General features: G+C 45.4%; 1 protein-coding gene across 3 annotated transcripts; it reads left to right on the forward strand.

Annotated features, from left to right (window-relative positions):
* Positions 1-8,667: 8,667 nt before the first annotated feature.
* Positions 8,668-36,732, forward strand: LOC135550305 (uncharacterized). Of its 3 annotated transcripts, none has more exons than XM_064980977.1 (8): positions 8,674-8,940; positions 9,699-10,162; positions 20,044-20,194; positions 20,360-20,477; positions 21,589-21,627; positions 21,727-21,768; positions 23,910-24,588; positions 35,403-36,732. In XM_064980977.1, exons 2-8 carry the CDS (start codon positions 10,000-10,002, stop codon positions 35,627-35,629), a joined length of 1,419 nt encoding a protein of 472 aa, XP_064837049.1. In that variant the 5' UTR covers positions 8,674-8,940; positions 9,699-9,999; the 3' UTR covers positions 35,630-36,732. The 3 variants fall into 3 exon arrangements, with proteins under 3 accessions (XP_064837051.1, XP_064837049.1, XP_064837050.1); XM_064980978.1 differs by lacking the exon at positions 8,674-8,940 and adding an exon at positions 8,957-9,561; XM_064980979.1 differs by lacking the exon at positions 9,699-10,162 and having other exon boundaries at positions 8,668-8,940.
* Positions 36,733-72,089: the final 35,357 nt, after the last annotated feature.

Here is a 72,089-nt window from a genome sequence, read left to right on the forward strand (position 1 = left end):
ACGGCAGTGGAAACGCATTTATGCGCAAATATTGACATAATAACCATCATATGGAAGTAAATTGGAGTCAAACATGATATGGTGTGGTCCTCACACTGTTACTCGGGAAACCATGCAGTTTATTAGGCTACAGATGACAAGTTATGATGGACTTCACAGGGTGGTGAAAGTGCAAAGAGGTCAGCTCGATGTTCCTTTTCAAATAAATATCGAATGTCTTATTCTGGTGACATGATGATTGATGCTTGACTGCTGTTTGACAAATGCAAATATTATCATGTAGACTATCCTACCCTCACAGCCTACCCGCACTGTATATGGTGTTGCCAAAACCAGAATGGGCACATTTGCTATTTCATTTGCTATTTTTTTGTGACAAAAAAAAAAAATCAGTAGAGTTGAAAATGGGATGGGAACACATTGAACTTTAGATTTGCATTAGGTACATGACAACTTAAACAGAAAAGTACATTTTGTGTGCATCACGTCATCACGCACTGCCTTTGATCTGTAACAAGTCCATTTGGTGGAAACACCACTGGTGGGAAAATGCATATATTTTCTTTATGCTGATTTTAGAATATTCACATGAAAACGTCAATGACCGTTTCGCCCAGTGATGTAGTCGAATCTCTGTACCTCGAGTCCGAATCGAGTCCCAAGTCCCCTGTGCTCGAGTCAGAGTCCAAGTCCAATGTTCGAGTAACGAGTCCCTTTGGCTGAAGTCCGAGCCCCAGTGCTCGAGTCCTGTGTGAGTCACATTAACTCAAAATAATGTTATCTACCCAGTCAGATATGGTGTTGTAGCACCAGGGATTTAATCAATAAATAGTTGGTTTTCATTTTTATGCCACCAAATGTTTGCATATAGGCTACTGTTAATGTTGGCGTAGCCACGTTCAGTTGCAAAACGTTCTCGAACGTTGCAGATAGAAAGCCATGAATAGAGCCAACATTATTCCTTATTTAAAATGGCAGAGGTATGTTTGTTCTACACAGCACATTTCTATCTGGACGTTCCACAACGTTGCTTCCTGCTGAACGCGCCCCAGATTATTAACTATAGCTAGCTAATGAGGTAACATGACTGAGCAAGGTGTAGCCTTAACAAACTGACCGCAAGTTAGCCTAGTCTTAGAATGGCCAGCGATATACTTTATGTATGTAAAATGTGACCCACTAATGCACGATAGAAAGAAAAAAATGTATAGCGCCGGTATTGTGGGTCATATCTTTTGAACAGTAATGGCTAACCACTGGGCACAGACATCAACATCGAGTTTTGATTTACATTTGGTTGAGTTGTCAACTAACGTGAATTCAACGAGAAATCAACAAAAATATCACCATGTCATTGAATATAGGTGAAAAAAATGACAATTCCCTTAAATTGACGACTTTTGCTAATCCAATCAGTACTCCACGTTGATTCAACGTAAACACATGTATTTTGGGGGTTGAAATGATGTGGAAACAAAGCTGATTCAACCAGTTTTTGCCCAGTAGTTGTCTCGGAGGAAAAGAGTGAGAATACTACTTTGGCTACAGAACCTGGCTATGAAAAGTGTATCTAACCAACCTGGTCTCAACCTGCACATAAATCCGATACACTCCATTTACTATGATATGTAACGTTTCGTATGGTATGTATTAATTTGTGGATATTCATCACCCATTTCGTCTGACATGTTACAAATTACAATTTGTATAATATATTGAACATGCAACAATTTCATTGATTTTACTGAGTAACAATTCATGAGGAAATCAGTCAATTGAAATAAATAAATTAGGCCCTAATCTATGGATTTCACATGACTGGGAATACAGATATGCAAAATGCAAAATAGGCCTCACAATGGGCCTCAGGATCTCATCACGGTGTATTTGTGCATTCAAATTGCCATAGATAAAATGCAATTGTGTTCGTTGTCCGTAGCTTATGCCTGCCCATACCATAACCCGACCGCCACCAAGGGGCATTCTGTTCACAAAAAATAATATATATATATACTTCTGTTATGAGTGTGGAGACGCACTGCCTCTACCTAAGCTGGAGGACACAGCCTTCTGTTTCGAACGTGTGGAATGGGAAAATAAAAAGGTGTCGAAGAGAGTAAGGAAAGAAGAGTTCAAAATTGAGGACAATTGAGATATAAAGGGAGATGGGGTGTTGAAGAAAACTGTAGAAAAGAGTAAGAAGTACGCCAGACCGACTTCTGGAAGGGAAATGGAAGTGAACGAGGACGATTTTAATGGAAGTGGAAGGTGTGGCGAAGAGCACGGAGTCCGAGCCTTGTATTGATTGACATGATAAAGAGGAGTAGGAGGAGTGACGTTTTGGGAGAAAATGGATCCTTGTCTTTTGGCGGATCCATTTATGGTTTCAGGGTGGGTGAGTAACGAGTTGGGTGCAGTTGAATCAGTGAGGGTAACTCGTGGTGGCCATGTGATATTTGTTTGTGTTTCCTCTGACCAGAGGGATCGGGTGCTCTGTGTCACGCGACTTGGCTCAAGATCTGTTTCTTGCTTTGCTCTTCGGAACAGGGTGCCATTGAAAGGAGTGATCTCTTTGGTAGCATGAAGTGTGCAGATAGGTGTTACAGGTGCCATGTTTATGGCCATGTTGCAGCAGTGTGTAACAGGGAGATTCCAAGATTTGGGAAGTGTGCATGGGACAGAGGAGTGTGTGTGTGTCAACTGTAGGGGTGCCCATGTTGATAGGAATCGGAAGTGTCCAGTGTAAGAGAGGCAGGTTGAATTGGCCAGAGTCAGAGTAGTACAGAAGGTTTTGTATGCTGAGGCGGCGAGGAGAGTAGAGGAGGGTGGGTCAAGGATGAGGGATCCTGAGCGTAATGCTCCTTTAATCCATTATGGGTCTTGGGAATCAGCGGAGGATGGAGAATTTGTCACTTAATTCATTTTTTTATTCAGATTTCAATCTTCTAAAAAAAAAAAAATCACACAAAAAAGGTGTTGACTGTTCGCCATCCTCCTCTCATCCAGAATCTACAATTTTCATTGTCATGGAATGCTTGGTTAAATAGCTATTGACAAGAGAACCTTTACATACACTTAGGTTGGAGTCGTTAAAACTCGTTTTTCAACCACTCCACAAATTTCATGTTAACACACTATAGTTTTGGCAAGTCAGTTAGGACATCTACTTTGTGCATGACACAAGTAATTTTTCCAACAATTGTTTGCGAACAGATTATTTTTTACTTATAATTCACTGTATCACAATTCTAGTGTTTACATGCACCAAGTTGACTGTACCTCTAAACAGCTTGGAATATTCCTGAAAATGATGTCATGGCTTTAGAAGCTTCTGATAGGCTAATTGACATCATTCGAGTCAATTGGAGGTGTACATGTGGATGTATTTCAAGGCCTACCTTCAAACTCAGTGCCTCTTTGCTTGACATCATGGGAAAATCAAAAGAAGTCAGCCAAGACCTCAGAAACAAAATTGTAGACCTCCACAAGTCTGGTTATTCCTTTGGAGCAATTTCCAAATGTCTGAAGGTGCCAAGTTCATCTGTACAAACATTTGTACGCAAGTATAAACACCATGGGAGCACGTAGCTGTCATACCGCTCAGGAAGGAGACGCGTTCTGTCTCCTAGATATGAACGTTCTTTGGTGTGAACAACAGCAAATGACCTTGTGAAGATGCTGTAGGATACAGGTACAAAAGTATCTATATCCACAGTAAAACGAGTCCTATATCGACATAAGATCGTACTTTTTGGAGCTATGCCCTCTGGTCTGATGAAACAAAATAGAACTGTTTGGCCATAATGACCATCGTTATGTTTGTAGGAAAAAGGGGGAGGCTTGCAAGCTGAAGAACACCATCCCAACCGTGAAACACGGGGGTGGCAGCATCATGTTGTGGGGGTGATTTGCTGCAGGAGGGACTGGTGCACTTCACAAAATAGATGGCATAATAAGGGAGGAAAATTATGTGGATATATTGAAGCAACATCTCAAGACATCAGTCAAGGAGTTAAAGATTGGTCACAAATAGGTCTTCCAAATGGACAATGACCCCAAGCATACTTCCAAAGTTGTGGCAAAATGGCTTAAGGACAACAAAGTCAAGGTATTGGAGTGGCCATCACAAAGCCCTGTCCTAAATCCTATAGAAAATTTGTGGGCAGAACTGAATAAGCGTGTGCGAGCAAGGAGGCCTACAAACCTGACTCAGTTACACCAGCTCTGTCAGGAGGAATGGGCCACAATTCACCCAACTTATTGTGGGAAGCTTGTGGAAAGCTACCCAAAACATTTGACCCAAGTTAAACAATTGAAAGGCAATGCTACTAAATACTAATTGAGTGTATGTAAACTTCTGACCCACTGGATTGTGATGAAAGAAATAAAAGCTGAAAGAAATTGTTATCTCTACTATTATTCTGACATTTCACATTCTTAAAATAAAGTGGTGATCCTAACTCACCTAAAACAGGGGATTTTTTACGAGGATTAAATGTCTCAAATTTCGAGGAGCTGAAGAACAAACCTCACAGACAACAAGTACAGTAAGTTTAAATGTAATTTTACTCGACATTCTGGCATATAAGGAACATTTACAAGATTTTGCATGTATTCATTTCAGGCTGTATATCCAATTAATTGTGCATTAAAGCCTGATTAATCACTCACTCCAAACGTGGTCGGCTGAGTTTTGAAATTTGGCGCGCCATAGTCAATTGTATAACCACAAACGTTTTAGTTGCCCTTTCCTTTCAGAATATAAGGTCTATAGAAGTTATACTATCTTTGTGAAGGTCCTAAGAAATGTGATTGATTGCTTGCTAATAATCTCATAGACCAGACACTGCTGCCAATGCGCAAACAGGGGACAAATTGTGCTTTCAAGACAACTGGGAACCAGAAAAACAACGAGGTCAAATCGTGACGTCAGTGATATTCAAGGTCGGAGAAGTCAGAGCTCTACTGCCGCATTCACGTCATGTCGGGAAATCCTAAATACGACCGTCCTATTGGTAAAAATGCACTTGAAGGCCCCTCCAAATTTGAATTCCAACTATGAAATTTGGTTATAATCTCTGGTCCCATTGATGTGGCGCGGTTTATCTGTACTCCCGCAAAATCCCTCTAAAATCTAATCCGTTAGCCACTCACAGGGTATTGGCTACCGATCCCTGTCCATTGTTCTGAAATTGCAATTTTACACGGCTGCCTATCGATGGGCTATCAGATTATGTGGTGCATGTAGTAGCCTACATCTTTGCTTCAATGGATACATGTTCATTTTTTGTTTGCTCGTCATTTTCTCATAAGCCTAACATTTATGTTTCAAGAAGCTATAGGCCTACGGTTTCGCAAAGCTGCTATTTAGAATGCTGTCTGGCGGTAATAATGTATTAACTTGTTCAGTAATTAAAGTGGGACATTTAAAATTGCACATTGTAAAATGAATTTTCCATGCAACAGCATACTAATCAGTAACTAATATATATATATTTTTTGAGCCTGTAGCCTACCTTGGCGGTCCTCGCGCTCTATTGCAGCTTGGATAGAAAGTATGTGTGGTCTAAAACCAGCCTTGATGCCAAATAATATAATCAGTCCACAATCAACACAACTGATTGTTTCATTTTACAGACAATGCAGTCTAGCCTATCTATAGCTATATCCAGTATTTAGCTGGGAGACTATTTATATGACACATTTGAATTTGGACTCCACGCTGTCGGCTATCCGTCTCATCACTCGTAGACTTACCAGTGTTCAAAGAAGGAGAGTCGATCTCTGTCACTATTCTCGAGGGGAGGAAGAGGAGCAAAACCACTGTCATTGCGGGGCCCGGGCAGTGAGGTCTCTGTCGGGACTGGGAGGCTAGTTTCTACACAAGTAGGCCTACTCGTTTCCAAATGCCATGGTGTTTCGTTAGTCGAGGGAGGTGGTAGGTTTGCTGATGTGATTTGGAACAAGATTGATCCGATTCTTTCGGCGTTTTTTTGCGCACCACTTGGTCTTGCCTTTTGTTTATCCATCTTGAACAACACACTCACTCTCCATCCCAGTCCGACCTCATTCACCTAACTTTTTTGAACGTGATAGCCAATTAGGTGAGGATGCTGAAGAGGGCTGCCGCCGGCCCCTCTGAGAAATATTGTCTGTCTGACTCATCTACTGTAGATTGGACAACAAACACTTCGCTTGCTACACGTGGAAATGAAAAAGGAAGGTTACTGTCAACATTAAAAATGTTTTTGACGTAGGCTAGGTGTGAGATGACAGGCGCCTGCATTATGGCCGTGGTGAAAAAAGTACCCAAATGTCATACTTGAGTCAAACTAAAACTAACGACACCTTAATAGAAAATGACTTAAGTAAAAGCAAAAGTCACCCAGTAAAATCCAACTTGAGTAAAAGTCCAGTACTTGGTTTTAAATATACATACGTATCAAAAGTAAATGTAATTGCTAAAATATACTTAAATATCAAAAGGAAAAGTATAAATAATTTCAAATTCCAAACTCATAGCCAGGGGCACGCTCCAACTCTCAGACATAATAGATAAACGAAGCATGTGTTTAGCGAGTCCCCCAGATCAGAGGCAGTAGGGATGACCTGGGATGTTCTCTCGATAAGTGTGTGAATTTTTTCTTGCTCAACATTCAAAATGTAACAAGTACTTTTGGGTGTCAGGGAAAATGTATGGCGTAAAAAGTACCTAGTTTTCTTTAGGAATGTAGTAAAGTAAAAGTTGTAAAAATATAAATGGTAAATTAAAGTGTAGATACACATTCAGTAGTACTTTCAAGTTTTTTTTACTTAAGTACTTTACACCACTGCATTTAGGGGACTGCAGGGTTTTTTGCTACACCAAGTGTCAAGACTCCAATCTTTCCCACACGCTGAAATCTGACGTCACACACACCAATGAAAATGGCCGCGGATTCGTCTGTCAATAGTGAGAATGGTTCTTGCGTTCCTTCCAAGCACATGACCACTCCAAGTCGTTCCTCTTAAGTAAACAAGTATTTCCTCCGATCACAATGACTAGATGTGAACGTGACACAGGTTGATCCCCTAGTTTCCGATTTGGAATTCCGAGTTGGATGACCATTCAAAACTTTTTTTCCCCACTCAGTGCTTCTTTTTACCAGAGTTCCCAGTTGTCGTGAACACATTGAAATCAAATGTCGGAGATTTCCAAGTTCTTAGTTGTCTTGAACAATGCAGAAATTACTTTGATGAGGGGGATGCTACACCTGAAAACCTTTGGGGGTGAGAGAAGATGGCAGCATTTAACCGGCCCCTGAAAACATGTACTTTTAAACAATTCCTAATCTGATTTTTGAAGTGATATTTTGGGGCGGCAGGTAGCGCAGTGGTTTGAGCGTCGGGCCAGTAAACCAGAAGGTTGACGGATCGAATCCCCGAGTTTACAAGATACCTTGTTCTGCCCCTGAACAAGGCAGCTAACCAACCCACTGTTCCCCGTTAGGTCGTCATTATAAGTAACAATTTATTCTTAATTAACTGACTAGTTAAAAAAAAAATGAAGACCATCATCCTTGTAGTCATTTCAAATAGGCTACAACCAGCAGATGGTGCAATTGGTTAAAGCAATATGTTGTGCTGTGATGGACCTTGAGGAGTGATGCATCCTGAAAGACACGTTCCTTGCTGATGTCTGACAGATTTCATTACGCCTGATAGGTATTTTACGTTATCAGCAAACCACACATTATAGAAATCTGTCGGTCGATAGCCTCTGCCAAGTCTCCAACAACCAGATGGTCCGGTTTTCGGGACAAATATTAAGAGTGCATGTGACATACTTTTGCTTTTGGACTTTTACAAGGCGACATTCCATCTTAACTACACATGTACTCATTCTTTCCCCTTCTCGTCAAGACCAGTATGTAGTGAATCTAGTTTCAGTCGATGACGCGGCACGCAACCATTGGTTGATGCATGCAACGTCTGAGCAGGGTAACGCGAACAATGACTTCAGTATATGGGAAACAGCAGCTCTTTACATCAACGCAGGTACAGGAGTGGTTTATAGTAGACTGGCTGTAAGCCTACTGGATAATTGCCCGTTTGTATTTAAATGGTATCATCATTGTTTTCGAAATCGATTTTTTTTTTGGCTTAAACCTATCCATATAATTTTACTGATCTGATGAGACTAAACGAGACAAATTGCAGTTATGGATAAAGACATTTTTGTGAGGAAAAAAAATACCTTCATTTACAGGCCAAAGTGTTTGCCCACCAGAGAGTGCTATTCACTTGAATTTGAAACTCGGAAGTGGGGCAATTGTGTAAACTAGATATTGGCATCTCTGAAGACAACTGTCGATTTATCCTTTTCTATATGTTAGTGTTTCGTTGGTTAGTTTGGTTTTTGAGAAAGCGATAGAGGGATTATATGGGATTAAGGGGACAAATATGGTTTGAAGAGGACTAGATTTATGGGGGGAGGAGCTATGTATTCAGGGGATGTGGAGTGCTAGAGCTTTTGAAAAATAAGAAAAGAGGAGATAGTTTGCGGAGGAGAAATGTGACAAGTAAAAGCAAAATGTGCAATTGGATTGTTATAAAAAATAAATAAAAAATATTTTTGAATAAGCAATCAAATTGCACAATCCAGGCAATAGAAACATGGTTTTCTAACAGCAGCTGGTTTTGACCTCTATTTCTGTTCAACAGGATGCTGTTACTTCTTTTCCAGCTAGCTTGGCTGAGCTTTGTTTCCTGACTCCCCCCTACCACCACCACCAAGATAATTATTGTGTGTGTCTTACAGAGTGGGAGATAGAGTGAGAGACAGTTCATGGAATGCTGTGATGTCATCAGCTCAGTCCTACACAAAGGCAAGGAGGAGGACACACAAGCACACTCACTCTCCCGAGTAGTTACTCTGCCGTGGAGCGTCTGCACACCACTGTGAGTACATCCTCCTTAAACAACACATCCTTTCTCGCACACGTTCTGCTGAATTCTCTATCACTGACTCACTCGCTTCTCTTCTTTTTGTATTTTTCCCCCCACCACCAAGTGTTGAGTTTAAACCAATCTGTTTCCCAGCAGTGACAGTTCTCAATCTACCTTTGTCTCCCTCCAAATGTTGATTGTGCTGTTTCCATTGTTAATATGACCACCATGCCTAGTGAAGTCCTTTCAGCCCCTCTGCTAGAGTAGCGTTCTACTCACACTGTCCTGGGATGTGACCCTGCATTTTGGTTACAGCCCAACAACGACCGTGTTAAAATGGAGCAGCCATCTCATGGGAGTTTGGAAGAAGAAGACAAAAAAGAAGGGCGGTTGGAAAGGGGGGTGGGGGTTACTGACGGCAGAAAAAAATGCCCCATTCCTTTGGAATCTCCTCCCATCCAGGGCCAGACAGTCGCTCTCAGAGCCCTGCCCATGGCTTGGGTGAGGAAGCCAGGGTTTGAACTCTATCATTCGTCTGAAGAAGGGAAAGGAGATCGCTGTGATTTACTATGCATTGAAAAAGAAAGCAATGAGCAGTTGCATCTTAAGAGGAGAAGAGGCAAAGGGGGAAAAGTAAGAAAATAAATCAAAAGACAAGGAAGGACAAGTGGCTAGGAGCACTTAACAGCAGCATGATTAGCATACAGCAGGGAGTGCCAGTCATCTACAGTGCTGACAGAGGTTGTGATGTGTAATTTTCCCTGATGCAGATTCACCCAGCCATGGCTGCTTGATGAGGACTGAGGACGACTGACGTGTGTGTGTGTGTGGAGGGAGGAGGGAGTGTCCGTGCAGAGGACGTCAGAGGAAGCTGCCTACAGCTTGTGTATGTGACAGAGGAGGCTCGATCTTCTCCTTCTCCTCATGAAGCTTGTTTAGAAGCCAACACGTCTTCAGGAAACTGTCGACCCAAGGAGTCCGGACAGTACCCATCCACACCCTGCTAGACTGGGCAACCTGCCGGAACAGCCCTTTACCGCCTTACCCCTCCACCTCCAGCCCGCCGCCACCATGCTGCAGCAGATACTAAAGGACATGTACATCGATCCTGATGTGCTGGAGGCCCTGAGCGAGGACCAGAAGAAGACCTTGTTCCTGAAGATGAGACAGGAGCAGGTGCGGCGTTGGAAGGAACGCGAGGAGAAAGAAGACCATAGACCAAAGCCGAGTACAGGTACTCATTTCATCCCTCGTTATCTGATTATGAAATAAGTCTACAAGCACGTTTCTTTGAAACTTACCCATTTGGTCTTTCTAAAGGCAGACACTTCGGGCAAGTCTCAGATATGTTGGTGTGTTGTTGCCGTGAATGAACTAATAGGGAGCTGCCTTGTGAAGTTGAGCTGCAAGCATGTGGCTTACCTCTGAGAAACATCCTGTGGTGTGCTTTAGGCTACTGCCAATGTATTCAGTATCAGTCATTTTTGTTTCTGTTGTTGGCAGGCCCTCTGTATGTGGGTCTGTGTCTGCCTGCGAGTAGGTTACGCACTTTGTTTCAATGAGATGGCATTACCTGTTTACGTTATGAGTGTCAGCAGGGCTAAGAGAGTAGCTAATGGCCGGAAAGACTACTTGTCTTTTGTTAAATCACTACCTGCAGTTTCTCACCAGTGGTACCATTTAGCATCACAATAGGAACACTGGAGGGTATGTGGAAGGGGCTCGGCCTCATGTAGCATCACCGGGGTGAGAGAAATAGGTCTTCAACTCAGGTTTCTAGTATTTGTATTTATTATGGATTGCCAATAGCTGCTGCCAACAGCAGCTATTCTTCCTGGGGTCTAGCAAAATTAAGGCAGTTAAACATTTGAAAAACATTGCAATACATCCATAACATATTTCACAACATATTAAGTGTGTGCCCCCAGGCCTCAACTCTAATACCACTTATCTATAAAACAAAATCCATGTGTACATGTTTGTGTATAGTGCGTATGTTATTGTGTGTTTGTATGCATGTGTCCATGTTTGTGACGCTTCACAGTCCCCACTGTTCCATACAGTGTATTTTAATCTGTTTTTTAAATCAAATTTTATTGCTGGCATGAGTTACTTGATGTGTGATAGAGTTCCATGTAGTCATGGCTCAATGTAGTACTGTGTGCCTCCCATAGTCTGTTCTGGACTTGGGGACTGTGAAGAGACCTCTGGTGTATGTCTTGTGGGGTATGCATGGGTGTCTGAGCTGTGTGCCAGTAGTTTAGACAGACAGCTCAGTGCATTTAACATGTCAATACCTCTCATAAATACAAGTGGTGATGAAGTCAATCTCTCCTCCACTTTGAGCCAGGAGAGATTGACATGCATATCATTAATGTTAGCTCTCTGTGTATATCCAAGGGCTAGCCGTGCTGCCCTGTTCTGAGACAATTGCAATTTTCCTAAGTCCCTCGTTGTGGCACTTGACTACTGTTCAGTCGTGTGGTCCAGGTGCGACAAAACTAGGGCCTGTAGGACCTGCCCTGTTGATAGTGCTGTTACTAATGCAGTGCTTGGGGGCCTCCCGGGTGCCACCAGAGACTCTGGGTTCGCGCCCAGGCTCTGTCGTAACCGGCCGCGACCGGGAGGTCTGTGGGGCAACACACAATTGGCATAGAGTTGTCCGGGTTAGGGAGGGATTGGCCGGTGGAGATATCCTTATCTCATCGCGCACCAGCGACTCCTGTGGTGTGCCGGGCGCAGTGCACGCTAACCAATGTTGCCAGGTGCACTGTGTTTCCTCCGACACATTAGTGCGGCTGGCTTCCGGGCTGGATGTGCGCTGTGTTAAGAAGCAGTGCGGCTTGGTTGGGCTGTGTATCGGAGGACACATGACTTTCAACCTTCGTCTCTCCCGAGCCCATACGGGAGTTGTAGCGACGAGACAAGATAGTAGCTACTAACAATTGGATACCATGAAATTGGGGAGAAAAAAGGGGGTAAAATGAAAAAAATTATAAAAAATAATGCAGCACTTAATTACAGACAGACTTCTCCCCATCCTAGCTACTATTGTATCAATATGTTTTGACCATTTACAATCCAGGGTTACTCCAAGCAGTTTAGTTCCCTCAACTTGCTTAATTTCCACATTCTTCATTACAAGATTTAGTTAAGGTTCAGGGTTTAGTGAATGATTTGTCCCAAATACAATGCTTTTAGTTGATCAAATATTTAGGACTAACTTATTCATTGCCACCCATTCTGAAGCTAACTGCAGCTCTTTGTTAAGTGTTGCTGTGGTAGCTGACGTGTATAGTGTTGAGTCATCCGCATACATGAAAACACTGGCTTTACTCAAAGCCAGAGGCATGTCGTTAGTAAAGATTGAAAAAAGTAAGGGGCCTAGACAGCTGCCTTGGGGAATTCCTGATTCTACCTGGATTTTGTTGGAGAGGCTTCCATTAAAGAATCCCGTTTGTGTTCTGTTAGACAGGTAACTCTATCCACAATATAGCAGGGAGTGTAAAGCCAAAACACATACATTTTTCCAGTAACAGACTATGATCTATAATGTCAAAAGCTGCACTGAAGTCTAGCAAAACAGCCCCCACAATCTTTTTATCATTAATTTCTCTCAGGTAATTAATTATAAGTCATTTGTGTAAGTGCTGTGCTAGTTGAATGTCCTTCCGTATAAGCATGCTGAAAGTCTGTTGTCAATTTGTTTACTGAAAAATAGCATTGTATCTGGTCAAACACAATTTTTTCCAAAGGTTTACTAAGGGTTGATAACAGGCTGATTGGTCGGCTATTTGAGCCAGTTAAGGTCGTTTTACTGTTCTTAGGTAGGGGAATAACTTTTGTTTCCCTCCAGGCCTGATGGCACACACTTTTTAGTAGGCTTTAATTGAAGATATGGCAAATAGGAGTGGCAATATCATACGCTATTAGCCTCAGTAATATTCCACCCAGGGTGTCAGTCCCTGGTGTCTTGTCATTGTTGATAGACAATAGTTTTTTCATCTCTTCCATACTTACTTTACAGAAATAAAAAATGACAAATCTTGTCTTTCATAATTTGGTCAGATATACTTGGATGTGTAGTGTCAGCGTTTTGTTGCTGGCATGTCATGCCTAAATTTACTAATCTTGCCAATTTAAAAAATCATTCAAGTAGTTGGCAATATCAGTGGGATTTGTGATGAATGAGCCATCGGATTCAATAAATGATGGATCGGAATTCGTCTTTTCCCAAAATGTCATTTAAGTTGCTCCACAGATCTTTACTATTATTCTTTATGTCGTTTATCTTTGTTTCATAGTGTAGTAGTTTCTTCTTTTTAACCTCTTACATCTATGGGGGCGCTATTTCATTTTTGGATGAAAAACGTTCCCGTTTTAAACAAGATATTTTGTCACAAAAAGATGCTCGACTATGCATATAATTGATACCATTCGAAAGAAAACACTCTGACGTGTCCAGAAATACCAAGATATTCTCTGTGCGTGCCCTAGAACGTGAGCTTCAGGCAAAACCAAGATGAGATGGCATCCAGGAAATGACAAGGATTTTTGAGGCTCTGTTTTCCATTGTCTCCTTATATGGCTGTGAATGCAAGAGGAGTGAGTCAACCCTTTCTGTCGTTTCCCCAAGGTGTCTGCAGCATTGTGACGTATTTGTGGGAAGATCATTGGAAGATTGACCATAAGAGACCACATTTACCAGGTGTCCGCCCGGTGTCCTGCGCCGAAATTGGTGCTCAAAAGTCACCTGCCAGTATTTTTCCATGCGATACAGAGAGGAAAGCAAGCTTCCACGAACTGCATATCAATGAAGAGATATGTGAAAAAACACCTTGAGGATTGATTCCAAACAACGTTTGCCATGTTTCGGTCGATATTATGTAGTTAATCCGGAAAAAGTTTTACGTTGTAGGTGACTGAATTTTCGGTTCGTTTCGGTAGCCAGACGCAATGTAGAAAACGGAACTATTTCTCCTACACACAGACGCTTTCAGGAAAAACTGCGCATTTGGTATGTAACTGAGAGTCTCCTCATTGAAAACATCAGAAGCTCTTCAAAGGTAAATGATTTTATTTATTTGGTTATCTGGTTTTTGTGAAAATGTTGCGTGCTAAATGCTACTCAAAATGCTATGCTAGCTTTGCATACTCTTACACAAATTAGTCAATTTCTATGGTTCAAAAGCATATTTTGAAAATCTGAGATGACAGTGTTGTTAAGAAAAGGCTAAGCTTGAGAGCAGACGCATTATTTTCATTTTATTTGCGATTTTCAGAAATCGTTAACGTTGCGTTATGCTAATGAGCCTGAGGCTTTAGTCACAAACCCGGATCCGGGATGGGGAGTTTCAAGAAGTTAAATTCAATTTAGTCACATGACATCTCTTTTGCCTCATCCATCCAACCATAACATTTTACAATTCCTCATAAATCCACGGGGATTTAACATTTTTTACAGTCATTTTCTTAATGGCTGCATTCTTATTAGTAACTGCGATAAGCAATTTCATACATTTATGAAGTGCAGCGGCTGGTTGCTTGTCATTACACACCACGGACCAACAAATATTCTTCACATCACGACAACACTTTTAATCAATACAATCACTGCAACACTTTTATCCACAATATTAGGCTCAGCCTTTGGAACTTTGCTTTTCCTAGCTGTGGCTACTATATTGTGATCACTACATTGGATGGATCTGGATACTGCTTTCAAACAAATTTCTGCAGCATTAATAAATATATGATCAATACATGTTGATGATTTCATTCCTGTACTGTTTGTAACTACCCTGGTAGATTGATAACCTGAACCAGGTTGCAGGCACTTGTTACAGTTTGAAGCTTTCTCTTGAGTGGGCAGCCTGATGAAAGCCAGTCAATATTTAAATCTCCCAGAAAGTGTACCTCTCTTGATATCACATACATTATCAAGAATTTCACACACGTTATCCAGATACTGACTGTTAGCACTTGATGGTCTATAGCAGGTTCCCACAAGGCTTTAGGTGAGGCAGATGAACCTGTAGTCATATTACTTCAACAGTATTTAACATGAGATCCTATCTAAGCTTTACAGGAATGTGGTTCTGAATATAAACAGCCACACCTCCACCTTTGGCATTTCTGTCTTAATTGTAGATCTTGTAACCATGTATTGCTACCACTGTATTATCTAAGTGAGTTTCAGAGATTGCCAGAATATGAAAGTCATCTGTTACTAGCAAATTATTTATTTTGTGAACCTTGTTTCTTAAGCTACTTATGTTATCGCGGGCTATTTTTTAAAATTTTCTGGGATGCTTGATTGTTTTCATTGCTTTACTGGGAAGCTTAGCAGAGGTAGCAATGCTCAGGTTATTTATTAGTGCAGGGTGAGCTGCACACAGGGGACTTCCTACTAGAGCACACCACCGCAGGTCTAACAGTATAACTCTGGTTCATAGGCATATGATTACTGCATACAATAGCTGTAGGATCAGCAGAGGCTTCCAGGGCAGTAAGATGGACATACATTAGGTTACTTACATTGTCATCCTGCTTCAGAAAAATGTACATTATCCTAGGGGAGTTGGAAGATATCTCAGTGGCACAATGGCAGGGATTATATTAGCTAAACTTGGGTAATTTGAGTCATTGTCTCAACACAGCCTTGAAAGTGGATCCCATCCTCCTTATAAAACAAGCTTTGTTTCCAGAAGGTATCAAAATGGTCAATAAATGTTACATCCACAGAGCTGCAATAGTCTCGTAGCCAGTTAATGAGGGCTAACAGTCTGCTGAAATGTTGAATGCCACGATTTAGAGAGGGTAGGGTGTTTGTTGGTGTCAAGTAGAGACCCAATCAGTTCTGTTCTGAGCTGCCCTTAATAATGTCATTTGACCCCACATGAACCATGACAGCATCAGCCCCTGTTGACTGACACACAGCCTCGGGAAGCAACCTGGTGAAATGCTGAACTTTGACCTCGCATGAACCATGACAGTATCAGCCCCAGTGACTTTCTCACAGCCTTGGGGATCAACCTGGTGATATCCTGAACTTTGACCCCACATAAACCATGACAGTATCAGTCCCCGGTGACTTACTCACAGCCTTGGGAAGCAACATGGTGATATCCTGAACTTTGACCCCAGGAAAACACAAAGTCTTTGCCCCAGGTACAGATATATGCCTCACCATTGAACTCCCTATCACATTAGCCGGAATGATGCGGCCTCTGCCACATCACGAGGCAGATTGCGAGGCCAGAGCCACAGAACTCACCTGAGAAGAGGGCTGCTGAGATGGCGGCTGCGTGCAGGCCACAACAGCCCAGGCGGTTGATTGACTAGGACAGGGAGAAGTAGCCGGAGGGACATCCACAGCCTCCCCCCACCCCCTCAAGCCCCCAGCAGAAGACAGCCGGTATAGGGGCTCAAAGCGATTTGAGTCTTAAGTTCGGAGGTGGGGGGCAAAAGGCAGGCGCCCCGAGAACGATTCCTCTCCTTCTTTCTGGTTCTGACACACATCCATTTACGCTCACCTGGAGTCGAACGATGAGCAGCCATTTCCTGGTTCTAGCTAGTAGAGGGGTGCAGTGGCGGAAATGTATCATAGTTCGGGAAGGTCCCATTAGGATCCTGTTGGATGTCTTGATAGGAAGCATTTAAAGATGCCAGTAGTCTCATAGAATCCTTATTCAGGTCAAGGCGCCTGGTCAACTGTTTAACTTCTTCAGGAAGAGTAGTCATCCTTTTTTAGCTGCATCAAGTTCAATACATTTTTCACAAATGAAGGTACCCATCCAACCTTTCCAGTCACTTCCAATAATAACTACGTCTGAAAGAGTAGGCCTACTGCCAGATCAGGATGTGACGGTGCTATCTCATTTGAGGAAATGACATACTTATAGCTGACTCACCCTTAATTGATTGAATTGTTAGTTCACTAATCAATCGTTTTTTAAAGGGGCATTTATCAGTGAACACAGCCTATCTGAACGTAAGCTGTCCACCCACTAGACACACACGCAACAAACAGTTGAAACAGGCGTAATGCTGAATCTGATGCACTCAAGAAGAATAGGTCTGGCTGCTTTTCCTCGTGTGTGTGTGTGTGTGTGTGTGTACAATGCCCTGATTATAGATCATCTTGTTCCCAGTGAAGCACTAGTGTGTGCGAGGGAGAGGCAGGCTGATGTCTGAAATGTGTGTGCGTGTGTCAGAAAAACAGATAACAGATTAAAATAGGAACACGCTATAGACAGAAATACTCTGTGAAACTGCCACTATATTTTGTACCCCCCTATGTTAGAGAGGGAATCACGTTTTCTTGTATTGTGCAGATGGCTCATTACATGCATAGCTACAAATAGAAAGAGGCAGGCCCTCTAATTCAATCCTGAAACTGGTTTGGTGTACTGCCTGAATCTTGCCGGTCTGCATTTTATTTCTGTAGGTAGCCAGTCCCTGTATGAGAAATCTGTGTCGTAATGACTCGGTTCACAATGTACTTTCCCTTGGCATTCCACCGAGAGAATCTGAGATCACAAGACAACAACCCCAGAGCTTCTACTTGGGAGGTTTGGTCGAGAGCGATTTGTAACAGTGGATGAAAACGAGTCTCTGTGATGGCTGGCTGTAGGTCACTGTAGCACATGTCAGGTTGTGCATTGATTCTGGAACTCTTTTCTTGGCTGCAGTTGACCACAATGTACTGATTATCAACTGACTGAATGTCAGACAGGGAGGGCGGGAGAACATAGGCCTCTCTCTGCTAACGACCAGGGCAGCTGTTCCTACAAGTCAATGCCCCCCTCCCCCGATGCACACTGCGGTGTTACACACACACTCCCCGATACACACTGCGGTGTTACACACACACTCCCGATACACACTGCGGTGTTACACACACACTCCCGATACACACTGCGGTGTTACACACACACACACAAACACACTTCCCGATACACACTGCGGTGTTACACACTCCCGATACACACTGCAGTGTTTTACACACACACATACACACACACACACACCCCAATACACGCTAAAGTGTTACACACACACTCCCCGATACACGCTAAAGTTTTACACACACACACTCCCCGATGCACACTGCGGTGTTACACACACACACACACACACACACACACACACACACACTCCCCGATGCACACTGCGGTGTTACACACACACTCCCCGACGCACACTGCGGTGTTACATACACACACACACACTCCCCGATGCACACTGCGGTGTTACACACACACACACACACACACACACACACACACACACACACACTCCCCGACGCACACTGCGGTGTTACACTCCCCGATGCACACTGCGGTGTTACACACACACACACTCCGCAATACACGCTGCGGTGTTACACTCCCCGATGCACACTGCGGTGTTACACACACACACACACTCCCCGATACACGCTGCGGTGTTACACTCCCGATACCCCGATACACGCTGCGGTGTTACACACACACACACACTCCCCGATACACGCTGCGGTGTTACACTCCCACACGCTGCGGTGTTACACTCCCACACGCTGCGGTGTTACACACACGCGCACACATGCAATACACGCTGCGGTGTTACACTCCCCGATACACGCTGCGGTGTTACACACACGCACACACTCCCCGATACATGCTCCGGTGTTACGCACACACACACACACTGGACTATAGAGTTAGAGATCCTTTCATCATCTCGTAGTCACAGTTCACGTTGCAACACAAAGTGTTTGGAGACTGTAGCAGACCTCATTTTGTGTTTCTTAGTGTGAAGCAGAGGAAATGGTGGTCTGTTACAAGCACAGGACCCAGGTGTCTGTGCAAAGCAGGAAGTGACTCCAGGCCCACTGGCCCCTTCCTTCCAAATATTAGCTGCGAACACAGCAGGAAGCATGCAGGACAAGCATTGTGGAGAACAAAAAGACAACATATGGCTGGGGGAAAAAATGGAAAAAAATGATTTTGTGTTTTTCATCTGTTCAGTTATATTTACCATTTTAGTTTGATGTGTAATATACTCTAGTTAATGTGTTGTTGAATGTTTGTGTAACTATATGTATGTGTGTAGCGTGTATGTGTACATCTGTATAATGTGTAGCATGTAGGCTACATGACTCGTGCTGTTATGACCGTTTTTCCATACATCGTATGTGGTCCTGTGTGTGTTTAGGTCTGTTTTTGGTTTGTGTCTGAGCTTTGAGTACAGAACGTGGCAGACTGGTGACGTTTGCTAGTGGCAGATGATAGACTGCAGTGCAGGGCGGGCCGTCTTATTGCTACAGTAACTTGGCCCGCGGTGATCCCTGAACGCGCCACAGATATGCAGATCTCAGGGATATAGTACGTGCTAAATCAGAAATGCCACTGTACAAGGAACATGACTTAGGCCCCGGGTTTTTGAGGGTCTCAGAACCGAGAGGGTGTGATGTGAGTCAAGGCGTGAAGGAGTATTGGGTTCCACGAGTTTGACAAGTGTTTTGTTGTCTGTAGTTTTAGTGTCTTGCGTTTTTGAGAGAATTGTCTGTTTGCCTAGCTAGTATGTTTTGACTTGCCTGGGCTGAGTTCAGGGCATGTCATCGTGGTTTGCCCCAGTGAAATTCCCTGCATTTGCTTCAGGACAGGCTGGCAGAACCAGTTCACTGGTAATCTGCTCTGGAGGGGTGCCTCCCCTTCTTTTCAACCAAAACCCTCACGATTACGAAAGCCTCATTGAGGACATTAAAGTTTTTTTTTTTTTCTAGTTTTGTAGCAATCACAATACATACAGAAAACAACATCAGAATAGCAAAGGATATTTACAAGGCAAGCAGGCTGGATAGCTGCCTCTACTGATCATGTGTGTTTTGTGTGTGTGTGTGTGTGTGTGTGTGTGCTGCTTTCTTTCCACGAAGGAACATTTCTCAGCCTTAACCCAATGTAACCACGTCGTAGTATTCAATGATTTGGTGGCTTTTCTCTGCCCCCCCCCCCAATCTGCTCTACTGCTGTCCATATATGGAACCCATCAATGTCTATTTACCACAGAAACATAAAAATGACACATCTTGGTTTTCCTCATCCTCAGTGTGTTTCGTGTCTCCTGTAGCCAACCGTAAGAATGTGAGCTGGTTGCTGGGCAGGGACGGTGATGTGGCGGTCATGGTGATTGGAGAGGTGAACGAGCTGAAGACCTCTAAACTCATCTGTTCTGGGCCCGTGGAGAGGAAAGCACCACCAAGCCTGCACAATAGCACACGGTACGGATACGTCAGCAATACCAGCAGTGTTAAAAACATTTTTTTTTTTACCTGCAGTTCTGTAGAGTTGTAATAGTCCATATCAAATTGAGTAGGAAGTTGGTTTTTGGGGTTTGCCATTTTCTATCATCCCTGTTTTGATTATCCTGTCTGGTCCGTCTGTAGCCACCAGACAACCCCCCCGAAGAGCAACCTGGTAAACAGACCCGTCTCAGAATCTGTAAGACCTGGGAGAGAGAGCCTGCTTCCCAAAACACAGCCAGGGATACAGCTCAATTTAAAGGTGAGTGTGTGAGTGTGTGAGAGACCTTCCTGTTGCTGTCATTAATCTCGGACACAGCTGAGGGCCAGTGAGACGAGGGAGAGTCATTGCTCAGCAGCCAAATAAATCACCCCTTCTATCTCTCCCTCTCCTGACTGTTCCCTTACTCCATCCCTCCCTCTTCTACTCCCCGTTGTTACCTCCAACACTCAGCAAAACACCTCTCTCCCTTGCTCTTCTCTTTCCAGCTCAACCACATCCTATCCATCCCTCTCTTCCCTCCCGACATCTTGTCTTCCACTTTGTTTTGTACAGTTCCTGTCATCCCTCTCCTCCCTATTGCATTTGTGTTTCCCGCTTGCTGGGAGTTAGTGGAGACTGGTGAGGGGAGGACGGCTCATAACAACGGCCGGAACAGGGCAAATGGAATGGCATCACACACCTGGAAACCATGGAAACCATGTGTTTCATGTGTTTAATACTATTGCGCTCCAGCCATTACCACGAGCCCGTCCTCCCCAATTAAGGTGCCACCAACCTCCTGTGCTGTCCCTAGTGTGTGCATGTGCCACCCCTGTGTGTTTGTGTAAATCTATATGTAAATTAAGTATTTTAATTGTGTAGGAGGGGGAGTGATTGGGGGGGGTTATTATGTGTTATAGTAAAACCCTGCATATTTGGTTTGACCCTAGATATTTGAACCGAACCATGAAATTGAGAAGCGTGTCTGTGTCACAAGTATATTGTGTGTGTGTGTGAGTGGTAGGGCAGGTTACCTCCGTTTTCACGCCATCTTAAAAAGAGGGAGAAGATTTTCAGCGTTGTCATGGCAACCCATTTGCACATAGCGAGCGCAGGCCCGGGTGGACACTCCATCTTGCCTGTAGAGCATACCAGTGCCCATCCCAGGCACCCACGGGCTGGTACCGCAAACAGAACGTCTGAAATGTTTCGAGAATGGTCCCGGATAAGCACAAGGAAATGAATCTAAATGTATAGGCCTTGTGCAGACCTACAGTGTGCTTACACTATATACATCTGTTGCACGCCCATAGCAGGTTCCCGTCCGAGAAAGTCAAGTGCGTTTTTAAATCGGTCATACCAACTGACCCGTTTCCTGCTTTTCCAACAGGAGAACACTGAGGAAGTGAGGACATTGCCCCCTCTACAGGTATGGTTATGTACTGCACATATCACTGCTTTGTCCGTCAGCTCAGAAGCTATGAGTTGCCCAGTAGTAAAGGCCTGTGTTTGTGTGTTCAACCCACAGGTGTCAGTGGGTGAGCAGCAGCCACCTGCAGCACTGGACAAAGTAAGCATCACATAAACACGTTTGTTGTGAGTTTGGCTTCCGTAAAATCAGAGTTTGTCAATTATGCACATTGAGGACATTTTGTTTATGTTTTGATAAAGGTGGTTATGCAGCGACGTGAAAGATAAACCAGTGTGTTTAATAGTAGTTTGATTCAGTAGTTTGATGCCGTATTAATACCAATGCACCTGTTCTGTTGGTAGTCATTATTTAAATGCTCCGTTCATTTAACACAGAGTTCGGGTATGTATAACACTGTGCACGGTTGTAGAGTGAGAGGTTGGGTTATTCCCTGGGTTGTGGAGGGCGAGCCATTTGATCTTCACTTTCCCCTGAACGGCGACGATGAGGATATCATCAGTGGCATATAATCAAGTGTCATGTAAACAAAGACGGGAAAGCACGGCCTTAATCTCCTAGTATTCCTGGCTGGGTGTATGGGGTTGAGAAGGCAACAAATGTGTCATTGTCTCAGCGGTGGCAGGCTTTCAGCACGAATAGCCATTGACACAGAAATGGATGGTTCGAATTTCAAAACACTTGCTCAAATATCCTGGCTAAGTGTGGTTTTCGTTTCACGAATACACCCTTCGGCTCTCCTTAAATATGGCTTGAACACGTCTGACTCTTCTGGACACCCACGCCCCTTCTTTCTCTCTCTATCTCACTCACTCACTCACTCACTCACTCACTCACTCACTCACTCACTCTTTCCCTCATTCCAGGGTGTGGAGGTTAGGCCAGCTGTCCCTTCACTCTCAGCCTCTCTCCAGATCCTCTTTCTCCCAGCTCTCTCTGTCTCTCTCTCTGTTCCAGCTGCTCCTGGCCTGGCCTGGCCGCCTCACCCCTCATACGTCTCTCTGGGGGAGCAGTTGAACTGTAACAGCCCTCCAGGATGTATGTCATTGCTGTCTACCACATGCTGCAATGGGACTGGGTTGGGGTGGAATGAAGGGTGTTTCTGAGTGATTGTTTCGTTTTGTGTTCTTTTTGTTTGTGTGTGTGTGTGTGTGTGTGTGTGTGTGTGTGTGTGCGCGCATGCAGGCTGTATCACAACCGGCCGTGATTGGTAGTCCCATAGGGCGGCGCACAATTGGCCCAGCGCCGTCCGGGTTTGGCCGGTGTCGGCCGTCGTTGTAAATCCGAATTTGTTCTTAAATGACTTGCCTAGTTAAATAAAGGTCAAATAAATGTGTGCGTGTACGAGGAGCGGAATCGCTGGCGCTTGGTTTCTGGTCTCCTCTGGAGCAGATGGTTGATCAGGGTATTAAAACGCCAGAGACAGGGGAGGGTTTCAGTCACAGATGGATGGGATTGTCTCCTGAGGTTTGCGCAGGGGAGATCTCCTTCCATCTCGTCGCCTACTGCACGCAGCCGAGCCGAACCGCAGGAGAAAACTCTATCACTCCGTTCATGCAACCTTACACAAGACTCCTCCGAAACACACCGCTGCACGTGTCTGCCAACCCATGTCAAAGTCCTAAATGCACAGCCCCACCCTATTGTTAAATATGATAGGTATGAGAGACTGGGATTCTGAAACGATTTGTTAAAACCTAGATTTCGTTGTTATGTAGAATTCAGGTTGTTAATTGGAACTGTACTACCATCCAAATGGCTATGATATCCGGCAACGGTATTTGGAGCTGATAGTTGTTTGGGGGGGGGGGGGGGGTGAGTTGGTACTGCTGATGCTATAGTGAGGGGTCTTCATGATGGATGCCGAGGTCGCCTTAAACCTGCCCTTTGCACAGGCCTGGGCAATTCCAGTCCTCGGGGGGACTGATTTGGTGTCACACTTTCACCCCCATCCCTAGCAAACACACCTGATTTTAAACTAATTGCATTTTTAACTGAGGATCATGATTAGTTGATTTATTGGAGTCAGGTGTGTTAGCTGGGACTGGGGCAAAACTGTGACACCTATCAGGACCTCGAGGACTGGCGTTGCCCAGGCCTGCTTAGCTCATGGTGTCTGCACCCCATGTTTCATTTCATTTTGGGGGATACTTACTGTGTATGGAAGCCATCAAACCTCTCAGTAACCTGAAGGCATTGGATTCAGGTAGAACGGTTGCCGAATATGCAAATAAAATGGTATGAATGAATCGGACACTGACTGTTCTTTCCTGTTTCCCCAGCAAGCTGAGTTGAAGCAGGATTTAGAGGTCGACGCTCCAGAGGAGAAGCCGGTCCTCTCTTCCTGCAGACCTCACTCAAGAGCTGGCACTGCCAACCCGAGGCTAGATACCGCGCTGTCCCCTGTCCCCAAGAACTTCACCATCACACCATCCCCTGTCCTCAGCGCAACACCATCCCCTGTCCCTACCATCACACCGTCCCCTCTCCCCAGCACCGTAACAGTGTCTCCGGTCCCCGGCATTGTCACACCGTCTCCTGTCCCCCGCAGCAATGCCATCCGAGACGCTCTAGAGAAGAGCGCTGCCAAAGTGCGCGCTTCGGAGAAGACCATCACGCCCTCTCCCGTCCCTAGCTCTGTCAAAACGTCCCCTGTTCCCAGTGTGACACCGTCCCCTTTCCCCAGCTCCACTCCATCCTCTGTCCCCAGTGTCTCACCGTCCCCTGTCCCCAGCTCCACTCCATCTCCTGTCCCTAGCATCTATTCACCGTCCCCTTTCCACAGGACCATCGCTCCATCCCCTGTGGCTAGCAGCACGGCCATAAGAGACGCTCTAGAGAAGAGCACCACCAAACCACACGGTCCGGAGAAGACGACCGTCGTCCCGCTGTCCGTCACAACCAGACTCCACCCCGAGGAGCCGGCTGAGCCCCACCCCCAGGAGACACCCAGCAGCGGAGGTAAGAGAGAAGAGCAGCATGAGAGATTGGGTCCCCTCCATAGAGATGTATAGAGATCTCTGCTTGGAAATTACCTGTTGTAGCATGGACATTGCCATTAAGGGATTCTACCATTTTAAAGTAGTCGAATGGGTGGGGATTTCTATGGGTTGGGAGCATTGTCTTCTTCAAATTGGGTTATACGGTTTGTAAATGGCTTTAAGCTATATTATAGTGGACACAATAAATGAATGACACACAATATTTTGGTTCAGAACTCCAGCAGTGCAGGTGGCGGTAAATCACCAATATTAGCTTTATACATTTTTCAAACACAGAAGAAGGTGAACATTTTATACAGCACCAATGGCACAAATACAACATTCCAACACTGAGCTAGGGTCAAAGTTGAATGTATTGAGATTGTTGTGAATGGTGGGAGTAACAGATTCGGGCCTGGAAGCATGTAGACACCAGGACACATTTTTATTGAACACTTTTGGTAATGAAGTTGTACCCCCCACCCCTCCCCCTCCAAAAAAAAGACAGCACCCACGTGGCAAGGAAGAGAATTGCCTATGTGTATGTGACGAAGATTATCTGACATCGAATCCTTTTTACCTGGTGTGTGTTCATAATGGTCAGTTACACCATGGTTCTGCAGTAGGCCCCTATAGTGTTGGTTAGGCTTTCCAAGTGCAGTTAGCGATGGGGATTTATTTCCCCAGCGTCCTAGCCAAATGCTGCCTTAGCCCACTGGAATCTGTATGAACTGGCAGACTAAAAGCAGGCCAGTGCCTCCGCCTTTTTTTTTGGGGGGGGGGGGGTAGCAGTGTCATGGTCCCACACCTCCTCTGCTCTATTGGCTACTCGCTCTCGGGGGGATCTCTTACTATGTGTGTTTGTCTAACGTTTTCCACAGTCCCTCTTTTCGAACATTACTTTTATCAGTGTATGATGATGGATGTCTCTTGTATCTCTGAGCCTCACATAGTGAGTTATTGGCTTTGCCCTTGTAGTTGATTGCTTTATGGCAGCGTCTCTGTGTCTTGTTGCAATTTTTATTTTGTATTTTCTTTGGTCTCCCCTATTCCGTAGAATTCCTCAGTATCTTAGCTTGTCTAGCTTTCCCTGACTGTGTAATATTAGGAGTGAGTTTACTATCAGTCTAATTAGCCATGTTTGGACAGCGTTCCGCTGGGTGATCAGGATAGGCTGTTGGTTTTGATCAGCGGCCCACATCCCAGCTCGACAGACAAGTGACCCAGTTCACAAACCAGACACAGACTGAGAAGGAGCTAGACCAGCACCACCCAGTGGACCACTGATCACACTGCAGCCAGTCCTCTAACAGAGTCAGCCGGAACAAAACTGTCTGCCGTCTACAGTCTCCCCCTGCTGGATGTGTGCTAACCTTACAATGAGGTGAAGAACTGTGTTTCTTTGTCCTGGCTGTGGAACCTGTAATTCAACCAGAACATATTCATGGGTTGCGTGTTTCCTCACAATATTGAGACATTTCAAGTGAAGATGGCGAAGTCGTATGTCATTTGAATGGGTTACTTATTTTCAGATGTTTAAAAATCTATACATATTTTTTGTATACATGTCCTATCTATCTCTGTGTGTGTGTGGTTCAAATCACATTTTATTGGTCACATGGATAGCAGATGTTATTGGGAGTGTAACGAAATGCATATGCTTCCCGATCCGACAGTGTAGCAGTATCGAACAGGTTATATCTAACAATTCCCCGACAAAAACCTAATACACACAATCTAGTGAAGGAATGGGATGAGAAAATATAAAATATATGGATGAGCAGTGACAGAGCGGCTAAGATGCAATAGATCGTGAAGGATACAGTATACAGTTTATACATGTGAGATATGTAAACATTATTCAAGTGACTAGTGTTCCATTTATTAAAGTGGCCAATGATATCAAGTCTGTAGGTAGGCAGCCGCCTCTCTGTGCTAGTGATGGCTGTGTAACAATCTGATGGCCTTGAGATAGAAGCGGTTTTTCAATCTCTCTGTCCCAGCTTTGATGCACCTGTTGTACTGACCTCGCCTTCTAGATGATAACGGGGTGAACAGGCAGTGGCTCAGGTAGTTATTGTCCTTGATGATCTTTTTTGCCTTCCTGTGACATCGAGTGGTGTAGGTGTCCTGGAGGGCAAGTAGTTTGCCCCGGTGATGCATTGTGCAGACCTCACTACCCTCTGGAGAGCCCTGCGGTCGAGGACGGTGCAGTTGCCGTACCAGACGGTGATACAGCCCAACAGGATGCTCTCAATTGTGCACCTGTAAAAGTTAGTGAGGGTTTTCAGTGACGAGCCACATTTTTTTCAGCTTCCTGAGGTTGAAGAGGCACTGTTGCACCTTTTTCACCACACTGTCTGTGCGCGTGGACCACTTCAGTTTGTCGGTGATATATACACTGAGGAACTTAACTTTACACCTTCTCCACTGGGTCCCTGACACCACACTCTGAGGGCCCTCACCTCAGCCTACAGGGAAGTCTCGTCGTTGTTGGTAATCAAGCCTACCACTGTAGTGTCATCTGCAAACTTGATGATTGAGTTGGAGGCGTGCATGGCCACGCAATTGTGGGTGAACAGGAAGTACAGGAGAGGGCTGAGAACGCACCCATGTGGGGCGGGGGTCTCAAGCTTAATGACGAGTTTGGAGTGTACAATGGTGTTGAATGCTGAAATTATAGGGCAGTGTGATGGTGATTGTGTCGTCTGTGGACCTATTTGGGCTGTAAGCAAATTGCAGTGGGTCTAGGGTGTCCGGTAGGGTGGAGGTGATATTATCCTTGACTCGTCTCTCAACTCACTTCGTGATGACAGAAGTGAGTGCTACAGGGTGATAGTCATTTAGTTCAGTTACCTTAGCTTTCTTGGGAACAGGAACAATGTGGGGACTGCGGACTGGGAAAGGGATTGATTATGTCTGACACAGCTAGGGATGTCGTCTGGGCCGGCAGCCTTGCGAGGGTTAACACATTTTAAATGTTTTTCACACGTCGGCCACGGAGAAGAAGAGCCCACAGTCTTTGGTAGCGGACCGTGTTGGTGGCTCTGTATTGTACTCAAAGCGTGCGAAGAAGTTGTTTAATTTGTCTGGGAGCAAGATGTCAATATCCGTGACGGGGCTGGTTTTCTTTGTCTGTAGATCCTGCCACATACGTCTCATGTTTGAGCCGCTGAATTGCGACTACTTGGTCTCTATACTGACACTTGTTTGATTGCCTAATGGATGAAATTACTACACTGTTTGTATTCGGCTATGTTTCCAGTCGCCTTGCTGTGATTAAATGTGATGGTACATGCTTTCAGTTTTGCTTGAATGCTGCCATCAATCCATGGTTTCTGGTTAGGGAAGGTTTTATTAGTCACAGTTGGTACAACATCTCCTATACACTTCTTTATAAACTCGCTCACCGAGTCAGCGTATACGTCAATGTTATTGTCTGAAGCTATCCCAGACCACGTGATCGAAGCAATCTTGAAGCATGGAATCCGATTGGTCAGACCAGAGTTGGATAGACCTAAGAACGGGCGCTTCCTGTTTTAGTTCCTGCCTATAGGAGGGGAGCAACAAAATGGAGCCATGGTCAGATTTGCCAAAAGGAGGGCGGGGGAGGGCCTTGTATGCATTCCGGAAGTTAGAGTAGCAATGGTCGAGCATGTTACTCGCTCGTGTACTGCAATCGATATGCTGATAGAATTTAGCTCGCCTTGTTCTCAGATTAGCTTTGTTACAATCCCCAGCTACAATAAATGCAGCCTCAGGACATATGGTTTCCAGTTTGCATAAAGTCCAGTGAAGGTCCTTGATGGCCGTTTTGGTATCCGCTTGCGGGGGGATATACACGGCTGCGACAATAACCCAGGAGAGTTCTCCTGGGAGATAATATGGTCGGCATTTGATTGTGAGGAATTCTAGGTCAGGTGAACAAAAGGATTTGAGTTCTTGTATGTTGTTACAATTACACAATGAGTCGTTAATCTTGAAACGTACACCCCCGCCCTTCTTCTTACCAAAGAGATGTTTGTTCCTGCCAGTGCGATGTACTGAATCCCGTTGGCTGTACGGACTCTGACGGGATGTGTCCAGCTAGCTATGTCTCTGTGAAACAGAGTATGTTACAATCCCGGATATCTCTTTGGAAAGCAAATCTTACCCTAATTTCGTTGACTTTGTTAACTAGGGACTGGACATTAGTGAGTAATATACTCGGAAGCGGCGGGTGTTGTGCGCGCATCCAAAACCTCACTAGAAGACCGCTCCAGCACCATCTCCTCCAATGGTGTTGTTTTGGGTCGGCCTCTGGAATCAGTTCAAATGCCCTGGGAGGTGCAGACAAAGGATCCGCTTTGGGAAGGTCGTATTCCTGGTTGTAGTGCTGGTTGTACTGGTAAATTGACGTCTCGCTGATATCCAATAGTTCTTCCCGGCTGTATGTAATAACATTTAAGGCTTTCTGGGCTAACAATGTAAGAAATAATACTTTAAAAAACAAAATACTGCACAGTTTCCTAAGGACTAGAAGCGAAGCTGCCATCTCTATCGGCGCCATCTTTTTTTTTGTGTGGGTATATATATATATATATATATATATATATATATATATATATATATACCGTTCAAAAGTTTGGGGTCACTTAGAAATGTTTTTGAAAGAAAAGCACATTTGTTGTCCAATAAAATAACATCAAATTGATCAGAAATACAGTGTTGATGTTGTAAATGACTATTGTAGCTGGAAATGTCTGATATAAAAAAATATATATATATATTGTTTTTTAAATGGAAGATCTACATAGGCGTACGGAGGCCCATTATCAGCAACCATCATTCCTGTGTTCCAATGGCACGTTGTGTTAGCTAATCGAAGTCTATCATTTTAAAATGCTAATTGATCATTAGAAAACCCTTTTTATGTTAGCACAGCTGAAAACTGTTGAGCTGATTTTAAAGAATCAATAAAACTGGCCTTTAGACTAGTTGAGTATCTGGAGCATCAGCATTTGTGGGTTTGATTACAGGCTCAAAATGGATAGGAACAAAGAGCTTTCGTCTGAAACTCGTCAGTCTATTCTTGTTCTGAGAAATGAAGGCTATTCCATGCGAGAAACTGCCAAGAAACTGAAGATCTCGTACAACGCTGTGTATTAGTCCCTTGACAGAACAGCGCAAATTGGCTCTAACCAGAATAGATCAATTTGATGTTATTTTAATGGACAAAGAATGTGCTTTTCTTTCAAAAACAAGGACATTTCTAAGTGAGTGTGTGTGTGTGTGTGTGTGTGTATATATATAATATATATATATATCATACATATATATCATACATACATACATACATACATACATACACACACACACACACACACACACACACACACACACACACACACACACACACACACACACACACACACACACACACACACACACACACACACACACACACACACACACACTATTGTAAAGTGGCTGTTCCACTAGATGTCATAAGGTGAATTCACCAATTTGTAAGTCGCTCTTGATAAGAGCGTCTGCCAAATGACTTAAATGTAAATGTATACATACATACATACATACATACATACATACAGTACCAGTCAAAAGTTTGGACACACCTACTCATTCAAGGGTTTTTATTGATTTTTACTATTTTCTACATTGTAGAATAATAGTGAAGACATCGAAACTATGAAATAACACACATGGAATCATGTAGTAACCAAAAAAATGTTAAGAGACTGCCATGCTTGAGTGTGTACGTGTTCTTGTAGGGACCCATATTTTATGTATGGGAAAGTCTATCGGTGTTTACACACAGTTTGAGGGAGTTTGTTCATGTTTATTACTACCTCTGACAGGTTTTATTTGGGGTTTTAATGTGTTTGTGTGAGTATATAAGATGTGAGTGTGTTAATGTGTATATTGACCTATGTCCATGCATGTTAATGCATGTTTGTGTGTGTGTGTGTGCGCACCCCAAGGGTGGTGGGGTTGGGGTAGAGAGTAGGTGATAGTGTGCGTGTGAGTATGTGTGCATGCGAGTGTATCTGTCTCCTGCAGCTGCTGGCTCGCTGAGTGTGTGTGTGTGCCTCGCTCTCTCCCTCGGCTTGCCTTTCCTCTCCTCACCTTCAGAGAGAAGGACACACATTCCAGCGCTGCTTCCCGACTCTGGCCCGGGGCGACGCTCGGCCGGAGCTGATAAGTGACAGGGCCCCCAGCCTCCACACAGCGCCGTGCCGGCCCCCCTCCCCCTCCCAACCCTGACCCTCCCGCGGCCTGGCTCACTGCACAGACGTGCCGCTCCGGAATTCTGCCCTCTGCCCCACTTCTGCCCCCCCCCCTCCCTCCTCCCTCTGTGCCAGAGAGGAGGGGGTCATTTAAAGAGCTAGACTTGCTTTTATTTTAGTGCTGGTGGGTGACACTCTCCCCCACAATGTATGGGCTGGGACTGGGGCTTGGACTGGGACTGGGCCGAGGTGTGAAGAGCGGGAGCCGCCTCAAAGGTCCGTCTGAAGACACAGACAGACAGCTACTGTATCCTATTGACCAGTGACTTGGAGCAGAAGGAAATTCATGTAACTATGATCAGGTGTTGCCAAGGTTTCCGACAAACGGCTGCACAGTTAGGTAACCCGCGGAGCGGACTGCTTTTTTTCTCCCCCGCTCCAGTTGTGTTGACAGAGCTGCGAGTCTTATCGGCTTGATGTTTGGCTTTTTGGTTTCTGGTGGAACGTTCTGCGTGGGTTTGGGCCGTTTTTTTGCTAAGACAGGTTAGGTTGGCGTCGAGTTTCTAGAGGTATCATCTTCCTCAGAGGGATAAAAAAATATATATACATTTAAGAAAAAGCATAATTCTTCTTACTATTCCCTTACCGTACCCACATGTAATGGTTAGGAATACGTTGCACGCTTGCGTTCTCAAACGCATGCACGTGCAGGCACACACATACTGCTTGTGTTTAGCATTCCTATCAGAACCAACAACGAAACCCAAGCACCAAAAAGCCTCCGACCACGCATGCTTGTGACTCTGTGCCTGTGTGACTCTGTGCCTGTGTGACTCTGTGCCTGTGTGACTCTGTGCTTGTGTGTATGCGTGCCTGCATGCGTGTCCAACCTCGATCGCTGGAGCCTATCCAGGGTTTCCGTGGTGACCACACAACACAGCGAGACAATCAGAGGCAAGCCCACGCAGTGCGGCGAGAGGACATTAACACAGGAACCGCGGGTCAGGGGGCAGAGGAAGGGAGGAGGGAGAGGAAGGTGGTGGGAGGGGGAAAAGGGAGAGGATGGTGGAGGTAGGGGGGCAGAGCTACAGGGAAAGGGGGGGAGGGAGAGAGGGAGAAAAACAACAAAAGAAAAGTAAAACCTTTAAAGATAGTTTGGGCCTGTCTCTTTCATGCCTCACCGCTATCAAGTGTTTGCTTTCAAGCTTCTTTGGCCATAGAACTGACTGCCTCTCCAGGGCTGCACACACACCCGCTACACAGACCCTCTACACTAAACACAGGACCTCAGTGTCTGAATCGAATGTGATGCGGTTAGTCAGAGATGGGTGCATGCGTGACTGAGTCGGTGAGCAGGAGTGTGTGTGTGTGTGTGTGTGTGTGAGTGTGTGTATAGTTGGTATCAGAAGTGTTCACTCCCCGTGGATTTTTTTTTCTCTCTCACATTTTGCTGCGTTACAAAGTGGGATTGAAATGGATTTCATTTACATTTTTATCACTGATCTACACAAAATACTCCATAATGGGAAGAATTATACACGTTTTCCAAATGAATCAAAAATGAAATAAGTTAAATATAGTCATTTGCATACAGTAAGTTTTCACCCCTTTTTGTTTCGGCCGAAATCAGTTCAGGAGTTAAATTTGACTTATCAAATCACATAAGTTCCATGAACTCACTCTGTGTGAAATAATAGGGGTTGACATCATTTCTTTGACTACCTCTTCCTCTGTCCTCCATACATACAACATATGTAAGGTCCCTCAGTCAAGTATTGAAGTTTAAGCACAGATTTGACTAGAAGGACCAGGGTGATTTTTAAAAGCCTCGTAAAAGAAGGGCTGTTATTGGTAGCAATACCAAATCAGATTTTGAATAAATCTTTTAGCATGGTTAATAACGATGCTGTGGATGATGTACAGTTGTGGGCAAAAATTTTGAGAATGACAGAATGACAGAATATTAATTTCCACAAAGTTTGCTGCTTCAGTGTCTTTAGATGTTTTTGTCAGATGTTACTATGGAATAATGAAGTATAATTACAAGCATTTCAGAAGTGTCTAAGGCTTTTATTGACAATTACATGAAGTTGATGCAAAGAGTCAATATTTGCAGTGTTGACCCTTCTTTTTCAAGACCATTGCAATCCACCCTGACATGCTGTCAATTAACTTTTGGGCCACATCCTGACTGATGGCAGCTCATTCTTGCATAATCAATGCTTGGAGTTTGTCAGAATTTGTGGGGTTTTGTTTGACCACAAGTTCTCAATGGGATTAAGGTCTGGGGAGTTTCCTGGCCATGGACCCAAAATATCAATGTTTTGTTCCCCAAACCACTTAGTTATCACTTTTGCCTCAAGGCAAGGTGCTCCATCATGCTGGGAAAGGCATTGTTCGTCACCAAACTGTTCCTGGATGGTTGGGAGAAGTTGCTCTCGGAGGATGTGTTGGTACCATTCTTTATTCATGGCTGTGTTCTTAGGCAAAATTGTGAGTAAGCCCACTCCTTTGAATGAGAAACAACCCCACACATGAATGGCATGACACAGGACGGATGGTAGCTCTCCCATTGTCTTCTCTGGACAAACTTTTTTCCGGATGCCCCAAACAATCGGAAAGGGGATTCATCAGAGTAAATGACTACCCCAGTCCACATCAGTCCAATCCCTGTCTGTACCTTTTGCAGAATATCAGTCTGTCCCTGATGTTTTTCCTGGAGAGAAGTGGCTTCTTTGCTGTCCTTCTTGACACCAGGCCATCCTCCAAAAGTCTTCACCTCACTGTGCGTTCAGATGCACTCACACCTGCCTGCTGCCATTTCTGAGCAAGCTCTGTACTGGTGGTGCCCCGTTCCCGCAGCTGAATCAACTTTAGGAGACGGTTCTGGCGCTTGCTGGACTTTCTTGGGCGCCCTGAAGCCTTCTTCACAACAGTTAAGCCACTCTCCTTGAAGTTCTTGATGATCCGATAAATGGTTGATTTAGGTGCAATCTTACTGGCAGCAATATCCTTGCCTGTGAAGCCCTTTTTGTGCAAAGCAATGATGACGGCATGTTTGTCCTTGCAGGTAACCATGGTTGACAGAGGAAGAACAATGATTCCAAGCACCACCCTCCTCCTTTTTGACGCTTCCAGTCTGTTATTCGAACTCGATCAGCATGACAGAGTGATCTCCAGCCTTGTCCTCGTCAACACTCATTGTAGTGACCCACAATAATTACCTAAATGACAGAGTGAAAAGAATAATAAAAAATATACAGAATAAAAATATTCCAAACATGCATCCTGTATGCAAAAAGGCACTAAAGTAATTCAGTAAAAAAGAAAGACAATAGAATACACTTTTTGGCCTATGCAAAGCCTTATGTTTGGTGCAAATCCAGCATCAACACAGGACTGAATGAATGCCTCCTTATTTTCAAGCATGGTGGTGGCTGCATCATGTTATAAGTATGCTTGACAGCGGCAAAGACGGGAGTATTTCAGGATAAAAAAGAAACGGGTTGGAGCTAAGCACAGGCATAATCCTAGCGGAAAACCTGGTTCTGTCTGCTTTCCATCAGCCACTGGGAGATTAATTCACCTTTCAGCAGGACAATAGCCTACAACACAAGGCCAATTTGCTTACCATTTAAGACAGTGAAAGTTCCTGAGTGGCCAAGTGACCGTTTTTGACTTAATTTCCTTGAATATCTATGGCAGGACTTGAAAATTGCTGTCTCGCCATGATCCTCAACACCTTGAAAGTTGGCGTGCAAAGCTCTTAAACTAACCCAAGAAGACTCACAGCTGTAATCGCTGCCAAAGGTGTTTCCGACATGTATTGACTCGGGGTACTTATCTAATCAAACTATATTAGTGTTTAATTAATCATGAATCAAAAAAAAATCCAAAGAAATTCTTCCACTTTCTTTATTACAGAGTAGTTTGTGTAGGTCGTTGAGAGAAAATTACCATTAAATCAATTTTAATCCCACTTTAAGATGAGAAAAAGTTAAGATCCAAGGTTATGTGTGTTTTTTAAGTGTGTGTGTGTGTGTGTGTGTGCTCACACATCTGTGTCTCCCCCCAGGGACGGCGCTTAAAAATACTCGGCTCCTCAAGCCTTCTGGTGTCTGAACAGCGTCTGTCTGCTCTCCGTCTCTGTCCCCGTGGCCCGCCTCCACTCCCGTCCCTCAATTATACCCCCTCCCAAACGTTCTGTCTCACACACACACACACACACACCAACTACACCCAGCTGTGTCCCTGCTCCTCTTCATATGAAGATGACCTCCAGTCTGGCCTACTACAGCCCAGGACGGAAGAGTCCGGGAGGGTAGAGGAAGAAGGCTAGGGCGAGCAGGAGAAAGGGGGGGAGGATGCAGAAATAGGAGAGGAGATGGGATCAGGGAGAATGTTCCGTGATGCCGGTAGGCTCACAGACCTCTTTTTTAAAATTAGCATTCCCAGTTACGGGGACGCGCGACAACCGACCAAGACATCGTAACCAATGTGAGCTTCAGCTCCGTTCGCTGATGCAAGGCACCTCTAACCATTCATCTAATGTCTGTCTCTCTCCCAGATATCCGCGTGATGGCAGCCTATCGCAGGGCCATGTCTGAGGATGTGGGGTCAGAGGGGGGCGGAGACACCTGCTCACGGAGGGGTCGGGTGGCTCAGCTAATGAAGAACTTCTGTGTGAAGAGCCCCATGCCCCCTGCACAGATCCCTCCTCCCCGCGGGAGCAAACCCCCCATCCCCACCAAACCCAACCACCTGCACCTGGTTGCCAGCCCCTCACTCAGGTAATCCACAGGGCCACCCGTTGTCCCCCACCACACCCCACCCAGGCCCCACTGAACACTGCTGGGCACCCAGCCTGGGTGTCTCAGCTACTGGGGACAAGGACGCAAGGAGGCAGGCCCCAAGGCTCTCAGGAACACAGCCAAACCTTTGATTCCATTGCTCTTACTCCAAAAGCAAAGCAATGAGAATAGAGCTTTTGCCATTTTTACCTGTGCCATGTTTTAATAGTTAATTTTATTTAGTATTTTAAATTGTACTGTAAATTCTCTCTGTGGGGAAAGGTGAACCAAAAGCGTTGATTGTAGAACAGCGTCTTCCTTTGTTTCCTGCTTTTGCCTCTTTAATATTCAATGTATTATTGACCGTATCACACCATGTATTCTTCACCTGTCGATATACTTTTTAAAATTGTATTTTTAAAATCTTGTCATGTACAAATACCACTTTATTGTTACATTTGGCGCACAGTACGGTCACAAAGCTTTGTGCAATGTTATCAAGGTCATAAACCTGTTCTTGAGATTGCCACAAATCACGACAAATGTCTACTTAAAATGACGCAGTACATTTTGTTTTCGTGGCTGAGAGCTGTTCCGTGTGCTGACAAATGACAGAGCCACATTGAGCATACCCGCCTGTCATGACCAAGGAGATGGGTACGAGTACAGTATGGCTGGGCGGGTGAAGCCGGATGAGTGGGGGGCGGGGCTTCCTCCTTCGTCTACGGCGCTCCTCACCGGGAGGAGCACCGTCGGCTTGTATACTGTCACATCTCCCCTGACTGCCACCTGGCCCGAACAAGCACCTTGCGCTATCTTACCTGAGATTGACCAATGACGGTGCCAAACGCCTCTGCTCTGTGTCCCAGTGGACCGAACACTGGCAAGCCACACGGTCGGTGCCAAATAATACTTGTTAGCTGTGGTGAACCCGTCTCATTTTTGATTGGTTGCACTTTGTTTTTGTTTTATAAAAAAAAAATTTTTTTTTTTACTATGTTAATTCGGAGAGCGAGAGTGATGGTGTCTGTGTGTGATCTATGTGTGTGATGTCAGGCCTGTGTGGCGCAACCACAGTGGAACAATAAAATTGTTTGACCCCTCCAAGCGCTAGTGATGTGAATTTTCCAAGAGGCAAGGCGGGGTGTGTGTGTGTGTGTGTGTGTGTGTGTGTGTGTGTGTGTGTGTGTGTGTGTGTGTGTGTGTGTGTGTGTGCCTTCTGCATGATTTTCTCTCTTTATCCACTTTATATACAGGATTTATTTTGCGGCACAGAAATGTACACCCGGTAAATATTCGTTCCTTTTAGATTCTATGAGTGAAATTCAGAGTGAAAGTGGAGGGGGGGGACTCCCTATAGGCTTCCCCTCCCAGATCCCTATTTGGGTAGTTAATATAAAACATCAATTCCCTCATTTAACCTCTCTTGGCTGCCCCCTGCTTGCCAGTCAAAGCAAAGCATTATACCTCTGAGGAGATGCTGTGCCAGCCCGCGTGGAAAAGAGGGAGTGTGTGCGAGAGAGGGAGAACGACGGAGAGCGAGAGAGAGTTATTTCACTTTTTTTTGTTTATCCATTTCACTTGCTTTGGCAATGTGAACATATGATTCCCATGCCAATAAAGCCCATTGAATTGAGTGAGTGAAGTATTTCTGGTCAGCCCTAATACACAGTCTGACAGGTTATGGATACATTTCAGATGACACGACAGAAGCCATTTAGCACCCTGTTGATCATAACTTTCAAGTCAGTTTCCCGAAACCACAAACAATCCTATTTATTTAACATTGTATTCAACAAAGTCATATTCGTGCATGAGTTTAAAAAAATAATTGACCACAGTTTTACAGGAAACGTAAACAAACAATGGCGTGTAACCTCGGGGTAGTAAACATGCCCTCTTCTGATCCACATGTGTTTGATTAGAGTCATAGAGACAGAGTGGAGGTAGTTCTATTGTTTGGGAGGACGAGGAGGAGTGGTGTTGATTTTGACGAGGTGGCAGCAGGAGGGCCCTGTGATGTCACAGAGGGTTTTATCGAAACGCAGTCGGGGGGTGAGACGCTTTGGAAGTCAACACATCAGCATTGTGGAGGATTTTCACACATCCCACCACACACATACAGACACACACTCGCACTGAAACGCACTCTCAACCCATACGAGCACTCGTACTGACACACAGCTGTGCGTGCAGACACACACACACACAGAGCGAAACACAGTGATACACGAGACTGTGAGACAGCGCCTCGCTAGAGCTCTCTCCCTGTGAGCTCTCTCCCTGTGAGCCCAACAATGGCTACGGCTGTTCTCTGACGCACAGAGACGTCGCTGAGCAGTTTCCAGGCGAGTGCTGGAGGCCCTTGGTAACCCCCCCCCCCCCCCCCCCCCCACACACACACACACACAAACTACTCCCCCTCCAAAGAGCCTGGCCACCGGCACCATTGGGGCCCTCTGATGAGAGATAAAAAGGGGCCGTTGTTGTTGCGGAGCAGGGGAGATGGACGCCTCTGTTTTTCTCCTTCTCTCTGCCTCTATCTCCCGACGCCCACGGAAGGGGAAGTCAGGAAATAAAGCCAAGCAGAGCCGAGGAAGAAAAGCACTGCGTTATGAGGCGTTCCACTGGCCCCCCACCACTTCTCTCTCCCTCCACCAGCCCCATCCCCAGCCCCCCACGCCTGGAGGAGTGGAGCAGAGAGAGGGAGGAGAGGGGGGGGAGGCAAGGCCATGTGATACGGAGAGCATGCGGGCACGGCTTCACCCCCAGGCAGAGCGAGCGGGGGCCTGCTGTGTCTCTCCTGCATGATTAATCTGGCTGAGGGGCAGGAGGACTGCCACAGCCCTGCCTGTGTGGTTAACTCCCTGCTCACCACGTCCTCCCCATGTCCTCACATGCTCACGCTAGCACACACTCCGAGATGTACACCTAAACACACAAACACACTGGCTTGCACACACCTCTGTGGAGGACTGTAAAATACGGTCGATGGGAGACAGTGGATTCACCTGCATAGAGAGCTCAGATTCAGCCGTCTCCGAGGTCCTACCATACTGTAGCTGTACTTTGCTTTAGCCAGCCTCCCAAAGTCACGAACAGAGCAATATACTGTACATCCACTGTTCTTTCTACCTACGGACGGTTCCAGGCATGGCTACAGACATGAATAATGAAGCTTTGAATTATTATTTTTTTTTTTAAAGCCAACCTGTGGGAATGTCCACCGGACATGCGATGGTTTCATGACATGATGAGGGACCATGTGATTCGCCCCCAGGTCTGTGACCGTCGTCTCATGTGACCCACCCTTAGTCATGTGACCATCTCCTTTGTTTTTGTTTTAAATGTTTTTTGATTTATTTTTTATAAACGTCTACTTCACCCGAGGCAGACGGATAGATTTGTCATACTCCTCCTTGTCTCAGACAAGGGCCACCAGTTATGTCGTGCTCAAACCCCAAATCACCATGACGGATACTCAGCACCTTCGGCGTCGCCGCGTTACTCAGATATTCGCACCAACTTGACGTGACACATAGACGCAATACAAAAATTTACGTATCCCTACAAACGGTGTCTTATATTTGGCCACTGGTCCGTTCTGGCACTGTCTGGGCCTTTGTGGTTAGGTGTTTTCAGGTTGGTGTAGAGGCCTAGCACAGCACGAGGCCAGTGACCAGGCAGCCATGCAGCCAGGCAGGCATAGGGTTAACCTCCTGCAGTACGCTCCGCATTGACTGGAAAGGAATGAAGTGTCAAGCGTGTTCTCACCGCAGCGAGACGGTCGAAACCCTGCCCCCCCCCCCCTTCAGCCGTCCCTCCACCCTCCTCCTCCTCCTCACCCCCCGCCCGCCTGCCCCCAGCAACCTCCCACAGCCGTGACCAAATTATTTTCTAGCCTCCCGAGATTCGCCTCGCCAGACAAAAATCTGCAGCGCAGCCCTGATTCAGTGCACAAACACGCAACCTCCCCTCGTCTCTCAACGCCTCTCTGCCTCCACTTTGAAGAAAATAGGCCTCTTTTTTTTTACAGGGCCTCTTCTAGGATGGCTCTGTCTGTTTACACTCGACAGATTTAAATGCTCCCAAAAACAGCACCCACAAAATAACTCTGCCTCCTCTCTCGCAAGGTCCACTCTCTCTCCCCTCTCACTCCATGTTTTTGTGGCTGTTTTAGGGTACCATGATTTTAGAATGCCGTATCCAAAAAGTTGTTAATGACACAGTTAGTGCCTCGATCTAAAAAGTGCCAGAGTGTAAAGGGCGAATGAGAGTACGAGAGCGAGAAAGGGAAACCAAGACAGAGTGAGGATGGACACCCGGTGATTGAGGGGAGAAGAGAGCGGGGGGGGGGGGGGAGTATACAGAGAGAGGTGGAGAAAGAAAATAAGCCTCTCCAGTGAGTAGGACACACAGCCCTGCCAAACTGCTTAAAAAAAAAGAAGCCCTCTGTTTTATTTATAGTGCGGTGTATCCATGGCAACCGGAGAGGTCAGGCAAGCTGGGTCTGCGTTTCACCCTGCTCTGGGGATTAGGATTTCACAGAGGTTCTCAGATGTGCGGAAGGTGGGCAAGAGCGGCTCGCTGCTCGCCGACGCAGGCAGCCCCGCAGCCTAGTGGGAAAGCTGGGCCCTCCGAGGGAAGAGAGGGGGAACAGCCAAGAGCCCAGGGAATTCTCTGGGAATAGCGATTTGGTGGTGTGTGTGTGGAGGGGGTAGACTCATTCGCATGGAGAGAGGTGTGGAGCCAGATTTAATGAGCTAGGCCCTGTTCCACAGGGCTCGCTGGAGTTTGTTATGTATTGGGCTTTGTTTTTCACTCTCATTTTCACCCAAATACAAGGACAACAAAAGGTCACACAAGGTCAGAGAAAGCCTTGCATCCATCAAACTCGCCTTATGAATTATTTACACACACCTTCATTTACCCCTGGAAAGATATCAGTCTTGGCTCTCTATACAAAACATAGATACACATACAGCAGCAATTAAAGGGAAGATGAAACAGTTCTGAAACAGGGTGGGAACGTATTCGAACTCATTGTGACCCAGTATAAGATTGAACAGTGACAGACCAAACTGATATAGTGAAATTGTGATTCTCAGCAGAGTCATCTTGGGAGGGTCATTATCTATCCTGAGAGACCAACTGTGTTGGAGAGATGGTGCACTATCGTCACTGCACGTCCAACTAGAAGAAGGAGAGCTCTGTGAGGCAGGGAGGGACATTTTTGTGGCCTTGTTATTTTCATCCCGAGGACTGCGTGAGAGCGCCCTTCCAAATCCTGGCGTGGGAGCCAGTTGGAGGAGACCAGCGTGAGGGAGAGGGGAAGAGAGAGAGACACGGAGAGGGAGGTTGGAGAGGGGGGAGTGGGGCGGGGGTTGATTTGCCCTCCAAGAACTGCACCATGTGAGTATTAGTGTACAGACCAACAGATTCCTCTCTGGGGCATGGGACGCAGTCAGCGTTGCTAGGAGACAGGCATTGGGGCTAGTGATGCCGTGCGTGGAGGTTGGTCTAATATGGAACTGGGATGGGACTCACTCTACCACTAAACCCTGTCTAGGAGTCAATGTGACAGGAAAACAAGCAGCCCAAGAGATGGATGGCATCCCAATGCTGGAGTGTGTAATGTCTCGCCCTATCTCTAGGGGTCACCATCAACACCTGCGTCACATGGCTGGTTCAGCCAACATGGCCTCCGTGAGCTGTGACCACTCCAATAACTGTGGTTGCCAGGAAACCGTAGATGTTGCAATCACATGATGGCTGTTGTTGCCTGGGAGGGGGGTCGGTATGGCATTCTGGGAGAAGGCCACAGTTCACGGGGGAAGGAGCTGGGGGGGAGGGGGGGGTTAGATAAGGGGGGGGGTGTCCATGTTTCTAGGAAATGAGCTCTGCCAGTGATGGCTGCGTGTTAGGTTGTTAGAGTGAGTGAGAGCGAGTGAAGCTAGCCAATCAAGTTCATTGAGCATGCCGGTCCAGAGCATGGAGATCAGGTTAGGGTTGTGCTCATTTTAATCCTCACCGACACTAGCTCAGATGACAGTGAGATTGAGGGGAAGACAGAGGGAAGTGAAGTGTGTGAGGAACTCGGTAAGACCAAGGTCTGTGCAGCTCTGGCCTTTCCGCAGACGAGGGAGGGAGCAGGTCGCGCCAGTGCAGATCATTCCAGCCTCTTTATGGAAGGGGACACAGCAGGAACACATTAAACTGTGCCCTGGGAACAAAGACCACACGTAGCCCACTCACACACACACACACCACACACACACCACACACACACACACAGTCCATTAGCCATTCAGAATTCACACTGAGTAACACTGATACATACACAAACTCAGAGATTCTCCTAAATTAGTCTTTCAGTTTACACATATGATAATGAGAAGTAACTGTCAAATTTCAGTTATCCAATTTAGAAAAGATAGGTTGTGATAATCCCAGGTAGAAAAATTGTAAGATGGTTATTACCCAGCAGCTCTGAGTTGTTTCTGGTGTTTGCTGTAGGCTGGAAAGTTAGGCAATTATCAACTGTTTTGTTATGATGACCAATCTGGCAATTTGGACATGTTAGGTTGTCTGAAGGTATTGAGTGTGTTTGATAATGCAGAGTTATCTGTCTGGGAGTGTTGGGGTGTCTGTATGGTAGTGTTGGGGTGTCTGTGTGGGAGTAGTGGGGTGTCTGTCTGGGCGTGTTGGGGTGTCTGTCTGGGCGTGTTGGGGTGTCTGTCTGGGCTTGTTGGGGTGTCTGTCTGGGAGTGTTGGGGTGTCTGTCTGGGAGTGTTGGGGTGTCTGTCTGGGAGTGTTGGGGTGTCTGTCTGAACGTGTTGGAGTGTCTGTCTGGGAGTGTTGGGTGTCTTTTGAGTGTTCAGTTGTCTTTTGGGTTATTGATCTAGTAATGTTGGGGTATATGTTGGGTTTGGGGTATATATTGGTTGGTGGGGTATCAGTCTGATATAGTATTGAGCTATGTGTCTGGTACAGTGTTGAGTTGTAAGTCTGGTATAGTATGGAGTTGTGTGTCTGGTATAGTATGGAGTTGTGTGTCTGGTATAGTATTGAGCTGTGTGTCTGGTATAGTGTTGAGTTGTGTGTCTGATATAGTGTTTAGTTGTGTGTCTGGTATAGTGTTTAGTTGTGTGTCTGGTATAGTGTTTAGTTGTGTGTCTGGTATAGTTTTGAGTTGTGTGTCTGGTATGGTATTGAGACGTGTGTCTGGTATAGTACTGAGTCGTGTGTCTGGTATAGTGTTGAGTCGTGTGTCTGGTATAGTGTTGAGTCGTGTGTCTGGTATAGTGTTGAGTTGTGTGTCTGGTATAGTGTTGAGTCGTGTGTCTGGTATAGTGTTTAGTTGTGTGTCTGGTATAGTGTTTAGTTGTGTGTCTGGTATAGTTTTGAGTTGTGTGTCTGGTATGGTATTGAGACGTGTGTCTGGTATAGTACTGAGTCGTGTGTCTGGTATAGTGTTGAGTCGTGTGTCTGGTATAGTGTTGAGTCGTGTGTCTGGTATAGTGTTGAGTTGTGTGTCTGGTATAGTGTTGAGTCGTGTGTCTGGTATAGTGTTGAGTAGTGTGTCTGGTATAGTGTTGAGTCGTGTGTCTGGTATAGTGTTGAGTCGTGTGTCTGGTATAGTGTTGAGTCGTGTGTCTGGTATAGTGTTGAGTCGTGTGTCTGGTATAGTGTTGAGTCGTGTGTCTGGTATAGTGTTGAGTCGTGTGTCTGGTATAGTGTTGAGTCGTGTGTCTGGTATAGTGTTGAGTCGTGTGTCTGGTATAGTGTTGAGTCGTGTGTCTGGTATAGTGTTGAGTCGTGTGTCTGGTATAGTGTTGAGTCGTGTGTCTGGTATAGTGTTGAGTCGTGTGTCTGGTATAGTGTTGAGTCGTGTGTCTGGTATAGTGCAGTGGCGGTCGGTGCCGTTTAAGATTTGGGAGGACGATTTTTGTTTTTCATGAGCATGGCCTTATTTATTTTTCACGGTCATTTATATCCCATTCACCCAGTTCAATGTAACATCGATAGGTTTAGGCTTCTACATGATACTCTAATTTTCCCTGTAACCATCATGAGGTGGTTAGCCTATGAATGAAAGTTTACAACGTTGGTGCACACAGGTCGAGAGAATAATTTGAGGTGACAGACAGTAACACACATTCAATACCGCCTTGCACACTGTTTCCTTAATCTAGGTTATCTGTGGTGTAATCATTTGTCCAAAAGTTGCAAATGATAGTTTCTATTAGACAAATTCGGGTATGTTTATCCCAGTTTCGTTCCGTTTGCTTCTATTTACGAAACGTTTTTCAACCGAATCGGCGGTATGAATACACCCCTGGTCACGCGTACACAAAGTTCACTTTCATAGCAGCCACGTGGTATTCCTTCTCGCCTCTAAGTTCTCCCCCTCTCACCTTTTCTTCTCGTTTGTGGAGTTCAGTGCACATCACATCAGCTGTATGTGACCAGGCGAAATAACCTTTCCAAGGCAACATAGCATCCCTCTGTTTGATCAGGGTGTTTGAGTAGGCTAAACTAGCTAACAGCATTCGCTAATTAAGTGAAACTGAAAGTGATTTTTTTTCTTGAAAGCTCTCTCTCTATATGTGTGTATATATATATATATATATATATATATATATATATGTATGTATGTATGTATGTATGTATGTATGTATGTATGTATGTATGTATGTATGTATGTATGTATGTATGTATGTATGTATGTATGTATGTATGTATGTATGTATGTATGTATGTATGTATGTATATATATATACACACATATATATACACACATATAGAGAGAGAGAGCTTTCAATATATTTAGTATATACAGTGCTTTCGGGAAGTATTCAGACCCCTTGACTTTTTCCAAATATTGTTACGTTACAGCCTTATTCTAAAATGGATTCAGTTGTTTTTTTCCCCCTCTCATCAATCTACACACAATACCCTATAATGACAACACATAAACATCGCTGCACAGCTATTTTTAGGACTCTCCAGATCGGGTTCAAGTCAGAGCTCTGCTGGGCCACTCAAGGACGTTCAGAGACTTGTCCCAAAGCCACTCCTGCGTGGTCTTGGCTGTGTGCTTAGGGTCGTTGTCCTGTTAGAAGGTGAACCTGAGCGCTCTGGAGCAGGTTTTCATCAAGGATCTCTCTGTACTTTGCTCCGTTTAGCTTTCACTTGATCCTGACGAGTCTCCCAGTCCCTGCCGCTGAAAACATTCCCACAGCATGATAATGCTGCCACCACCATGCTTCACCGTAGAGATGGTGCCAGGTTTCCTCCAGACTTGACGCTTGGCATTCAGGCCAAAGAGTTAATTATTGGTTTCATCAGACCAGAGAATCTTGTTTCTCATTATCTGTGAGTCCTTTAGGTGCCTTTTGGCAAACTCCAAGCGGGCTGTCATGTGCCTTTTATTGAGTGGCTTCCTTCTGGCCACAACTACTCACCACATTTTATGCACTGCAGTGCTAGCTAGCTGTAGCTTCTGCTTTCAGTACTAGATTAATTCTCTGATCCTTTGATTAGGTGGGCAACATGTCAGTTCATGCTGCAAGAGCTCTGATAGGTTGGAGGACGTCCTCCAGAAGCTGTCATAATTACTGTGTAAGTCTATGGAAGGGAGTGAGAACCATGAGCCTCCTAGGTTTTGTTTTGAAGTCAATGTACTCAGAGGATGACAGAACCTAACTGTCCTCCTGCTACACCATGGTGCTACCCTACAGAGTGCTGTTGAGGCTACTGTAGACCTTCATTCAAAAACAGTGTGTTTAAATAAATTATTTGGTCACATTAATATATTTAGTATAGTTTTATATTAAAATTAAAACTTTAAAATATATATGTATATATATTTTAAATCAAATTCACTAGGGAGTATGAATTTCTTAAACATTTAAATTGTAAAATATTTAACATTTTATTTTTTTAAAATTTACTGAGGAGGATGGTCTACCCCTTCCTCCTCTGAGGAGCCTCCACTGGTATGGTGTTAAGCTGTGTCCAGTCTAAGAAGCCGGAGCAGATAGGAGGTTTGGGGCTCCGGTTATCAGGAGTGACAGTCACAAACGCCTCAGTGTGTTCCTCGGTAATTGGATCTGCACCATCCTGGTGCCCCCAAGACCCTAACCCTCCTGCTCTTGCTCCTGCTCCTCCTCCTGCTCTTCCTCCCACTACTGCTCCTCCTTCTCCTGCTCTTTTTCCTCCTGCTCCTTCTCCTGCTCCTCCTCCTTCTCCTGCTCCTTCTCCTCCCGCTCCTTCTTCTGCTCCTCCTCCTCCTCCTTCTCCTGCTCTTTTTCCTCCTGCTCCTGCTCCTTCTCCTGCTCCTTCTCCTGCTCCTCCTCCTTCTCTTCCTGCTCCTTCTTCTGCTTCTGCTCATGCTCCTCGTCCTCCTTTTCCTCCTCCTCCCTACACACAGCCCCTTCACCCTGCCACACCACGCCAATCTCACAAACATTAGATTTGATTGTTTTTGCATTATACTTTCTATATTCCCACCCTCTAGCTAATGCAATGCATCAGAGAAGTCCTTAATTATTTTCATCCACATCATCACGACAAGTTGGACATTTATTTGTGTTGGCTTTACGAGTTCTTTATTAGGTTACACTTTACCAGAGTCTCTTTAGTTCAGAAAGTATTCATAGTTAGGTCCTCATTATTCTACTAACCCTAACCCAGATTGTAACAAACTGGCTCAATTGCCAACCTAGTGACTCCCCAATGTTTTCTTTTCTAGTTTTCATTTTCTTGAAACAAAAACAAAACTTCTAGCCAGAATCGAGTGTTAAAGCATCAACCAAACAGTTGGGAAACACTAACCAGTGGTGTAAAGTAAAAATACTTTAAAGTACTACTTAATTACGTAGTTTTTTTGTGTATCTGTACTTTACTATTAACATTTTTGACAGCTTTTACTTTTACTTCACTACATTCCTAAAGAAAATTATGTACTTTTTACTCCATACATTTTCCCTGACACCCAGAAGTACTCATTTTGAATGCTTAGCAGGACAGGAAAATGGTCTAATTCCCACACTTATCGAGAGAACATCCCAGGTCATCCCTACTGCCTCTGATCTGGCGGACTCACTAAACACATGCTTCGTTTATAAATTATTGTCCGAGAGTTGGAGCGTGCCCCTGGCTAAAAAAACAATTTAAAACTTGAAAATGTGGCCGTCTACTTAGCCTAATATAAGGAATTTGAAAGGATTTGTGCTTTTACTTATGATACTTAAGTACATTTGAGCAATTACATTTACTTTTGATATATTTAAAACCAAATACTTTTAGACTTTTACTTCAGTAGTTTTTTACTGGGTGACATTCACTTTTACTTGAGTCATTTCTATTAAGGTATCTTTACTTTTACTCAAGTATGTCAATTGGGTACGATTTCCACCACTGACACTAACCACAACTTTCAACCAAAATCCTTATCATCTTCCACAGTGGTGTGTTACAGTAAAACAGGGACTAATGCATACTGGACCAATGCTGCCTCCAGGATACAGTATGTCTGTCTAATGCACCCCAATGCAGCACCAGAGCAATTTGGGCATAGTTTGGGTAAGTCACAGAAGAGAGGTGTCTGTTGCTACGTAATAAAGGTGTCTCATCTTATTACAGTTAAACTCCTACTGTTACCCTGTTCTGATACATTATTTCCTTACCTGTTCCCTCTACCTGTATTCATAATACTGTTCAGCATGCACTCTATGGGGATCAGACATTTTGCTTGGATGTTTCTCTAATTTGGTTTGGACAAGTGTCGTAATTCCGATTTTTGGAAAACATATCTTGTGTGCGGCTACAAATGATTACAAATGAAAGTCAAATGATTTTGTATTGGTCTTAATTTTACTGTGTGACACTGTATGGACACACATCCAGCTGCTTCACTTGGAAACTCGAGGCAGAGAGATTAGTCCTCTCAAAATGGCTGACATTTTCCGTGAGAGCGTGGCTTGAGAGCGCAGTGTCCCATTTCTCTGCCGCAGCTTGGGTCCTGCTCCTCTCAGTTTTCTCTCTCGACATCTCTCTCTCTCTCTCTTGTTCATATTGTCCAACGAATCTGTTTGACGTCGCCTTTTTCTTTTTGCGTTTCTCTTTTCCCCACCCAACACAATGAGCAGAGCTCACACCAGAGTCCAAAAGTCCAGAAGAAGCGCAGGGTGAGTGGGCGCCAGGCAGGCAGCTCTGCTCTGTGGGTCCAGAGAGACAGGCTCCAGCCAGCACTGTGAGAGAGATACTGAACTTGGTTCTGCTCCGGTTCTGGTGCTGGCTCACCGGCAGGCCCCCGCGGCTCGGGCCCCGCTCCAGGACGGGCGGCAGCAGAGAGGACAAAGAAGCTCAGTCTCTACAGGGGGTGTTGGGAGGGTGGTGGGGTGGGGAGATGGGGGGGGGGGGGGTGGTCTTATCCTCTCGGCTCAAACACACGCCACCAGCTGCTGCCCCCTTCCTGTGCTTTCATTAAAACAGACTCCCTCCTGCTCCACTGCGTAATCCAGCCGGTTTACAGAATGTGGATGAGGTAAATATCTCTCTTTCTCTCTGTGTCCCCCATCTATTTCCTCATTCTTCTCTCCCGCTATAAATCTCACTTTGTACCTGGGTCTATCACTGGCTCTCCTCCCTCACTCTGTTTCAATGTTTCTTTCCTCCTCCAGTCCACTCCCCCAAATTCCTCTCTTTCTCCTTCTCTCTCTCAGTGCAGGGGCCAGAGCAGAGAGAGGTGGGAGTAGCCAGCTGTACATGCTTCTTCCTCTGCATCATTACCGTACAATGAAATATCTGTGTGTGTGTGTGTGTGTGTTTCGCTGTGGCTGTGCTGCGGTGGTGAGAACGGCAGTCCGTTCTGTTCCATTGTGTGTGTCCATGGATCCTGTCAGAGCCTCAGTGTTTCCAGTGCTCAGCCCAAAGCCAAGTTGAAGCCAGGCACTGGCAGAGGGAGCGCCTGCAATGTAGGGCGCCCGGCAAGCTGGACGCAGGCAGAATATCAACGCTGCCTGCATGGCAGCCACTCCTCCTCCCAGCAGCCCACCTGCCGACTTGTGCGCTCCAAGAGGAGGGGGGAGGATAGGGTGGGGGACAGGCTGAAGGAAATTGGCAGGTAGTTTCCAGACCCACTTCCCCGCGTCGCGCCCAATTAATCAGAGCTGCATCCACGGTGGATGGACCCCTACCTCCAGGAGGGGGGTGGGGCGGGAGCCTGGGGTGAAGGGGTGTAAGAGAAAGAGAGTGCGGAGGAGGGAGGGAGAGAGGGAGAGAGGGAGGGAGAGAGAGAGGGAGAGAGAGGGAGAGAGAGAGAGAGAAAAAACAAAGAAGCAAGAGCGATGGGGAGAGAGGATGAGAGTGTGGCGAGGATGAGGGTTGTCAGTGCTGGGTTGATTCCAGACTCACAGTCAGAACTACAATCATGTGCGCCCTTCTCTGGCCCGCTGCTCTCGTCCTCTTCCAGAGTGCCCTCTGTGTTCCAGGATGGATCAGCCTGGCTCTCTTTCTCTCTCTGCTGGGCCTCTCTCTCCAGGCACAGGATCAGTTTTCAGCAGCACCTGCGTAGCTGAGCGCCTCTATGTTTACTCCCCGTAGCTCCTAGCACACCTGGACTCAGGCTACCCCACCCCCTTTGATCTCTCCTCCCTGCTTTTACTTCCCTCCTGTTGTCCCCTGAGTGGCTGGATGTTGCTTCTCCTGTTTCACCAAGTTCTCGTTCTTCATTTTCATTTTCCTGACCAATAACGTGTCACCTGTGGGTGTATTTGAGTTGATGGTTGGGGCGGGGGGGGGGGGCAATACATTCAAATGTGTGTGCTTGTGTGTTGCAGGAGTGTTTCGGGCATCTGCGTGTGTGGATCTGGCATGCATGTGTGTATGAGCACAGTATGTGTATGTGAGCGGTGTGTGTGGCACACAGTGCTTTGTGGAGGCCGGTTGAGGCACGGCGTGGTGCGGTGCAGAGCGAAGAGGGGAGACAGCTGCCCTGACAGATGCCGGGAGGCAGAACCCCACTGGGGAGCAGGGGGGGGGGAGCTGGCTCTCTCTCACCCCAACGGAAACACCACAGGCTGCAGAGGAAGTGGGCAGGGGGACAAACCAGGGGACCCAGAGAGAGAGGGAGAGAGAGAGAGAGCATGTATGTTGAGGAGATCTGCTTGTGTGCTTGTTCATTTGAAAGAGTAAATCCATATCACTGGTATATTAATTATGAACTCCATTATTAATGGTAAAGCTAGTATGTGACATAATTACTCATATCTTTTGCAGAAGTACAAAGCATAGTAGCAGTGGTACTAATACAGTATTCATAGCGGTAGAGGTAGTGGGAGAGGTAGTGGGAGAGGTAGTGGGAGAGGTAGAGGTACTGGTAGAAATATAAGTAGTGGTAGAGTTACAGTAGTGGTAAAGGTAGTGGTAGAGATGTGGTAGTGGTTGTGGGAGAGGTACAATAGTGGTAGTGGTACAGTAGTGGTAGAGGTAGTGTTAGAGGTACAGTAGTGGTAGTGTTAGAGGTACAGTAGTGGTAGTGGTAGAGGTACAGTAGTGGTAGAGGTAGAGGTAGTGTTAGAGGTGGGGTAGTGGTAGAGGTTGTGGTAGAGGTACGGTAGTGGTAGTGGTAGAGGTTGTGGTAGAGGTGTAGGTAGAGGTACAGGTAGTGGTAGTGTTAGAAGTAGTGGTACGGATAGAGGTAGAGGTCTAGGTAGTGGTAGAGGTAGTGACAATGATAGAGGTAGTGACAATGATAGAGGTAGTGACAATGATAGAGGTAGTGACAATGATATAGAGGTAGTGACAATGATATAGAGGTAGTGACAATGATATAGAGGTAGTGACAATGATATAGAGGTAGTGACAATGATAGAGGTAGTGACAATGATAGAGGTAGTGACAATGATAGAGGTAGTGACAATGATAGAGGTAGTGACAATGATAGAGGTAGTGACAATGATAGAGGTAGTGACAATGATAGAGGTAGTGACAATGATAGAGGTAGTGACAATGATAGAGGTAGTGACAATGATAGAGGTAGTGACAATGATAGAGGTAGTGACAATGATAGAGGTAGTGACAATGATAGAGGTAGTGACAATGATAGAGGTAGTGACAATGATAGAGGTAGTGACAATGATAGAGGTAGTGACAATGATAGAGGTAGTGACAATGATAGAGGTAGTGACAATGATAGAGGTAGTGACAATGATAGAGGTAGTGACAATGATAGAGGTAGTGACAATGATAGAGGTAGTGACAATGATAAAGGTAGTGACAATGATAGTGGTAGTGGTAGAGGTAGTGGTAGAAGTAGTGTTAGAGGTAGAAGAAGTGGTAGAGGTAGTGATAGAGATAGTGGTAGAGGTACAGTAGTGGTAGAGGTAGTGGTGAAGGTAGAGATATTGGTAGTGGTAGAGGTACTGGTAGAGGTACAGTAGTGGTAGAGGTACTGGTAGAAATAGAAGTAGTAGTAGAGGTAGAGGTACTGGTAGAAATAGAAGTAGTGGTAGAGGTTGTGGTAGTGGTAGTGGTAGAGGTACAGTAGTGGTAGAGGTAGTGTTAGAAGTAGTGGTACAAGTATTGGTAGAGGTCTAGGTAGTGGTAGAGGCAGTGGTGGAGGTAGTGATAGTGTTAGTGGTAAAGGAAGGGATAGTGTTAGAAGTAGTGGTAGAGGTAGAAGTAGTGGTAGAGGTAGAGGTAGAGGTAGAGGTAGAGGTAGAGGTAGAGGTAGTGGTAGAGGTAGAAGTAGGGGTAGTGATAGATATTGTGATAGAGATAGTGGTAGATGTAGTGGTTGAGGTACTGGTAGAGGCTGTGGTAGAGATGTGGTTGTGGGAGAGGTACTAGAGGTACTGGTAGAAGTAGTGGTATAGGTACAGGTACAGGTAGTGTTAGAAGTAGTGGTAGAGGTAGAGGTAGGGATGGAGGTAGAGGTAGTGGTAGAGGTAGTGAAATAGGTAGTGATAGAGATAGTGATAGTGTTAGAAGTAGAGGTACAGTAGTGGTAAAGGTAGTGGTGGTGGTAAAGGTAGTGATAGAGGTAGTGATTGAGGTAGAGGTACATAATTGGTAGAGGTACAGTTGTGGTAGTGATAGATGTTGAGGTAGTGATAGAGATAGTGGTAGACATTGTGGTAGAGGTACAGTAGTGGTAGAGGTAGAGGTAGTGGTAGTGGTTGAGGTACTGGTAGAAGTAGTGGTAGAGGTTGTGGTAGAGGTACTGGTAGAAGTAGTGGTAGAGGTACAGTAGTGGTAGAGGTTGTGGTAGTGGTAGAGGTACAGTAGTGGTAGAGGTATAGGTGTAGGTAGTGGTAGTGGTAGTGGTGGAGGTAGTGTTAGTGGTAGAGGTAGTGGTAGAGGAAGGGATAGTGTTAGAAGTAGTGGTAGAGGTACAGTAGTGATAGAGGTAGTGAAATAGGTAGTGGTAGAGGTAGTGACAATGATAGTGGTAGTGGTAGAAATAGAGCTAGAGGTTGTGGTAGTGGTAGAGGTACAGTAGTGGTAGAGGTGTAGGTAGAGGTGTAGGTAGAGGTGTAGGTAGAGGTAGTGGTAGTGGTGGAGGTAGTGTTAGTGGTAGAGGTAGTGGTAGAGGAAGGGATAGTGTTAGAAGTAGTGGTAGAGGTACAGTAGTGGTAGAGGTAGTGAAATAGGTAGTGGTAGAGGTAGTGACAATGATAGTGGTAGAAGTAGTGGTAGTGGTAGAAATAGAGGTAGTGGTGAAGGTAGAGATAGTGGTAGAGGTTGTGGTAGTGGTAGAGGTACAGTAGTGGTAGAGGTGTAGGTCGAGGTAGAGGTAGTGACAATGAGAGGTATAGGTATACACCTAGTTAGAAGTAGTGGTAGAGGTAGGGATGGAGGTAGAGGTAGAGGAAGGGATAGTGTTAGAAGTAGTGGTAGAGGTACAGTAGAGGTAGTGACAATGATAGAGGTAGAAGTAGTGGTAGTGATAGATGTCGAGGTAGTGATAGAGATAGTGGTAGAGGTACAGTAGTGGCAGAGGTAGTGGTGAAGGTAGAGATAGTGGTCGAGATAGTGGTAGTGGTTGAGGTACTGGTAGAAGTACAGTAGTGGTAGAGGTTGTGGTAGAGGTACAGGTAGAAATAGAAGTAGTGGTAGAGGTACAGTAGTGGTTGAGGTAGAGGTACAGGTAGTGTTAGAGGTAGTGGGGGAGGTAGTGGTGGAGGTAGTGATAGTGGTAGAGGAAGGGATAGTGTTAGAAGTAGTGGTAGAGGTAGAAGTAGTGGTAGAGGTAGAAGTAGTGGTAGAGGTAGAAGTAGTGGTAGAGGTAGAAGTAGTGGTAGAGGTAGAAGTAGTGGTAGAGGTAGAAGTAGTGGTAGAGGTAGAAGTAGTGGTAGAGGTAGAAGTAGTGGTAGAGGTAGAAGTAGTGGTAGAGGTAGAAGTAGTGGTAGAGGTAGAAGTAGTGGTAGAGGTAGAAGTAGTGGTAGAGGTAGAAGTAGTGGTAGAGGTAGAAGTAGTGGTAGAGGTAGAAGTAGTGGTAGAGGTAGAAGTAGTGGTAGAGGTAGAAGTAGTGGTAGAGGTAGAAGTAGTGGTAGAGGTAGAAGTAGTGGTAGAGGTAGAAGTAGTGGTAGAGGTAGAAGTAGTGGTAGAGGTAGAAGTAGTGGTAGAGGTAGAGGTAGAGGTAGTGGTAGTGGTAGAGGTAGTGGTAGAGGTAGTGGTAGAGGTAGTGGTAGAGGTAGAAGTAGTGGTAGAGGTAGAAGTAGTGGTAGAGGTAGAAGTAGTGGTAGAGGTAGAAGTAGAAGTAGAAGTAGTGGTAGAGGTAGAGGTAGTGGTAGAGGTAGAAGTAGTGGTAGAGGTAGAAGTAGTGGTAGAGGTAGAAGTAGTGATAGATATTGTGATAGAGATAGCAGTAGAGGTACAGTAGAGGTAGAGATGGAGGTAGTGGTTGAGGTACTGGTAGAAGTAGTGGTAGAGGTACTGGTAGAAGTAGTGGTAGAGGTACTGGTAGAAGTAGTGGTAGAGGTACAGGTAGAAATAGAAGTAGTGGTAGAGGTACAGTAGTGGTAGAGGTGTAGGTAGACGTATAGGTACAGGTAGTGGTAGAGGTAGTGATATTGTTAGAAGTAGATGTAGGGATAGAGGTAGTGGTAGAGGAAGGGATAGTGTTAGAAGTAGTGGTAGAGGTACAGTAGTGGTAAAGGTAGTGGCAATGGTAGTGGTAGAGGTATTGATAGAGATAGTGATAGTGTTAGAAGTAGTGGTAGAGGTACAGTAGTGGTAAAGGTAGTGATAGAGGTCATGGTAGTGATTGAGGTAGAGGTACAGTAGTGTTAGACGTAGTGATAGAAGTGTAGGTAGTGGTAGAGGTACAAAAGTGGTAGAGTTAGTGATAGGTTAGAGGTAGTTGTAGTGATAGTTGTCGTGATAGAGGTAGAGATAGTGGTAGTAGTAGAGGTTGTGTAAGAGGTAGATGAAGTGGAAGATGTGGTGTGATAGTGTTAGAAGTTGTTGTATAGGGACAGCAGTGGTAGAGGTAGTATAGAGGTAGATGTGGTGGTAGTGATAGAAGTATAGGTAGTGGTAGAGGTATTGACAGTGTTAGGATTAGCGTTAGAGGTACAGCAGTGGTAGTGATAGATGTAGATGCAGTGGTAGTGGTCGTGGTACAGTAGTGGTAGTAGTAGTGGTAGAGGTACAATAGTGGTAGAGGTACAGTAGTGGTAGAGGTACAGTAGTGGTAGAGGTAGTGATAGAGGTTGTGGTCGTGATCGAGTTAGAGGTTGTGGTCGTGATCGAGGTAGAGCTTGTGGTAGTGTTAGAGGTAGATGTAGTGGTAGAGGTAGTGGTAGTGGTACAGTAGTGGTAGTGACAGAGGTACAGTAGTGGTACAGTAGTGGTAGTGATAGAGGTACAGTAGTGGTACAGTAATAGTAGAAGTAGTGATAGACGTAGAGGTAGTGGTGGTGTTAGAGGTAGTGGTGGTGTTAGAGGTAGTGGTGGTGTTAGAGGTAGAGGTGGTGATAGAGGTAGTGGTAGAGGCAGTGGTAGTGTTAGAGGTTGAGGTACAGTAGAGATAGTGGTAGAGTTAGAAGATGAGGTACAGTAGTGATAGAGGTAGAGGTAGTGGTAGTGATAGAGGTATAGTAGTGGTAGAGGCAGTGGTAGTGTTAGAGGATGAGGTACAGTAGTGATAGACGTAGTAGTGTTAGAGGTAGTGTTAGAGGTAGTGTTAGAGGTAGTGTTAGAGGTAGCGATAGAGGTAGCGATAGAGGTAGCGATAGTGAAAGAGGTACAGTAGTGGTAGAGGTAGTGAAAGACATAGTGGTAGTGTTAGAGGTACAGTAGAGGTAGTGGTGGTGGTAGTGTTAGAGGTAGAGGTACAGTAGTGGTAGAGGTAGTGATAGTGGTAGAGGTACAGTAGTGGTAGTGATAGTGGTAGTGGTAGAGGTACTGTAGTGGAATAGTTGTGGTAGAGGTAGTGATAGAGGTAGTGATAGAGGTAGTGATAGAGGTAGTGATAGAGGTAGTGATAGAGGTGGTGATAGAGGTGGTGATAGAGGTGGTGATAGAGGTGGTAATAGAGGTGGTGATGGAGGTGGTGATGGAGGTGGTGATGGAGGTGGTGATGGAGGTGGTGATGGAGGTGGTGATGGAGGTGGTGATGGAGGTGGTGATGGAGGTGGTGATGGAGGTGGTGATGGAGATAGTGATGGAGGTTGTGGTAGTGGTGGAGGTTGTGGTAGTGGTGGAGGTTGTGGTAGTGGTGGAGGTTGTGGTAGTGGTGGAGGTAGTGGTGGAGGTAGTGATAGTGGTACAGGTACAGTAGTGGTAGAGGTTGTGGTAGAGGTACAGTAGTGGTAGAGATACAGTAGTGGTAGAGATACAGTAGTGGGAGAGATACAGTAGTGGGAGAGGTGGAGGTAGTGACGGAGGTGGAGGTAGTGACGGAGGTGGAGGTAGTGACGGAGGTGGAGGTAGTGACGGAGGTGGAGGTAGTGGCGGAGGTGGAGGTAGTGGCGGAGGTGGAGGTAGTGGCGGAGGTGGAGGTAGTGGCGGAGGTGGAGGTAGTGGCGGAGGTGGAGGTAGTGGCGGAGGTGGAGGTAGTGGCGGAGGTGGAGGTAGTGGCGGAGGTGGAGGTAGTGGCGGAGGTGGAGGCGGAGGCGGAGGTGGAGGCGGAGGCAGTGGTGGAGGCGGAGGTAGTGGCGGAGGCGGAGGTAGTGGCGGAGGTGGAGGTAGTGGCGGAGGTGGAGGTAGTGGCGGAGGTGGAGGCGGAGGCGGAGGTGGAGGCGGAGGTAGTGGTGGAGGCGGAGGTAGTGGTGGAGGCGGAGGTAGTGGTGGAGGCGGAGGTAGTGGTGGAGGCGGAGGTAGTGGTGGAGGCGGAGGTAGTGATGGAGGCGGAGGTAGTGATGGAGGCGGAGGTAGTGATGGAGGCGGAGGTAGTGATGGAGGCGGAGGTAGTGATGGAGGCGGAGGTAGTGATGGAGGCGGAGGTAGTGATGGAGGCGGAGGTAGTGATGGAGGCGGAGGTAGTGATGGAGGCGGAGGTAGTGATGGAGGCGGAGGTAGTGATGGAGGCGGAGGTAGTGATGGAGGTAGTGATGGAGGTAGTGATGGAGGTAGTGATGGAGGTAGTGATGGAGGTAGTGATGGGGGTAGTGATGGGGGTAGTGATGGGGGTAGTGATAGGGGTAGAGGTATTGATAGAAGTAAAGGTAGTGGTAGTGGTAGTGGTAGTGGTAGAGGTAGTGGTAGTGGTAGAGGTAGTGGTAGAGGTAGTGGTAGAGGTTGTGGTATTGGTAGAGGTTGTGGTATTGGTAGATGTAGTGGTCAAGGGATTGATAGTGGTAGTGGTACAGTAGTGGTAGAGGTAGATGTAGTGGTAATGATAGAGGTAGCGGTAGTGTGTGGTGATAGAGGTGTAGGTGACGGTAGAGTTATAGTAGTGGTGGAAGTAGTGATCGTGGTGGTGGTAGAGGTACAGTAGTGGTTGAGGTAGTGGTACAGTAGAGGTAGTGGTACAGTAGAGGTAGTGATAGAGATAGAGGTTTTGATAGTGATAGAGGTAGAAGTAGTGGTGGTGGTGGTAGAGGTAGTGGTTGCGGTAGTGAACATAGTCTTTAAGGAGTCGTCCACCCCCAAATCTAATTTTGTCAGCCGTCTATACACTGAGTGTACGAAACAGTAGGAACACCTTCCTAATCTTACACCCCCTTTAACCCTCAGAACAGCCTCAATTTGTCGGCCTGGACTCTACAAGGTGTCCAAAGCATTCCACAGGGATGCTGGCCCATGTTGACTCCAATGCTTTCCACACTTGTCAAGTTGGCTGGATGTCCTTTGGGTGGTGGGTCATTCTTGATACATACAGGAAACTGTTGAGTGTGAAAACCCCAGCAATGTTGCAGTTCTTGATACACTCAAACTGGTGTGCCTGGCACCTACTACCATACTCTGTTCAAAGGCACTTAAATATTTTATCTTGCCCATTCACGCTCTGAATGGCACACATACACAATCCATGTCTCAAGGCTTAGAAATCTTTCTTTAACCCGTCTCCTCCCCTTCAACTACACTGATTGAAGGGGATTTAACAAGTGACATCAATAAGGGATCGTAGCTTTCACCTGGATTCACCGGGTCAATCTATGTCGTGGAAATAGCAGTTGTTCCTAACATTTTGTACACTCAAAAAGTGGCGTAGTCATTTTCCACGCCATCTGTTGCGTCGATCCTGTTACATGCAATAGAAGACAGATCCTGTTACATGCAATAGAATCACTCTTTAGGTTTCAATCGCAAACGATTGGGAAAGATTGGGCACCATGAAATTCCAGCCCCGAGTCTCCTAAGTCGACATCCATCTCAAAGTTACACCTGACTGGTTTGTCCTTTCATTGATGCAACTTTATCATTTGACCTCTGCATTAGAAGCCCGAAACTACTGATAAAGGCGAACAACACATCATCGTGCTCATGGAAGTGCAAGTGATCCCCCCCCCCCCTCCCACACACACACACACACACACACACATGTCGTGGTGAATTTAAATGAACTGTCCTCTGGCAGTTAGACTTTGCGTATCTTTCCTTTTCATTTGGGATCGAGACCTGAAGAAAACCCGTATACAGCGGGATCAACGGGACAGCTGCTGGGGATCGTGGACCGAGTCGACTTCGCACTTTAAAGATATGGAGATGTCAACAATATGTCTTTTTTTATATATATATATATATATATATAAGTGAATGGTTTAAGCGTGTGGACGTTACGCTCCTTTGTTTACATTGTGTATATGAATATCTGTAGATGTAATATATACCACAGGGAGAGAGAGAAAAAAAAACACGACAAAACGTTATATTAGTAAAGCAGATTGATCTTTATTGAAGGAGCCAGGTTGAAATGTGATGATGGTGACCAGAAAGGTTTAAAGGAAAGGCTCGACTGATGGGCAATGATTAGAAAACAACATGCCAAGAATCTTTCTTTTGTATTCTTTCTACGGAGCATGTTCACCAACAGACACGATGAGAGTACAACTCATCATGGTATCATCAAGCTAATGTCTGTATGTACGAGTGTAGTGGGAGTTACAAGGTGTGTCCTTGTTGATTGCGTGTGAGCTCTGCCGCACATACCAACATTTGCAGTTAGTTCCTGGATTCTGTGAGTGTCTGTTTTTGGATGTAGGGTACAATATCGTTCCCTGGGGTACAGAAATATTAAAATACACATAATGCCTTCAGAAGTACACACAATGATCTCACGTGGTACTGTTCAGTAACTTTTAGGGTACATGTTTGGATAAAGAGTATAATGGTGCATTTTTTTTTTTGTACCCAATATTTTGAATTTAAAAAGGTACAACAATCACACTCTCAGAAAAATGGGTACAGTGTGAAGGTACATTTCTGTTTCCCAGGTTAAAAAATGTAGCCTCAATACCTACATATAATGTATAATTGGCTTTGTCTCTCGGGTGGTTCCCTAAAAAGGTGAAATTATACCATAATAATTATCATTATAATATTTCCCACCATGCTCTACTGCAGGTAGATAAAAAAAAAATGTTTTTTTTTGCATGTACAGTGATTGATTGATTAATGTTATGATGAAAGATGATTAACATGGCTATTTCTTTACTAAATCAATCTGTGACAAACAGTGCCTACAAAACCATTACGTAAAGCTGTCCCAACAGCAGAGCTTTCTTTCCAGCACAATGGAGTGAATCCTTACCACCGCTACACCTGGCTATCAGCGGAGCCTTGTCTGGCAGTGAAACAGTTTATTCAGCCTCATTTACTGCCTTTTTTAAAAACATAGCTGATATGGCTGACTTGTTTACATAAATGCGGTTCACCACTGACTGCTTTTTTTGTGTAAGTCGATAAGAACCACATTCTCTTTCAATAATACCCAACGCTGAAATGAGGTTTGAACCATACACAAACATTATTGCATTTATGTTCAGTAACTTCACAATGTTTATACTTATATCATTAACACTTAGCTCTAAGTATAAGCAAGTGCAAGCAAACGAGCTGCGACCAGGTAGGCCTATTCAATGTTGAGGCCTTAACTCTTAGAGAGAGAGAGAGAGACGTGTCTGGATAACAACTGGGAACGCTGAAAACAACAAGTTTGAATCATGACATCAGTGATGTTCAGGTCGGAGCTCTAGAAGGATGCCCAAGTTCCCGAGTTGTAATTCTGAGTTGGATGACCGTTCAAAACGTATTTTCCCAGTCAGAGCTTGTTTTATTCTGAGTACCCAGTTGTCTTGAACTCACTGAAGTCTGAGATTTGCCAGTGCTGAGTTTCCAGTTGTTTTGAACGAGGCAGAAGTCATGCTGGATTGACAGCATGGTCATTGTATTCAACCTTTTCTGGCCCATGGTGTTGTGTGTGAATGTTTGTCATTTAAGCTTGGAAAAGAGACACTTCCAGAAAGATTTTTTTAAATCCTCAAACCCAGACTTGGACCAAACCCCCTCACCAACGAATAGCAGGCAGGGAAACCAAAACACTGCAACGCTTGCAGTTCGCCACTGACTCCTTCCAAACCACTCATTCTTGAATTTGTGATTTCTGACTTGTTGTGTAATGTTTATGTCCAGTGGCCGATGACCACCGGTACGTTTTATCTATAATTTCTCTTCATATGACAAGGATTGAAAAGGATTTGCCAGTAGATTGACGTGATTCATGACGATGACAAGCTTGTCTAGCTTGTTAGCTGAGATTTTGAAAGTATGATGTTCACATGATCAGTCCAATCAAAGCTCCAGTAGATATAACATGATTTGACTTCATTTTATCTGTGGCCAATGACCTTGAGCCTTCTTGGATGGGCACTTCTAATGTAAATGTATGGCAGCACCCAAGGGGGCTTGAACTGCCTAGCTCTCCCAGTAGATTCTGCAGTGACGTAGTGTCCCCATGAGTGACAGAACACTGAGCCAATCACAGCGCTACAGAGAAGATTACCAACTCCTGCACTCTGTATTTTCTGCTGCCTACCCCTCCACCACAGAAAGCACTGAGCAAGGATGAAACACCTGCATTTTGAAGCTACCTTACTTAAAGAAAGCAAGAAAGAGACCATGTTTGTATGTGGCTTTATTCACTCAATAAATTCGTTTTGACATTGTTTGCGACACAAATTAATGCCAAAATAACATGCAAAAAATGAAAATGTATTTAAAAAGAATAGAAATGTAAAAAGTATAGAAATGTATTTAAAAAGGATGGGTCTCCACTGTATGTAATGTATTGTTATCATAACATATGCCTAGGAACTCACTTGGTGACGGCCACAGGACTGAAAATGAATGAATTCAACAGTCTCTCTGTCACTAACAAATACAGTCATAGGTGGTAATGCTACAATTCGCTCGAAAAGGCAAGGCACACTAGGAGATTATTGTGTGGGTGTGGCTTCCAGTTAGTTATTTTTGACCACCCGTGAGTGGAAGTGTTGTACCAGTTTGTGGTCTATGGTAGAGGTAAATTTTTTGTCACCTACATATGGCTTTGTCACTGTGATGGCTCCCTATAAAGGCAAATCCTACCTTTTCTAAAAGTACACTTTTGTACCTCTGGACTACAAATGATGACCTTACAGAGTACCACCCCTGTGACAAGCAGTTGTATCCCTTTCCGAACAACTCTGTATTTCTTAGAGTTTAGGCAGTGTGTGTGTGCGAGCGTAAGGTTACAGCCCTGGTTTACATGCAGTGCGCAGGCGGCTGATACAGCTGCAGGGCCTGTACAGTGGGAAGTGTTGCCATGGTGAGGCAGGCTGTCAGGGCCAGAGAGACTGTCCTCCCTGGTCCACTGTATGGTCACAGCAGCTGTCCCTGCAACGTATGTCATCAATGTGTGAGTGTGATTGTCACTAAGTGCACCCGGCCTCTGTGTTTTTTTGTGAACATAAATACATTCAATAGTCTCTCTCTACCTGATGTCATGTGCATCCACTCTTCTGACTGGCTCTTAGATTACCAAATGATCTGTCCTTTAACATTTTATAAAGGGTAAAGTGTTTACTGTTTGTTTCTGGACTGTTAGTCATTCCTTAACCTATCATTATGAATCAGTAATAAATGATGACTGTAGCTGTGCTTGAAGTATGCAGCCCTGGCAAATGAGGTTGTAATCATGGTTAGGTTGCATCATGGTTATCCTTAACCCTAACCCTAGCGTCTTGCCCATACCCCAGAATGTCCACCCTTGATATGAAGATCAAAACACGACAAACCATGTGATCCAATGAAAGCTGAATAATCTAGAGATGACGAGATCTCTCTCACCTTGTTCACTGTGGTTTCCTCCCCATAGTAGACCATCAAATGTCATGCCCTCTATGCCCATCAGCCCTGTGGTTCTAGTCCAGCTGTCCTGAGGGTCTGCCACTGGTCTTCAACCCTCCATACTACCGGTCGAGCTCCTGTGACCAGCGGCTTCAGGGGACTGTAGGTGGACCTTGACCCTGCTGCCCCAGGCTTCCTGTCCCAGCGGCGGGAGGGGAGCTGGGCCTCTCTGCTCTCAGCAGGGATAGATGAGTGGGGGTGTTTCAGATGTCCTTTACTTTGCCTGTCACAAAAGGCCCCTGACCGTCCAATCACAGAGGGAGGATATCTGGTGGAGAGCAAGCAGCGTGTGTTTGGGGAAGCTCCTGCCTCATCCCCCTGAAAAAGCAGCATTGACGTCCACGGACAACATGTCCACGGAGACAGTGTCCACGGAGACAACACCCATAGCGGCTGTGTCCAAGTACAAAGTCTCTATTATGGTTATCTATGTGTGACAGGTTGTGGATGGAAGGAGCTTATGGGATATGTGTATGTTTACTTACTGGAGGAGGGGGGGGCACACCATTGTCACGACTTCCACCGAAGTTGGCTCCCCTGCCTGTTTCGGGCGGTGCTTGGCGGTCGTCGTCGCCGTCCTACTAGTCGCTACCGATCCCTTTTTCGTTTGTCTGTTAGTTTTGTCTTATTAGTTTCACCTGTGTGTATTCTGGTTTAATTAGCTTCCCTATATGTAGAAGTTTGACCCGCCCTTGTTTTGTGTGGGATTGTCTTAATGTTACGTGTGTGCATGTTAGGTAGTGGTGGATTATTTTAATGTTACGTGTGTGCATATTAGGTAGTGGTGGATTATCTTAATGTTACGTGTGTGCATGTTAGGTAGTGGTGGATTATTTTAATGTTACGTGTGTGCATGTTAGGTAGTGGTGGATTGTCTTAATGTTACGTGTGTGCATGTTAGGTAGTGGTGGATTGTCTTAATGTTACGTGTGTGCATGTTAGGTAGTGGTGGATTGTCTTAATGTTACGTGTGTGCATGTTAGGTAGTGGTGGATTGTCTTAATGTTACGTGTGTGCATGTTAGGTAGTGGTGGATTATCTTTTCTTTACTTGGCACCCTGTGGTTTTTGGGTTGTCTTGTATATAGTGCCCCTGTATTGTGTTGGGCTTATTATTTTGGTGTGCAAGAGCACTTTACTCAGTTACTCTCTCTCTCTCTGCGTCTGATTCCTGCACCCACCTAGTCCCGCGTGACAACCATAGACTACGTCAGCTATGACATCATCAGGAAGCATGTCATATTTGTCATTACATAGACTATGACATCATCATTGGATCACATCATATTTGTCATTACATAGACTATGACATCATCAGGGGAGCACATCATATTTGTCATTACATAGACTATGACATCATCAGGGAGCACCATATTTGTCAATACATAGACTATGACAGCATCAGGGAGCACATCATATTTCTAAGTGAGGACAACCCTACATTCTAGTGACAACAATATTCACCTATTCAGTCCTCTGCTACCTAACATAACCTCCATTCTGAAAGCCATGGCTTTGATGAATTCATTGTTTCACACTTATTTGTTGCAGACACCCTCAAGATATGGAGTATACTTTCTTTGTTTATATTGTGTTGGTGTGTTTGTGCATGAAACTCTTGGGTTGTGCGTTGAGCTGCAGAGAGGCCCGTTTCCTGCACTAATGAACTGATCCACACCTGAGAAACAGCACCTGAAACTCACTCTGACTGGCGCTGCCTCCCTTCTCTCTCTCACCCTCTCTTTGTCTCTCCCTCTCTGTTCGCTCATTGCCTTTCGACTCTCAGCCTACCTCCATCCTGTACTTTCCGCTTCCTACTTCCTCTCACTCCCCACTCGCTCGATCTCACTTTCCCCCAGTCCCCACTCTCTCCACCTCTACCTCTCTCTCTGTCCCTCACTGTGTCCTCCCTCGCTCTCCCTCCAGTCTCCCTCTATGGGCCTTATGCCTGACACTGTTGTCACCCTCCCAACCCCCCCCCCCCCCCCCTTCCGACATGCTCCACTTCATTTTACGAGCAGCACACGGCACCTCACTGTGAAAAAAATAAGAAAAACTCCCCAAAAAAAGAGGCAGGCTAGGAGGGGGTGTTTGTAAGTGTGTGTGTGTGTGTGTGTGTGTGTGTGCGTGTGCGTGTGCGCTTGCGTGTAGGGGAGTGAAGGAAAAAAGTGAGTGTTTTCCAGGGAGAGGGAGAGGAGGGTAAATTAGAGGGAGAGAGTGAGGAAGAGAGGGAAGAGGAGAGAGAATGAACAAGAGGGAGAGACTTTACGCATTTAGTCTGAGTTTGTTAATAATTCATATGTCACAGGTTTGCAAGATTGCCTGCCGCTTTCTTCCACCCTCCCTCCCTCTCTCCCTCCCTCCCACTGTCTTTATCTCCCCTCCCTCCTTCTCTCCATCTTTCTCTCCTCCCCCCTACAGAATATATAGCCCAGCCTATCTCCCAGGTGTATAGGAGAGGCGAGCAGAAGCACGGAGGTAAAACACACTGGGGAGAGACCAGAGGGACAACAAGCTCTACCTTTCTCACATCCAAGATGGCCGCCCTGACTCTACAGCCCATACTAGACGAAGACGAACAGAGAGTGGGCAGTGTTATAGACAGCCTCAATAGTACATGGCCCATAGGACTCTACAAAAACAATGCAATGGGAATGTGAACACACGCAGAATTCATTACACAGGACAAAGGAACAGGGACTATCCATACACGCTGGATTGACTGTTTTGTCCAACAAACTAAAAAAAAACATGCCTCACATGATTAGAGTGAGAAATGAATTGAACAGTTGGTTGAATGTTATGGTCATGTGTCACACACTTGACCAACTCCAACCCTGCTCTTGTCTGTGACCTGTCATCTCTCTGTTGCATATTAACATCACTGAAATACAAATGTTTATGTACACACACACACACACGCACGCACAGACGGTAGTCTCGGAATATTTAATCACATTTTATATGTGTGGTAACTGACACGTTTGCAGTATAATTGTGTTATACCTTTCTCTCTCTCTCTCTCTCCATCTCTCTCTTTCTGTCTCTCTCTGTCTCTCCCCGCAGTGCCCGTCACTATGCCAGCAGACTGGCGCTTCAGGGCGCTGGACTGCACGGGTGGCAGGTGACACGGATTTCAATAAAAGGGATTATAGATGTGGAGACTGCGGAGAGGAACACACACACACAGGCTTCCTCGGTAATGTACACACACGGATACATGCGTATACTGTAGATACATGCTCATATGAATGATCACACCATTTGTCATTTATGCATACTGTGCATTCACATACCACACAAACAATGGCGTTCTAGGGCGAAAAACTCTGAAGAATCCTTGGAGACAATTAGATATTGTGCCCATAATGACGCTTCACCAAAACACAGGAGGTTGGTGGTCCCTTAATTGGGGAGGACGGGCTCGTGGTAATGGCTGGGGCGGCAAATGTGGAATGGTATCAAATACGTCAAAGACACGTGTTTGATGCTATTCCATTTCACTCCGTTCCAGCCATTATTATGAGCCGTCCTCCCCTCACCAGCCTCCGCTGCATCAAAAATATCAGCAACTGCATCCCATTGCCACTAAATCAAACTTCAACTAAGAATCCTTCTCACCATGTTCCGCTCTTGGACCTCTGATCATGAGGCCGGTAGTCTACCTTGACGAAAAAAACCTCACCTGATCGAGTATGTTGGCAAAGTTCACAATAGAATCTGCCGTCTATGGGAGTATTGACAGTGTGCAGGTAACGTCTGTTCATTTATGTAATGGTACGGACAGTCATTCCCCTTCACTCTGTCCTAAGGGCAGAGTGGTCAGGGTAGCAGGGTCTCAGTGGGTGGACGGCGGGAGAGAGCCGGACGGAGGGGCATGGCGTGACCTGCCACAGCCTCCGAGGACAGCCAGCCCTTCGCTGACATAATGAGGCCGGTAAACAAGCATCTGTCATCCCCACCTACAAGGAGAGGAGAGGAAGAGAACACTCACCCTGACACAGCTCCCTATACCGCTCTTTATTACCCACTGTTGTCTTCTTCCTCTCCTTCTCTCTCTCTCTCTCTCTCTCTCTCTCTGTCTAAATTCCCTTCTTTCTCCATCTCTCCAACCCTTTCTGTTAACTGAGCCATTGCCATGGTCCACAGCCCACTGATATCAAATCAACACATTGGCAACTGGTCAAACTGGGAGATATCATTAGAGACACGTCCTCTGGAAACAATGACAGCATCTGACACAGGACTGAGTTGAGTGAGTGGCATGTCAGATAGAGCTCTTTTGATCGTTTTCAAAAGGAATCTATGAAGCAAAAAGCTCAAAACGTATTCTCTGTCCTCTACCTCTCTGTCCAGAATGACTGTGGAGGAATAGAAAAACAGAGAGGGGTTAGAGGAGGGGACCGAGTGGGAGAGGGAGAGGGAGAGAGTGAAAGCTGGGGGAGAAAAGCTCGGGGCAATCTCAAGGGACTCGTGTCTTCTGCAGAAGGAAGGCGTGTTGACGAAACACAGCAGCGCCCAGCTTGAGGTCACCTCCCTGTGGCATCTCTGTCAGAGCCAATCCCCCCCCAGCCCCCCACTGCCTTTACACATGCACACACACTGGGCAATACACACACCACACACACACACAGGGCAATACACACACCACACACACACAGGGCAATACACACACCACACAGACAGACAGGGGCTACCTCATTCCAGAATCCCCATTCCACTGCCATTCCACTTGCCTTGGTGTCGTGGACCTGGATACAGAGAGAGTATAAGGGAGACCCAGGGACTAAAAACCTCATTTGCAAAGAGGCTGATTGATTCTCACAGATCAGTACAGTCATTTCCATGTCATTTGGGGGAGAAAAAAGGCTGAACCTCAGATCTTTAAAAAAAAAAAAGAAACCTGCCAGAAGATTTTTTTTGTAGCGCTACTGAGCAGGTAAGGAAAATAACGCAAGGCAGAGACTGATCTCGTCTTCTAAACACTGAGGACGAATTCCCAGCACAGCATCCACTGCACGCTGCAGAGGACAGCTAGAAGTCAAGCCCATTCCTGTTTATGTCCCTCCTGATGCTAGAACACTGTCCCCAAAGTGACTAAAGGCCATCCTAGCAAGGGGACAAGTGAGGCAGAGAGAGGAGAGAGGGTCAGTGAGGGGGAGGACAGAGAGAGAGAGAGAGTGAGAGAGAAAGAGGGAGACATGCTGCAGAGAGAGGGGGGAGGGAGACATGCTGTAGAGAGGGAGAGTGGGGAGGCACATTGGCAGCCAGCCAGAACAGCCATGGGGCACCAGCGTTAGGCCGCAGTTGCAGCCACCACCGCAAAGATCAGCCCACGTAAGGGGCTTTTTTCCCCTTCTCCACCACGGCTGTGTGAGTCGCACAGAAACCAGGGGATTGGCAGAGATGAGATCAGGTTTTCCCGTTGGACAGTAGCCCGGGAGAGTGAGGCAGGCCGAGTGAGAGAAGGACAGAAAAAAAGAGAGAGAGGCAGAGAAAGCAGGGGAGGGATTGAAACTGAGAGAGAGAGAGAGAGAGAGAGAGAGAGAGAGCGAGAGAGAGAGAGAGAGAGAGAGAGAGCGAGAGAGAGAGAGAGAGAGAGACGAGAGAGAGAGAGAGAGAGAGAGAGAAAGACAGAGAGAGAGAGAGAAAGAAAGAAAGAAAGAAAGAGAAAGAGAGCAAGCGAGGGGGAGAATTGCGTCTCGGCAGGGCATAATTGGCAGTCTTTGTCGAAAGGGGCCCTTGATTTAATAGGCCCGGCTGGTGACTGAACCACTGGAGTGCGGAAATGTGCTGGTGCCTGGAGCCCTCCGGCCGGCCACCCCTCCCCCTCGGTCTCCGAGGACAACTGACTCACAGCCTGACTGCCTGACTGCCTGCCCCGAGCCACACCGCATACCTCACACCATACAGCCCAGCACACTAAACTGCACACACACACGTATATCCACACACACTCTCACATAGCGAACTGTGCTACACATCACACACACTGCACATTACCCTGCAGAGTGTGAATTATACCTCTATTGAGTGAAACGTTTTTATGGGCCTACAAATGAATACGTAATTTAAAGGTAAAAATGTATTACCTTTTAATGTGGCATGAACACAGTCAGTCACGATGTTTTCATCTGATTGTCAAACGAATCACTTCCAAATGTGGCTACCTGCGCACATTTGTCCACTCCAAAAATAATTCCAGCATCCAAACAGCCATTGGATGAATCTGTTTCAAACACCTTAAAGGTGTAATGGCATTAGGCCTATACAGTGGTGTGTGTTCACGGATGCCAATGGAAGCCATGCTTCCCCAAACATTTTAGTCATAAAAACAGGAAATCATTTTTCTTTCTTTGTCTCTCCATGTTTCATAATTTTCCTTCAATCCTCAAGTAGCTGAATCTATCTTACCGGAGAAAGCATTTGAGGGAGCTACACATTGTCTACACACACTGAGATTTGTTTCGCTCGCTCGGATGCTTTCGGCAGTGACATTGATGCGTCTTGCACGTGCATCTAGGTCAAATTATCGATATTTAGAGACCCCCCCCCCCCCTCCAAAGTTGTATTTTTGTTGCCTTTAGGAGAGCTTATGTCTCTTATGTCGTCGTCCCCCCCCGTGGCCCTCCAGTAATACATGCTCTACCGCCTGGGACACATATAACACAGCACATTATTCTACACTTAACACAGAGAGCACACTTACACACAGTCATACCACATACCTCACACTGCCTCACCAAGTACACTACTGTGTTACACACAAAAACCTCAAAGACATCTTAACACACAGACATACAACACTCTTGTATCCCAATCAACACTGTAATACAAACAGCACTATATGTCTGGGCATAGCATGTCCAGTGTGTTTCACACATTGCTATATCTGGTGTGTTTCCGTAGAGAGCTTTAGTAATGAGGGCTGTGGTCGTCCTCAGACCTGGGTAAAACAAAATATTTTTGTTATTTAGAATAATGTTAAAGGTGGAATACAGCCGTTTTTAAACAAATCTCAATATCAAATCATTTCTGGAATACAAATATTCCAGAAATGATTTGTTTTCAATTTAAATGGTCAAAATGGAAGAAAAAAAAGCTTCTTAGAAAATAGCAATTTCACAAGCAAGAATTTTGCTAGGACTGTCTAGGACTGGTCTGAGTGGGAGGGGATAACTAGCTGTTATATGCAGAGAGGTTTGGAACTCTCTCTTATTGGTCTAATAAATCATTTACCAGGCAGGCAAAACTCCATCACACCAAAACAGGCAACAATTTCAGGGGGTCTTTTCAAACAACTCTAACACTTAAAGGGCATTAATCATTTTCACAATTTCAAAGTATTATTCCAACCTCATAGTGTGGAAATATATTTAAAATACAAAAAATCATGTTTTTGAGTGCACTGGGCCTTTACCACACTGCCAAGACAAAACTCTGAGCCAGGAGTAAAATCAACTCATTCAAGTTTATCTCAGCTGGTAATCACGATGTTTGAGGTACCACAGAGCAAAGACAGCGATGACGCTCATTGACATTGTTGCAAACGATGGGGAATAACCCATCGCCAGCTGTGAACTCTATAGCACGCTTCAGACAAACACGTGAATGTAACTGTACATCAAATGTTTCAGTGGTAAAACGGTTGATCTAACTTTCGCCTGACATGGTCACTTTGCCTATTCTTAATTATTGCCTAACAGTGGTGGGCCGTCAGGGCCAGCAAGGCCTTCTCTGCTGGTCTAAACATCATCAGAATATAAAAAAAAATTAAAAATATATTTTCTCCCAAATATGTATTAAATTATTCCAACAGAGTAAGAGTTACACTCTTCATTTCATAGCGTTCCTCTTGGTTGCACTGCTTCCAGCCCCAGGTTGAGATTTGGAGGGCTGGTCTTTATGTTAGATATTTTATCCAATGATATTCAGCCATCATGTGTTGCCAGGGGTCTAAATTCTGCCCTCAGGCCTTCAGAATCAACAGTGTGGGCGCTTGTAGCTTAAAGTGAATGGAAATTAAAATTTAGTGTCAACCAATCAGCTTTAGAGTTGGCTATTGTACGCCTGCTGGCTGGCTCCAGTGTTACACAGGAGCCAGCTAGCAGGCGTAGTGCCTGCACGTCTTTTGATTGGATTACCAATATTGAGAGGCAGGTCCTATATGGGCAGGTCTCAGAACTAGGAAACTGAAATTGATAAACAAATTAATTTGCGTACTACTAAGCTGTTTTTTCAACCCACAATGGCGGAAGGAGAAGATATCAATTTGGTCGAGGATATAATTATAACGCCATTCTCAAGACAAACCTTTCAAGAAAAGTTAGACATTGTCAGGAGAGGTAGACACCGACGCTACAAAGCCGACGCTACAAAGACAGGCTCCGAGAAGCACTGCAAACTGTACTGCTGAGAATGCCTATTATTTGCAAGTGATCGATTTGGTGTTTGGAGCCACACTGGCTTTGCAAACCTGGGTTGTCTAACCAAGGCAGCAACGAGACACCAAAGTACGGCTGGGCACTTACAAACAATGGTGCTTTTGAAAACTTTTGGGGACACCCGAGTGGATCTACAGCTCAACGAACAAGCGCGCAGGGCAACGAAGCCCCTGCAATTCTCTGAATAAAAATGTCAATTTCAAGGTGACGCAACACCTGGTTATACTGCGTTTCTGTCTAAATGTATAGTGTCTAGAGCCATGGCATCATAATGATGGTAATAAGAGGTGGATTAATTCGGGTGGGACTGTGTAGGACTTCACTGAAGGCCCAGGCCCCAGAACCACGGCACGCTACTGTTGCCTAATATGTTGGCATGCACAACCTTTAAAAAAAAAATCAATTCTGAAGGTTGTTATAAACGGAACTTTGACAATATTAACTATATCAACACACTTGGTATCTTGTTTAACAACTAAATCGCTTTGGCACAGTAGGCATCAAGTCACTTGCCGATAATGTTGCATACATGGTTCGAAAGATCTATAAGTTTCATTGAACACAATCAAAGTTAGCATAATTCAATCTTTCAATTGGCCAATTTATAGGTAAGCCCAACGTAGGCATCTTTTTAAATAATCTGTTGTTGTGCTCCAACGGGTAACTTGAAATAAATGTATTAGCCTAGAAGTTCTAAGTATTTCAGCATGTAACGTGAAATAGGCCTCGTGACAATAATTGTCAAAAGCGCATGAGATCGCCGACTGGGCACAGATGTTAGTTCAACGTCTAGTTTTGATTTACATTTGGTTGAATTGTCAACTAACATGAATTCAACGTGAAATCAACCAAAAAAATCACCACGCCATTGGAGTTAGGTTAAAAGCTGGTTGAAAAAAACATGAAATTCCCTTTACATTGATTTCGTTTTGCAAATCCAATCAGTTTTCTAAATGAATTCAATTTCATCACGTTGAATTATTTTGTTGAAATTGACGTGGAAACAAGCCTACTGTTACACGTAGAACTATGTTATTTATGGATTGATTCAATCAAAACAGAAATATTAAGACATTCTTTTAACCACTCCAAAACAATTGCATGTGGCCCAGGAGGAACCACTGACACACTGCATTGTTCTATTATCAAGACACCTGCTGGTAACTCTTAACTGGTTAGGAGAGCTCACGAGGTCTCCTAAATATCTGTCAACTAGGTGGGAGTCTTATGACTAAAGAGGCTTCATGTATAGCTTTTTATTTTTACCCATAAGAGTAGGAGTAAAATGTCTACCCTAAGCTACAACCAATTTTCCACTCTGAGACTCTTTGTGGATATGGACCCAGGTCTGTTTGGTATTTGAAGAAATGTATTTTGAAATAAGGATTGGCTATAGGAGTAGTTGATCCAGGCCATATTATTTGAAAATACACAGAAAATAAGTAATTAAACAACAAATAATCAAATACACATGTATTTGAACCCAGGTCTGGTGGTCTCACTCAGGTACAGGGGGGAAATTGTGAGTCAGAGGAGTTGTGTGTGTGAGGGAGAGAGAGGGAATGGTGAGTCAGAGGAGTTGTGTGTGTGTTTGAGGGAGAGAGAGGGAATGGTGAGTCAGAGGAGTTGTGTGTGTGTGTGTGAGGGAGAGAGAGGGAATGGTGAGTCAGAGGAGTTGTGTGTGTGAGGGAGAGAGAGAGGGAATGGTGAGTCAGAGGAGTTGTGTGTGTGTGAGGCAGAGAAGGGAATGGTGAGTCAGAGGAGTTGTGTGAGGGAGAGAGAGGGAATGGTGAGTCAGAGGAGTTGTGTGTGTGTGTGAGGGAGAGAGAGGGAATGGTGAGTCAGAGGAGTTGTGTGTGTGAGGGAATGGTGAGTCAGAGGAGTTGTGAGTGTGTGTGTGTGTGAGGGAATGGTGAGTCAGAGGAGTTGTGTGAGGGAGAGAGAGGGAATGGTGAGTCAGAGGAGTTGTGTGTGTGAGGGAGAGAGAGGGAATGTGGTGCCGGGTGCTGATGGGAGGGTAGTGGTGTAGAGTGGGGGTGGTGGGGGACGGGGAGATGGGCTGTGAGGCTGGGCTGCGTCGTGGTGGCGGCCGTGATTAGTGCGGGCTGAGCTGCGCTCTTATTGATTGGCATAGCGGAGACACTGGGCTGCCTTCCACCACACTCTAATGAGAAGC

This window comes from Oncorhynchus masou, chromosome 12, assembly GCF_036934945.1.
Source record: "Oncorhynchus masou masou isolate Uvic2021 chromosome 12, UVic_Omas_1.1, whole genome shotgun sequence".
Lineage (NCBI taxonomy): Eukaryota > Metazoa > Chordata > Actinopteri > Salmoniformes > Salmonidae > Oncorhynchus > Oncorhynchus masou.

Bases quoted from the DNA above. Each gene is read 5' to 3' on its own strand.
- LOC135550305 (XM_064980977.1), top strand. From the start codon at position 10,000: ATGCTGCAGCAGATACTAAAGGACATGTACATCGATCCTGATGTGCTG. The intron at 20,195-20,359 runs GTACGGATACGT...GTCCGTCTGTAG, and splicing joins AGCCTGCACAATAGCACACG to CCACCAGACAACCCCCCCGA. The intron at 21,769-23,909 runs GTAAGCATCACA...CTGTTTCCCCAG, and splicing joins CACCTGCAGCACTGGACAAA to CAAGCTGAGTTGAAGCAGGA.